This window comes from Mytilus edulis, chromosome 3 (genome assembly GCF_963676685.1).
Source record: "Mytilus edulis chromosome 3, xbMytEdul2.2, whole genome shotgun sequence".
NCBI classification, from domain to species: Eukaryota; Metazoa; Mollusca; class Bivalvia; order Mytilida; family Mytilidae; genus Mytilus; species Mytilus edulis.
Genome location: NC_092346.1, coordinates 15,325,178 through 15,397,266, shown reverse-complemented (window position 1 = coordinate 15,397,266; position 72,089 = coordinate 15,325,178). Strand labels below are relative to the sequence as shown.

At 32.3% G+C, this 72,089-nt stretch overlaps 1 protein-coding gene and 1 long non-coding RNA gene across 2 annotated transcripts; both read left to right on the top strand.

Annotated features, from left to right (window-relative positions):
• Positions 1-33,851: 33,851 nt before the first annotated feature.
• LOC139514792 (uncharacterized) lies at positions 33,852-36,766 on the top strand. Its single transcript, XR_011662704.1, has 2 exons — positions 33,852-34,166; positions 36,495-36,766. It is a non-coding gene; the product is annotated as an uncharacterized lncRNA (long non-coding RNA).
• Positions 36,767-45,648: 8,882 nt separating this feature from the next.
• LOC139515889 (proprotein convertase subtilisin/kexin type 4-like) lies at positions 45,649-64,955 on the top strand. Its single transcript, XM_071305641.1, has 15 exons — positions 45,649-45,912; positions 47,478-47,588; positions 49,085-49,165; positions 49,298-49,426; positions 49,715-49,779; positions 50,914-51,002; positions 51,715-51,887; positions 53,190-53,393; positions 54,035-54,138; positions 56,734-56,843; positions 58,302-58,419; positions 62,623-62,933; positions 63,179-63,235; positions 63,558-63,812; positions 64,347-64,955. The coding sequence occupies exons 1-15, from the start codon at positions 45,673-45,675 to the stop codon at positions 64,502-64,504; spliced, it is 2,205 nt and encodes a 734-aa protein (XP_071161742.1). The 5' UTR covers positions 45,649-45,672; the 3' UTR covers positions 64,505-64,955.
• Positions 64,956-72,089: the final 7,134 nt, after the last annotated feature.

Here is a 72,089-nt window from a genome sequence, read left to right as displayed (position 1 = left end):
GGTCCCAAAAAATGAAAATTAGGTCAAGGTCAAAGGTCAAGGTCATATTCTAATATTTGAATTTGGCTTATTTTCACTTATATCCAAAGACTGTATAAGATATCAACAAATTATTTTTACTAAATTGTTAGTTGCGACATGTCGTAAGATGTAAATTTTGATTGCAAGCGTACGTTGAATGTAAAAGGGAGTTTTCTCCCCTCTTGTATTTAAAAATACGCATTTGGTGATATAACTCATTAACTAAATATAATAAAGACCTATGGTCTTTTGATTTGAGGTCCTTGGTTTATGACCTTGAAACTGATCTCAAGGTCATAGCTTAATTTGACGTTCTAGATTTTGACCTTTGCTTTTATTCTATATGTATACATGATAAAGATATACAACTTTTAGAAAAAGATATCAAACCATTTTACCTTGTAAAAAACAACCGGAAGTGACCTTTTGTAAACCGGAAATAGCTATTTTTTTGTACTTTTTAATATAAAAGTATATAGAACCAGATATTTTTGGAATCAGTGTCAAGTAAATATTCAAATATAATCGGAAGTAACATTTTTCAAACCGGAAGTAACAAATTATCTCCCTTATTTAAAAAAAATGTATGGAAACAATATATTTTTGGAATCAGCTTACTAGGAGCTATCATTTGACGATTGAAATGACATTTTAAACTTAGTTTCACAACTTTTCATATCAAAATACATTGTTTTGATGGAAAGACCTTCAATTGTTCTCTGAACAATTGGTTTTTAATTTTTTTTTTTTTTCTTCCGCCTAATTTTGTTCTTGCGATAAACATTTGTTTCGCAATATGTCGCTTAGATATTTTGTATATGAGATCGAACAGTTTATGCGCTTTTGAAATTTACCCTGCGTAAACGAATACTTTTCTTTGTAGGAGTTATCTCCCCAAACACTGTTTTCCTTGTTATGGCATCTCCTTCGCAACCGTTAAAGATTATGACAAATTTATTTTACAAAATTGTTCGTTACATCCTCAGTTATTTTTGGCGTATTGGATCGAAGCGATTCGAATAAATTTTATAGGAGTTATCTATCTTTTCGGAATAAATTTGTCGGTATGTTTTTTAACTCATAAACCGTTAACCGTATAACCCTGGAATGTTTTTATTTGAGTCCCCTGATTCCTAACTTAGAAAATTAGGTCAAGGTCAAATGTCAAGGTCATATTTTAGATTTTCATATGTCTTTGATTTCCCTATAACTCTTGAACGGTTATAGATACAAAAAAATTAAGCAGTGAAAAATGCTTGGTACTTCAAGGGGCAACTTTTTTTACATTATGACTATATTGATTTTACCATCATGTAAGGGACATAACTCCCATCGATGGTTTTTAAAAGGCCATTTTTAGGCAAAACTCTTAAACAAAAGGTCCTTGACCCATAGGGTCTTTTGCAATGACCTTGTGGAGTAATGACCTTGACGAAGGTTACAAGGTCAAAGGTCAAGGTCATCAAATTATGTGGTTTTGGCACTATTTAAACAGTTTTATGTGTGTTTGAATTTCAACCAACCAACCAACCAACCAACCAATCAATCAATCAATCAATCAATCAATCAATCAATCAATCATGATCATGATCAATCAACCAATAATGATCATGATCAATCAATCAATCATGTTTCCGTCTCATATGTTTCTTATAGGGTTCAACCAACCAACCAACCAACCAACCAATCAACCAATCAATCAATCAATCAATCATGATCATGATCAACCAATCATGTTTCCGTCTCATGTGTTTAATATAGGGTCCAAGATCTTCTTTGTGTCTTTTTCCGTGTTTCAATTGACCCTATCCAATGTGTTTAACCAACCAACCAACCAACCAACCAACCAACTAATCAATCAATCAATCAATCAATCAATCAATCATGATCATGATCAATCAATCATGTTTCCGTCTCATGTGTTTAATATAGGGTCCAAGATCTTCTTTGTTTCTTTTTCCGTGTTTCAATTGACCCTATCCAACGTGTTTAACCAACCAACCAACCAACCAACCAACTAATCAATTAATCAATCAATCAATCAACCAATCAATCAATCATGATCATGATCAATCAATCATGTTTCCGTCTCATGTGTTTAATATAGGGTCCAAGATCTTCTTTGTTTCTTTTTCCGTGTTTCAATTGACCCTATCCAACGTGTTTAACCAACCAACCAACCAACTAATCAATTAATCAATCAATCAACTAATCAATCAATCATGATCATGATCAATCAATCATGTTTCCGTCTCATGTGTTTAATATAGGGTCCAAGATCTTCTTTGTTTCTTTTTCCGTGTTTCAATTGACCCTATCTAACGTGTTTAACCAACCAACCAATCAACCAACCAACCAACCAACTAACCAACTTATCAATCAATCAATCAATCAATCAATCAATCAATCAATCTGTATGACTGTTTAATCATGACAGTTTATTGAAGGAACAAACTCTCAATTATTCAAGAAAAATTGAAATTTAATATTGTTCTTACGTCACTTCTGAAAAAAAAATCCACATGTTCTCTGAAACTACAAGTACAATCGACCTCAAAATTTGCAGTCAGCAGGGCATACATGTACTAAACGTTTATAAAAAAACTTGGTGCAGATATCTCTCAAAGCTTTTCCTAGAGAAAAGAAATGGCAATGCCGTAAAAATAGCTTGCTAGGTCCGTAAATCTCAGTAAAAACCTACAATAAAATGTCCGCTCCGAGTTTGAAATACTAATCTGTGTTACAAACAGGTGCTGAAAAATGTACATTATCAGAAAATAATCAATAAATGTGTTTTAAAGTTACACCGGATCAATTAAATCCAAAACATGCACTACTTGTGAACTGTCATCAAAATGTCAATTTCCTACAATGACAAAAGAAATTACATTGTGTACATTCCATCTCTATAGATGTTGTCTGTTTAACGTCCCCACCTAAAAAGAAATAAAAAGACTATCTTTTCGTTATTATAAACCCGTGTCACGTGATGTGGCGCGCGCGCTGTACCTAAAATAAAAGAAAAACTTTCCAAACTAAACATGAAACTTCTCCGGTAACAATAATATAGACCCCATACAGAAACAAACAAACAAACAAACAAACAAACAAACACCCCCCAATTCAATTAATTTTACAGGGGGAAAGACCCCCTACAATTGCTTTTTTAAAGCAATTGATTTATATTTATGTATATTGTTTGTGTTTAGAAAGACACAAAACTCACATTTTTCCCTTTTTTTCGATTTGTATTATCCGCGTAGTAATATACAAATCACCCACTCAGCTGAAGACAGGTTCGCAAAAAAGAATCTCGAATGGTCAACAATTATATATTGCTCAAGGTGAATAATTATCTATTTCAAAATATCAACTTATTTCAACAGTAAAATTAACTAACAAACCATTGTCCAATTTGAAACAGAAGTGTACGAATTGTCCTACGCTTCAGACTTTACATTCACTAAACATGAATGCTGAAATTGACATGATTGATTTTGATACATTCAAGTTTTGAAATCGACAATTGTCATCGTAGAATACTGCTGTTCATGTTTGTATGTTATCAGAAAATTGGTGTAATTCTTATTGCTCTAAAGAAATGTTTGAAAACAAACAGAACGTATAAAAGTAATCATTAATTCGCGTAAGGTCAAACAATACGTCATTGGAATGCGACTGCAATACACATTCTGAGGTAACGCAGGTTCATACAACACTCAGTCCGGCAGTGGGCGGAGCTTAAAAGCGATATCTGCATAGTATACAGATACAGCATAGCGATATCTGTAGGGCTGTATCTGTATAGTAGGACACCCAATTGCAGGATAAAAACTGAGACTACTATAACACAGAGATTGGTCACTACCGATTTATCGGATAATGTGAGTCTCCTTATAGTCAGCTACGTTATTTTAACGTTGTTTCGTATTTAACCGTAGCAGACGACATATATCACCACCTTATCACTCAGACAACTGTTACACTCTGTGTCATAGTAGTCTCATATATGATTAAAAAAGCTAATATCTGAAAGCGTTTAGAAAAAAAAAGTCTGTGTAACTGTGATTTTCAACAATTTATCAACGTCCAAAGCCCGTAATTTCGGCAAAAATTAGCGAAACGGAACGAAACTTAAACTTGATCTGTAACTCATCATGGTTAACTCACATACAAAAAATCAATATCTGAAGGCGTTTAGAAAAACAAACTCCGTATAATGGTTTGTTGCGGAATGACGGAATGAAGGAATTATGGAATTTCAAAATGGCGGAATGACGGAATGACGGACAAGGGTAAAACTATATGGTACCGACAACTTCTTTGAGTGGCCATAATAATATTTAGATGTTTTGTTATATGTATTTACATATGCACATGCATGCGGAAGAATATCTCAAGAACGTTTGCAATCTCAAGGAACGATAACTTTGCATGGAAGATTAAAGGGAAATTCCGCGATTTTTTACTTATCATCTAATTATGTTCATCTTAACATAAAAAATACATTTGCAAAGTTTAAAATTTATATTCCTTGTAATAACGGAGAAAATCAAGTATTTGTAACTTTTTTGGTTGAATTCTCGAGTGGGTCGTGACGTTTTAGCCCGATTTGTTGAATTCTGGGAAAAAATAAAATCTGTTTAACTCTTATAGCTTATCGACAATATACGTAATTAAAAGCGCACAGCTGACGAATGGTCGTAGTTATTAACCACAATATAAGAATGAACGAAAATGAATATGCATATACCGTTTTGTATTGATTGAATTAAACTCCTATAAAATTATCTCTAGTAAATGTTTTCGAATAAATTTCATTAATTAGGTCTTTCCACTTTTCCGTGGAAAGACCTATTGGATTTCTTCTGATTATTTTTTTTTTCTTCCGCCTAATTTTTTTCCTTCGCTGTTTTTTTGTTTCACAAGATGTCGCATAGATTTTTGGAATATGTTATCGAACAGTTTATACGCTTTTGAAACCAACTCTGCTTAACCGAATACTTTCCCAAATAAGAGTTATCTCCCCGAACACTGTTTTCCTTGTTATCTCTAAGGCTTTGCAACCGTATAAGAAACCGAAGAATTTATTTTTCCAAATTGCTCGTTATATCCTCAGGATGTTCTGTTTTATTTTGACCGAATCCGTATATAGATTCCATATGAGAGTTATCCCCCCTTTTATGTTTGATATAAGAATATGCATTTCTAACTGGTAAACCATAAGTGATAGAGACCTAGGGTCTTTTGATTTGAGATCCTTGGTTCAAAAAAAAGAAAATAAGGTCAAGGTCAAAGGTCAAGGTCATATTATAAATTTTGATTTTGGCTTAATTTCACCTATTTTCAAAAGCCGTATAACTTATCGACAAATTATTTTTACGAAATTGTTAGTTGCGACATGTCGTAACACGTAAATTTTAGTTGAAAGAGTACGTAGACATTTGATGCCAGTTTTGACCTCTTTTATATCTAATATTTGTTGTAAGGTAATACAACTCATTAACAATATATTGTAGAGGCCTAGAGTTTTTTGATTTGAGGTCCTTGGTTGATGACCTCGAAATTGAGCTCAAGGTCATAGGTAAATGTAACGTTCTAGATTTTGACCTTTGCTTTTACCTCATATGTATACATGATCAAGACATGGGACTTTTTAAATTAGGTTGCAAGCAATGTGATCTAGAAAAAGACAACCGGAAGTGACCTTTTGTAAACCGGAAGTAGGTATATTTATACTTAATTAATGAAAAAGTATATAGAACCATATATTTTTGGAGTCAGTGATAAGTAAACAATAAAAAATTACCGGAAGTAACATATTTTAAACCGGAAGTAAAAAATGGTCTCCCTAATTTATATCTTTTTGTATAGAAACCATATATTTTTGGAATAAGCGTTCAATAAGCTGTCATTTGACGCTAGAATTGACATTTAAAATCAAATTTTAATATTTTCATATAAAAAAAGGTCTTAACTGGTGGAAAGACCATCAATGGTTCTCTGAACAATTGGTTTTTAATTAGGTCTTTCCACTTTTCCGTGGAAAGACCTATTGGTTTTCTTCTGATTATTATTAGGTCTTTCCACTTTTCCGTGGAAAGACCTATTGGATTTCTTCTGATTATTATTATTTTTTTTTTTTTTTTCTTCCGCCTAATTTTTTTCCTTCGCTGTTTTTTTGTTTCGCAAGATGTCGCTTAGATTTTTGGAATATGATATCGAACAGTTTATACGCTTTTGAAACCAACTCTGCTTAACCGAATACTTTCCCAAATAAGAGTTATCTCCCCAAACACTGTTTTCCTTGTTATCTCTAAGGCTTCACAACCGTATAAGAAACCGACAAATTTATTTTTCCAAATTGCTCATTATATCCTCAGGATGTTCTGTTTTATTTTGACCGAAGCCGTATATAGATTCCATATGAGAGTTATCCCCCCTTTTATGTTTGATATAAGAATATGCATTTCTAACTGGTAAACCATAAGTGATAGAGACCTAGGGTCTTTTGATTTGAGATCCTTGGTCCAAAAAAATGAAAATAAGGTCAAGGTCAAAGGTCAAGGTCATATTATAAATTTTGATTTTGGCTTATTTTCACTTATTTTCAAAAGCCGTATAACTTATCGACAAATTATTTTTACTAAATTGTTAGTTGCGACATGTCGTAACTTATAAATTTTGGTTGAAAGGGTGCATAGACAATAAATGGGAGTTTTCGCCCCTCTTATGTTTAGAATTATGCGTAAAGTGATATTACTCATGAACCATACATATTAAGGAACTAGTGTCTTTAGGTTTGAGATCCTTAGTCTATGACCTTGAAATTGAGGTCAAGGTCATAGGTTAATTGGACGTTCTAGATTTTGACCTTTGCTCCAATTTCATATTTAGACATCATAAAGTCATAGGAACTGACATATCAACTGAATTTTTAATATTTTCACATCAAAATATGTTGTTAGTGGTGGAAAGACCATCAATGGTTCTCTGAACAATTGGTTTTTAATTTTTTTTTTTTTTTTTCTTCCGCCTAATTTTTTTCCTTCGCTGTTTTTTTGTTTCGCAAGATGTCGATTTGATATTTGGAATATGATATCGAACAGTTTATACGCTTTTGAAACCAACTCTGCTTAACCGAATACTTTCCCATATAAGAGTTATCTCCCTGAACATTGTTTTTTTTGTTATCGCTAAGGCTTCGCAACCGTATAAGAAACCGACAAATTTATTTTTCCAAATTGCTCGTTATATCCTAAGGATGTTCTGTTTTATTTTGACCGAAGCCGTATCGAGATTCCATATGAGAGTTATTTCCCCTTTTGTATTTGAAATTTTGAAATGTATTTTAAACTGCAAAACCATAAGTGATAGAGACCTAGGGTCTTTTGATTTGAGATCCTTGGTCCAAAAAAATGAAAATTAGGTCAAGGTCAAAGGTCAAGGTCATATTCTAAATTTTGATTTTGGCTTATTTTCACTCATTTTCATTAACCTTATAAGATATCGACAAATTATTTTTACTAAATTGTTAGTTGCGACATGTCATAACTTAATAATTTTAGTTGAAAGGGTGCGTAGTCAATAAATGGGAGTTTTAGCCCCTATCATATCTAGAATTATGCATAAAGTGATATAACTTATTAATCATACATATTAGAGACCTAGGGTCTTTTGATTTGAGATCCTTGGTCCAAAAAAATGAAAATTAGGTCAAGGTCAAAGGTCAAGGTCATATTCTAAATTTTGATTTTGGCTTATTTTCACTCATTTTCATTAACCTTATAAGATATCGACAAATTATTTTTACTAAATTGTTAGTTGCGACATGTCGTAACTTAATAATTTTGGTTGAAAGGGTGCGTAGACTATGACTGGGAGTTTTAGCCCTGATCATATCTAGAATTATGCGTAAAGTGATATAACTTATTAACCATACATATTAGAGACCTAGGGTCTTTTGATTTGAGTTCCTCAGTTTGTGACCTTGAAAATGAGGTCAAGGTCATAGGTAAATTTGACGTTCTAGATTATGACCTTTGCTTAAAATTCATATCTTTACATCATAAAGCCATAGGAACTGACATTTTAGACTGATTTTTAATATTCTAATATCAAAATAGATATGTACTGGTGGAAAGACCTTCAATTGTTCTCTGAACAATTGGTTTTTTAATTATTCTTGAAATTTTTTTCATAAAATATTTATTGAACATTTTTACTGATATTGAAATGAAAATATTTCAGTTCTATTTACCGTTATTGTTTTGATATAGTCCGACCGATCGGTGAAAAAATTGCTCAAAGAATGAGGAAAGCACCAATTTTTGCATGATGGTACATTTTTATGTACTGAACAATTTTAGCTATGGACCCACCCTCAAAATTCAAAATGGCGGCTTATTTCAAGATGGCTGCCGTACGTTCTAAAATGTTTTCCAATATTGCACAAACCACAGTGGATTTGATGCTAGAAACACAAAAATCAACATATTTGAATGACTTGGTGTACTTAGCAAGATTTTGTTTTGATCTATCTTTGAAATTCAAAATGACGGCTATTTTCAAAATGGCCGCCTTGAAAAATAAGCAAATATTCATTATTGAGAATTGACCTGAATATAAGCATTTTATTGGTGTAAAGTGTCATTTATAGTATCTGTCCCAGTTCTGTCCTTTTTGATTTTGCCTTCCTTTTCATTTCATACACAAGTAGTTGCTTTCATAAAAAACTGCATTAGTAGCTTTCATAAAAAGCTGCATTGTTTGTTGTCTTGGGTCACACATAAAAGCTGTGGTTTGGAATTTATCTGTCTTAAGATATTATTCAGTGCCTATCTTATTTCTTGGGTCCCAATATTTTGCTATGTGAGATATTAAACTGTGAACTGAGAATCATTTAAACACATATTAGTGAAATGGCAGGAATTGAGGACAACACAGACAAGAACATTAAAATGGTAGAAACTGAATCATTTGGGGATATTGAGAAACCCACAGCTGAAGACGTTTTGATTCAGTAAAGTGCAGAGGAAACCAAAAGAGTGTGGCAACATCTCTTCTTCAGACTCCTCATTGGAGAGAGAATATACCCGATGGCAAGAAAATCTTGGTGCAAGAGACCGGGACCGAAACCAAACTCCAAAAATACAAAAACTCAATTGAAGAGGATCCATGACTTGGGCGGCGTTCATTTACCAATTTGAACGAACTGTCGGTAGATGACAATGGTAAAACAGGAAAAATGTGTGTAGGCTCCAGATTGCTAGGCTGATGTTGGCTTTGAGTACGCTCGCAAGGTAAACACAGATGATGATTCAAAGGCCTTAAAAAAGCATTCATTTGTAGCAGCGCTAAGAAAGATCAAACCAGATTGGAACTGAAGCAATCCGTCGAGGATGTAAAGACAAAGATTCTATAAGGCATGTTATAGAAAGGAACCCAGAAACATTCAACAAGGCGTTTAATCAATTGAAAACCTTAATAACAAACCAGATGGCGATATATGGATCAAAAAGTGCCAATTATGACCATCGACAAGTCTACTTTGCTGATGGCACAGTATCACCGACCGATAAAAGACATATGAACAGTCCTTTGGATAATGAGGTGCATAACTTCACACAAATTGTCACAAAACTAGCTGATGTTATGCTTTCAACTAATCAGCATAACCGTGGATTGGCCGATCAATTACACCTTGGTTCTTCTGATCAAGTAATCATGGAAGATCACCAGTTACATGGAAGATCACCTGATCAATATACACGTGGAAGATCTCCTGAGCAAAACAATCGCGGTATTTCGCAAGATAGAAATACACCCAACCTTAACGCCTATCGATCAGCAACACCCCCCACTAAGCTAGAGATCATATGGTCCCTATAGACAACGGTTAGCATCTCCACGGACAAACTCTAGAAATCCCGGTTATTTCAGACAACGGTCGCCTTCACCAGGATACGGAGCAAATCAAAGTGCAACCCCAGCAATAGAGATTTTAAACAGCAAAGTGTCGGGCCAGTAGGCAAACGCACGATTCCAAAGTCTATTGGCCATAAAACATGACCTCATCACAAAATCGATCAGATGTCCACGTCCCCGTCAGATATTGTCATCAGACGAACCATGTGAAAGAGCTTAGCTTAGGTAACTCACACCACGTACTATACATGACCAGAATGTGAGCATGATTGTGGACGCTGCTGCAATGATAACATTAGTAAATGACATATTAATTCCAGCAAAAAACTTGAGATTTGGAGAACGCAACGCTACGTGGTGTGTGTTAACAGCTTGTTATTGGGAAAATTATAAAGAACGACTCTCAACATTAATAGACTAAACATACAATGGGATGTGTGCAAAGAGCCATTAACAGACGATGTTATACTATGGGTAGATATTTTGGACACACTGAGCGCAGTGATAAACCTGAGTACTCCTACAATTACCATCAACAAAATAAAGTGATAAATGCGACATTTGTTAACTATGAAAACGAGATTTCAACTCAGCAAGTTTGCATAAAACGAACCATCACAGTTCCGACAAACTCAAAAATTACTGTTACTATTAAAACTTATAAAAGTGATGACCAGGAGTGCATTCTAGGACCATGCTTGCTGAAGAGTTGCGAATTTGTTTCGCACGTAGTTGGAAAAGGAAATAGTAGCTCCTCAACCGTTTTAAGTGAAGGTAATCGTCTAACCTTCCTGAAGAAGGTACACCTATTGATTACATAGAATAATTTGACGATGCAGTGGGTACGACAGATGAAAACTCGATTAATGACGTAAGACGTGGCATTGAAGAGACACGAGAAAAGGTGCCATCGGCACTGCCTCGAAGTTCAGATGAGTTACCTACTATGTCACCACAATTAACCGACATATATTAAAGTTCAATTGACTCGTTTCAACCTATTTCATTCCAACCATTTAAACTGAAAGCGTTTAACGAACAATTACAATAACATGTAATATATTGATTAACATTTTGAATTTCTCTTTTTGTTTTTGTATATGCAGCCATATTTGCAAATGTATGTGTTATAGAGATAACCAAATATTTTTTTTATATTTTAAAATTAAATCAAGAACATGAAGTTCATTTTTAAAGAACCATTACTTTAATTTCCGAAATTATATAGAATACCTATAGGACAATCTTGATACTTATACCACTTTTCCGCCATCTTGAGCATGGCAGCCATATTGGATTTTTCAGAGTGGGTTCATAGCTGAAATAAAAGGGTATATAATCAAGAACTACTATGCAAAATGTCATGCTTTCCTCATCAAGTGAGCAATTCTGCTTTATATCTGCACCAATCGGCCGGACTAGTTGTTTTATTGCCATTCTGATACAATGTAAACAAACCCACCAGCACAGAATCAGGACCCATCAGCACCCGTCAGGACGGAATCACCAGCACAGAACGTTCTCTCGCAGGACAACCTTACCCACTGTGAGTTGGGTCTTTGAATACTGATTTTTTTTGTACTTTGGTCCTTTAATTGCTTCTGTATATATTTATTCTAAAGTGTCATACATAACCATAATCATACATTGCTATCCAAGAAAAAGAGCAAACCAAGCACATTCTGTACCTCCGAAAAGTAGGTGAAGTAGACGTCCCTTCAACATCAAAAAAGCATATTAATCAAAAGTCGAATTTCGACGAAAAAAACAAAAAGTTGATTGCTTAACGTCCAGTGGCAAATATTTCATGCATGTTCAGGACAAGAAAAAAATAACAATAATACAATAGGTAGGTCCTGTAATAGGGGTCGATAGCGGTAAAGGGTGGGAAATGTGGACTTACACTGAAAAAAAGGGTAAATTGGACAAGGATAGAAATTCAGCTTAGCAACAGGTAACCTACATACCCCTCAAAGAGTTGTTGTCAAAGAGTTGTTAACGTGCGGTAATCATGGCACACTCTTTCAAGAGGTATCGAGGTTTTCGTCTTCATTCTGATCGGATGTGGCCGCGTACTTGTACATTACGCACAACAAAATGTTTATTTCCCAGTCACCTTTGGATAGAATAAAAGAAATACAAAATGAATCACTCAAAAAAGTCTCCAGCAGAATGTTTTATTTTTGGAACTCAAATTATAGGAATATTATTTGAATACTAATATGTATTCTTCAATTTTGCAGTGACATTAGATTCATGGTCTTTGACTTTATATGGAACCACTACGCAACCTGTAAATGGTAGGCAATGCGGTTTTACTGATTTTTCTTCTTTTGCTCTTACAAACGATTTGTAACTGGTATTATCGAATGTACTAAATATGGCACGGATGTTTTGCGTAAGAACATCATGATGTCTTTTTGAAACACATTAATAGTGTCTGAGAAAAGGAGAAACTATTTTCAATTGAAATTGACAATACAAGTATACAAGGACAATAGAGAAATTGATCGACACATGTATCACAAATATATAAATATTTGTTTGAATGCGATGTTGCGATGAAATAAAGCAAAATATGTTGTTAAAAAATGTACATCTTAAATTTTTATTGAATTTAAATACTAGTATGTAACCTGTTTGAAACGAAATTATTTGTTATATTACACGGCTTTAAAGGGGCATTAGCTACGAGATAATAACATGATTTTTCTTTTTGTTCAATCATTAATGAAAGTGAAATTGTGAAATAATTATTCGCTTTTAGCAGCCAGTTTGGTTAAATTTTGCCAAAATAAGATAAGAAACATCGCTGATGAATTATGCACTTGCAAGTGAATTATTCGACCTCATTGCTTTGAATCTGTATTCATTTGACCTTAGATTAACCCTTTAACTAGAAATGGGTTATGCAAGAATTAGGCGTGTTCAGCTATTAAAAGAATAAGAATGCCAACATTGGAAGTTTAACAAGTCAGTAAATTTACTAATTCGATCCCCAAAAACTCATTCTTATACTGGGAAAAAAGATGATAAACAAATTATTAACCTATTATATGAAAACAAACAGACCTACAACAAATCCAATGCCACGTGTTCACTATCTATTTATATCTATATTTATGTTTACATCGGGTTATATGACCGTCGGCAGTCTTTGGAGGTCATCTCGATCGTTTATTTGATGGCGTCTAGACTAAAATACAAATAAATGCTGATACATATTTTCGTGAATATGCACCGTAAACTGTTTATTTTAGACTTTTTATAATTTTGATATACATTTTAGTACGTTATAAGTCGAATATGAGAATTTGAGTCAAATCGGTGGACATGAATTTGACAGCTAAGACCCCCTTTAACGCAGAAAATATACAATATATGTAGCTCACGGTATCGTTAAGGAAATCATATTTGATAATATAATAATGTGATATATTACAGTTACACTGTCCGATACCCTAAATACTGATAAACCAACTTCGGAATCAGATTCGACGGCCAGACAGTCTAGTACAAGTATGTATCTTATGTTTGTGAATTAAAACATTTAATATACTTGTATTGTGTTCTTATAACACTGTTGCAATGCGCTCATGTGCCTGTCCAAAGCAGGAAAATAAAATTATTTGGTCCAAGCCGTTGGAACATGTCTGTTATATTTGTTGGTTTTCCGGTTAGAATTGTTTTAGATTTTGTCATGTCGGTTCCGTTCATAGCTAACTATGCGGTATATGTTATGGTCATTGATAAAGACCATTAGGTGACTTACAGTTGCTTATATCCACATTATTTGCGCTATATTGGATAGTTGTGTTTTGGCAATTACACTACAATTTCTAATTTTGTAGCAAATGGTAAGGTGAAAATGGGTTATAAAAAAAAACATATCGAAGAGACACAGATATAACTAGGGAAAACAGAAAAAATCCCTCTTCACAAAACGTGCTATTATTAGCATAAAAATGTAATTATAAGAAATGAATGCTTCTTTTTGTAATTTTATTGGGGTGTAAAAGTGTTGATCGTGCACACTTTTTTTTAGAATGAAACGTTTTCGCGCTTCATATAAAATTTGCTTCGATAATAAAAAACGAGAATATAAAAATATAACTATTGATATTATTTGCCATTTGTAGTTGCACACAATACGCAGTTACGGATGTCTTTTGGTTTCACAGTTTTGCATGCATGTGTACATTTTTGATTATCTCAAGTAGTTGCACTGAGTATGCCGGTGCTTCAAGTGAGAATTGATTATATTTCTAACCCATATCAATAACCTTTATTTCTTATTATCAACTGTGTCCATGTCCTCGAATGTGTTATGCCGAATTAGACTTGTGACCGAGATTGTACTAAAATGAGCAACACAACTGGTTCCACTAGTGGAGCAGGATCTTCTTACCATTCCGGAGCACATCCAGTTTTTGATGGGGTTCGTGTTGCCCAGTTTTTAGTGTTTTGTGTTGTGTTTTGTATACTGTTATGTGTCTGTTGGTATTTTTTCGTCTTTTGTCATGGCGTTGTCAGTTTATTTTTGACTTGTTAGTTCGAATGTGCCTTATAATTATCTTTCGTCTCGATTTTATACCAATGTGTTCTTTGTTTTGATAAATTCATTGATTCTCTTAAAACGATTCCGTCCACTGATAATGCATCTAAAACGATATTTCTTTTTAAATATTTCGGGACACTTAGGCATAGATTACCATAGCTGTATTTGGCAACACTTTTAGGAATTTTGGATCTCAATGCTCTTCAACTTTTCGTACTTTATTTGGCTTTTTTTAAAACTCTTTTGGATTCGAGCGTCACTGATGAGTCTTTTGTAGACGAAACGCGCGTCTAGCGTATATATAAATTTAGTCCTGGTATCTATGATGAGTTTATTTAATGGTGTATTTTCAACAGTCACCACAATACAAGACAGCACTTATCATAAAACAAGTGGAACAAAAACTGCAACTTTAAAAGATAACACAGAAAGCTGTAAGTGCTACAATATAAAAGAATTATAGAAATCAGGATTTGACTATATCTATGTGGTAACGTAGCAGAATTTGACTATATTTAAATGGTAACGTAGCAGAATTTGACATAATTATTAGGTGACTCCCCTTTTTTAATTAAAAAGGAATCAAAAAGTTTTTTTATGGGCGAAACGCGCGCCTAGGGTACCAAATCATAAGTCTGGTGTTTTTTGTGAGTTGTTACAACTGCTGCGTTGATGCCACTGACGTTCCCACCGAGTTTTCAGCACTATCGACATGTTCATTTAACTAATTATACAATATTGACTTATTCGAAATACTAATGTTTTTACACCAAAAAATATATTGCCTAAGCCGTTTTGGAGCCATTTTATACGACCGCAATTTTTTTTTTGTTGTCGTCGTCGTCGTCGTCGTCGTCAGCGTCGTCGTCGTCGTCGTCAGCGTCGGCGTCCGCGTCGCCGGAAGACATTTGGTTTCCGGACAATAACTTTAGTAAATATAAATCTATGAAATTTAAACACAAGGTTTTAAACCACAAAAGGAAGGTTGGGATTGATTTTTGGGGTTATGGTCCCAACAGTTTAGGAATTAGGGGCCAAATAAGTATTTTTGTAGTTTCCAGACAATAACTTGTGTGTAAGTGTATGGATCTTTCTGAAATTGTACCACACGGTTTCATATCACAAAGGAAAGGCTGGGATTGAGTTTGGGGATAATTGTCTTAAACGTTCAGGAATTAGAGACCAAAAAGGGGCAAAAAACAAGCAATTTTCTAGTTTCCAGACAATAACTTGTGTGTTAGTGTATGGATATCTCTGAAATTGTACTGCAATGTACCATACCGCAAAGGGAAAGCTGGGATTGAGTTTGGGGGTAATTACGAAGAGGGGGAAACAAAATTTTGGGGATTTTTTTTCTCTCATAATTTTGGGGGTTTTTATTTTTAAAATTTTCCATTTTTACATTGATTATTTCTGATTATATATAAAAGCAAAAAATACTGATATGGCAGGAGATACACACCAAACATGATGTGTAAATTATTATATGAAGTATTGTGAAGTAGCAGGAAATCTTCAATTACATAGTATTGCGCTATAGCACAGTATTGCGCAATAGCAAGAAATCTTCAATTACACAGTATTGCGCAATAGCAAGAAATCTGCAATTGCACAGTATTGCGCAATAGAAAGAAATCTTCAATTACACAGTATTGTGCAACAGCACAATATTTCACAATAGCAAGAAATATTCAATTGCACAGTATTGCGCAATAGCAAGAAATCTTCAATTACACAGTATCGGCAATAGCAAGAAATATACAATTGCACAGTATTGCGCAATAGCCCAATAGTGCCTAATATCCAGAAATCTTCAATTGCAAAGTATTGCGCAATAGAGGAAATATCCAATTGCACAGTATTGCGCAATAGAAAGAAATCTTCAATTGCACAGTATTGCGCAATAGCACTGTATTGAGCAGTAGCACAATATTGCACAATATCACAGTATTGCGCAATAGCAAGAAATCTTCAATTAAAAATTATAATACAAATATTTCAACCCATTTCAAATTTTTAAGATCTTTCACCACATTTATTTTGTGTCAGAAACCTGTATTATATCAAAAAGTTGATCACAATCCAAATTCAGACAGTATCAAGCTTGAATATTGTGTCCAAAATTGCACCAACTGTTCATGGTTCGACCTCTGCGGTCGTATCAGACTGCGCTCGGCGAAGCATTTTATTTTATTTTAATGCCCTTCAACTTCGTAATAGATTTGGCCTTTTAGTTGATGCAAGTGTCACTTGTGAGTCTCTTGTACACGGAACACGCGTCTAGAGTACCAAATTATAAGCCTGGTATATTTTATGAGTTTTCTCTAAATAAAGGTATGTATATCACTAATGCATAGCTCTGATTCTGTTTCGGAATTGACTACTAGTATAATATGTTTGGTCTATTTTGGTTCTTTCAGCTCTTAAACATTTTTTTTTCTTTTTTTTTTATGTCAAATTGGAATAGATTGGCCTAACATACACTACAAACCATTAAAGTCTGAAATGGCCTATATCTGTACTCGACTGTACTGATTTTTACTCGACCAGTCTGAATTGGTCTGACTTTTACTTGACATTACTCGACCCCAGTCTGAACCATACCTGACTGTACTGAATCGTACTTGACCCTTATCTTTGCTGTTGAAAAAAGTCTGAACTATTACTCGACCAGTCTAAAACAGTCTTAACCCATTCTCGACATGTTCTTGACCTATTTTTCCAGTCTAAACCATACTTAACCAAAGGTCTGAACAATACTCGACCAGTCTGAACCATACTAGACCAAAAAACGGTTAAAATAAATTTCTTTTTATATATATATAACAACAGCCAACAAAATTTATAAAAAAAATAACCTTATAAAAGAAATATATCTCTGATTATATTTAGGATAAAAAAAATATTATATATAGCTTATATAAAAAAGGAATAAAATTAAATAATAAATAAATAAAAGTGTTTTTCTGATAAGTGGTGAAATATAAAGTATAACCTCAGCTTGGGGGCAAACTCATAAATAAGATCACACCTGGCCAGAGGTATTAAATTCTAAATAACATTGATTCAAAATTGCAACATCCTGTTTAAATTAAATAACAAGGCCTTTCGAATATGCATATATGTACTAGATAAGTAATACACGAATTTAAGAAAATAGAGTTTTCTTTTTACCTGTAAAACACACATGTACTGAGGTAATAAGAACATATTAAAGTGCTTTATGTATGCCATGTTAATTTGAAAAAAAAAAATATACTTAAATTAATTGAAATATTTGTGTACTGTTACTTTGGAATACATTTCCTTTTTCAAAAAGGTTAACAAGGATTGCTATGGAAATTCTTTTATCATGATTATATTAAATTCTTGGTTTAATAAAAGTTAAACAAAACAAATAAGCTCTCATTTTTTTTAAATTTATTAAGTTGTTTTATATACTATTTTATATATATCTTAATCAAAACATTCACTGCATTATTACCTGAACTTAACTGACACCATCTATCTATACTAGGCTTAAGTTAATGGTGAAAATAGTCCAGTTACCATAAAATACTTCCGAGATATTTATAAAATTTTGAATAATATTGAAAATATACATATACATATACATCATTATGTAAGTGTTGATTAATATTGAGTTGAAGTTATATTATGATTGATTATTTTGAAATTTTAATTTCAATACTGTATTAAATACATTTTTAATTTCTAGTTGCTGTTCAAATTTCATTTTTATTAAAAGAAATCCTAAATTGATAAAATTCAGTTGATAGATACAAAAAATAGCATGAATAGGTCTAGGTTGGTTAAGACTTGGTCGAGTATGGTTCAGACTAGGTCGAGTATGGTTCAGACTAGGTCGAGTACGGTTCAGACTAGGTCGAGTACGGTTCAGACTCGTATAAAATGGTTAAGTACACATTCAGACTGTTAAGTATGGTTCAGACTACAGTCGAGTACTATCAAGTAAATCTCAGACGAATTCAGACTGGTCGAGTAAAAATCAGTACAGTTGAGTACAGATATAGGCCATTTCAGACTTTTAATGGTTTGTAGTGATATCTGAAGCGATTTTTAAAACTATTGTAAATTGTGAGATAACGATCAAATGATACATTTACAGAATCAACTCATCTAAATTTTATTTTTAATATCAAATTTTTGTTATTTTAATTTTTATCTAAAGGTATAGTTTATGTTTTATAGATGATGCAAGTTTCGTTTGGATCATAATTGGTGTTGTTTGCCTAATTGTTGTAGGCGCAATAATTCCTGTTGTTTTGATATGCATAAAGAAATGTTCTCCGCCGAAAAAAGTAGGTCAGACACCACAATCAGAGTCATCAAAAAAGCAGAGAAAATCAAACAATATCACACCAATCAGGGCCGGTAACAAGAAATTTTTTTAAGAGATGTCGTAAGTATTGTATTAAGGGGAAGATAAGATAATTCTAAGATCATTCAAAAAGTGTAAATCAAAGCTCTCTCAGATTGTTCGCAGATCGGTCTTATTTCCCCCTTAAGTTGCATCGTAATAGTTTTCAAGTTACGAGTTCTTAATAGTTTTCTGGCGTCTCCGTTTTTGGTTCCTCTCAAATAAATTAGAATCACCTTAAATGAATCATAAAAACGTTTTAATGAACGATAAAATGCGCATAACAATCAACTATCCATTTAACCTAAGGAAAACAATACTGGCCTCAGACCACCATAATTCTTCTCCTTTTTTGATAAAAGTAAAATTGAATTAAAACAAATTGCACCGCTTCAAACATGAAATTAATTTAACTGCTTATGGACCATTATTATTTTAATAAAAATATGGTTGTCTCAGGACAATCCATCAGTGCTTCTTCTTTTGAGTGCCCTATTATTCACCAGGCAATGGTAGGATTTGAATCTTGTATAAATGACGTAGGCTTATTTTTCTATCCTACTTTCATTTCGGTCAAATCACTACTACATTGTATAATGGTTTACTTTTATAAATTGATATTTGGATGGACAGTTGTCTCATTGGCACTCATACCACATCTTCCTATATTTTTTCACTTTAAACAAATTTTTTTTCACATTTTGAAAGCCTTCTTACAAAAAATGAAATAAAAAAAATACTGAACTCCGAAGAAAATTCAAAACGGAAAGTCCCTAACCAAATGGCAAAATCAAATGATAAAACACATCAAACGAATGGACGACACTTGTCATATTCCTGACTTGTTACAGGCATTTTCAAAGTGTAAAAAAAGATGGATTGTATGAACCTGGCTTAAAGAGATGAACCTGGCTTAAAGAGCTGAACCTCTCACTTGTATGACAGTCTTATCAAATTACATTATATTGATAACGATGCGTGAACAAAACAGACACAATAGGCAAAAATGTCAAAAATAGATGTATAACAGCAACATGAAACCCACTAAAAACTGGGGAGTATTTCAGATGATCCGGAGGGGTAAGCAGATCCTGCTCAACATGTGGCGCCCATCGTGTTGCTCATTATATTACGAAGCCGGTAAATAGTCTACTTCGTTAGGTCACATTCATGGAAAAGGAATGGGACTGTAGTTACGACATAAGGAACATATCCGATATCATCTGTATAAGGACGACTATTTGATATTCTGGGGGGGGGGGGGGGGGCAGGAGGACTTGTTTTTGATCGGTTATTTAAGTGACTGATTATTCATTTTTACAAATATATTTATGATATTGGAAAACATACAATCTGTAAATGATTTGTTTATTATAAATAATACATGTATAGTCAAGTCATTATGTACCATTTAATCAGAATTAATCATCATCCTCTGCAGAAATGAATCTTTTACATTCCCAACTGCATATACATGTATTGCATACATGTATAGTATTAAAGTTTTGTTGTAACTAGCTTGTTTTAAAAGTATTGGCCCACATACTTCGCCGAGCGGAGCGAGTCACGTCTTTTTTGAAGGATTTTGGAGCCCCTTAAGGCCCAAGAAGCTATAGAACAAATCATGCTTTCTTGGTGTCCCGAAGACCCTTTCATAATCTGAAAATGCAAGTTTTGTTTAAATAATTGTTTGACAATATTTTGGTCTCAAAGCAAAATGTATAAATTCAGTGTAAGACATAAGTTTCTATGGACAACATCAAAAGACCAATGTGCATTTTTAAACTTATGATCAAGTTCATACCAAAATTACTAGATTACAAACGGAATGCACTACAGAAGGGCAATCAATTAACAAAAGACTAATAAATAAGAAACATTGATCCCAAAAAATAAATCAGGGCTACGTCTGAGGGAAAACAGAACTTACTTCTTGCAAGGCACTCGCCGTGAAGACAATTTGTTATGGAGACAAGCGTTTGGTTTTGAAATTTCCTACATGAGACATTTGCCTCAGTGTAGTTACGGCCCTGTTAAAATAAGAGTAGGTAAGGTTTCTAGTTAAATGAAACCAATTTTCAGACATTTCAAGTATATTTAAATAATATTTATACTTTTGTTATTAAAATAAATTGGAAGTGTTTCCCGATTTTTTTTGGGAAAAAATGAATTAATGAAGAATCTGTCGATTAGACCTGCTGAGTTATTTATTTTCAATACATTGCAAGTCAGGTCATTTATTTTCAAACTACCACAGAACAAACCATTTATTTTTGTGATTATCAAGGCTGAGTTATTTATTTTTAAAATCCTCCTGGTCCCACCAGAATATCAAATGGTCGTCACCTAATGGATATTCCATAACGGTCAACCAACTCATGATGGTTTCCGTAAATTTTAAGAAGTGATTATTTAAACTTCACCATTTGGAACTCTTGGTTTAAAATTGAAAAAGGTCACAAATTTATCCTTGCTTTATATTTAACACTTCTCTCAACAAGCCAAAATTGTAACGATTTACAATAAAGAGAAACTACAATCCTCCACACACATGGCCAAGAACAAACTGATATATAATTTCCTATTCAGATGAATTAATAATTAGAATAAAAAAGTTCTAAGCTTCACGTATTAACTTTTTTTAAACAACTTGTTCTATTATTAACATGTGAATGTACAGCTAAGAGTAGTCGGGACCACTCTTACAAAAAAATATCAAGTGAAGCTATTGCGAATTGTTCTTGGTACACCCCTAAGTTGCTAAGTTTGTTTTATGAACACTTAATAACTGACTAAAATTTAAGAATGATTTTATGTTACCGGAATTAGTAAGATCGCTTTAAGGTAGACGTAAGAATCGTTCTTAAATGATGCAATTTTTCAAAACATTAAGGGCTGTCAATCATTCTAAGATAGGTCTGAGGATGGGTCTTGTTACATTCGTAAATCCTAAGACGCCCTTTAGACGTTCGTAAGACATAAGAATGCTTCTTGTTACCGGCCCCAGAACTACTATAGAAAATTAATCGAACACTATTCCACCGGTCGGTTATAGTGCGGAGATAAATTTCAACAAGCATCAACCAAATAGTAATATAAAAGAAGGACATTCATATAATTTACCATCAAGCAGCAGTAAGAAGGAGAGAAATTCAGAACATTTTCCACCGAATGGCAATAAAAATGAGTGAACTTCAAACCATTTTCCACCAATTAGCAATGAGAAGCAGAAAGTTTCAAAAAATGTTTAACCAATCAACGATTTAGGACAGCCAACTACTTCAACGTCATTGCCTCTAACAAAGAATCAATACAAGCTTCCAATTAGAAAATTCGCTCTAACTGGTTCTCTTTACGCTAAAATAAAGGCGGAGTACTCGCCGAAATACAAATGATTTTTTTTCTTTATTCATTTATATTATATAAATATCTTACAGTCTTGTTTTGTAAAATTACGAAATAAGTCCTCCAGACGCTACTTTCTCACTATATTTAAATCCACAGCGACCGAAAAACACAATCCAAAAAGTTGGTTAGACCTTAACTGTAGTACGTATTAGTTTTTTAAGTGTTTTCTATTCGTTCAATCTTGCTTTATTATGACAATAAATGGTAGATAATTAGCTCGATGGAATATTCAAACACATCTTCAGCAATAACATGACCTATACGTTTTGTTGATTTAGTTAGGCAACACATATTGATGAATATTGAAACCTTTTAAAAATGAAACAAAAGGACAAAATGGACTATTTCGTTGCATGCCGATTTGAGTGTCGTGTAATCGAAATGTATACATTTAGCGTGAATAATAATTGACTATTGTACATATAATTGAAGAAATTATTATATAAGGAAAATTTAAGAGAGAGCGAAAAATAACATTTCGCATCTTCAACAATATGAACTGTTGACAGCGGATATTTAACTGCTGTAAAATCATTACATCCTCTTTCCTCGAATGTGACATTACCGAAATAGACCTTTTTACCGTGTTTTTATATGACAGGTGTCACTTGTTAAACAGGATCTTCTGACCCTTCATGATCAGAAGCAACTGACATTAGCCGGTAGATTTTTGCGAAGTTTGTGTTGCTCTGTCTTAAGGTTTCTATGTTGTATTTTGTATTCTGTATTTTATTGTTTGTATTTTGGTCGTTTTCGGGTTGTTTATCTTTGCTAAGGCGTTGTCCATTCATTATCGACTTGAATATTCCTTTGGCATAGTCCGCCTCTCTGTAACAGTTTAATTATTCTATACTATATATCAAGGCGTTCAAACATTTTCAAAATTATTCAACCTATCTTTAAATGATTTGAAGTTGACATATAATGTTTGTTTTTCTGTATCTATATATCTTTTACAGCTTTGAAAAATCGTTAAAACTAACATATATAAAATGAAATTTTGCTATATTACATGAATGAGATTGGCGCATCAACGTCATGGTAAAAAAATACTTCATATGAATGACAACTCTCCAGCTGAAAGTTTTTCCGTTAATTCGGACTTTTTTGTTCATAAAAATGGCGTTTATGAAGTAGAAGATGTTCACCTTTGATTCTAGTGTGTAATCGAACATTTATAGATTTCAAGAAATCAGCATGGTGGCAAACTCAATAATATGACATCTCAACTCTGGACTGTGTGGTAATATGTAATAATATGTCGTTGCTAGTTCACCAAAGTGGACCTGCACGTTACGTATTTCGAGAAAAAAACAACCCATCAGGGCATTAAGGTGGTACATGTTACTGATAGTGTTCTTAATAACCTGCTTCCCATATACATCATATCATAATAAAGATTAATTGCACTAACTCATATAGGTTATTTATTCATGTTATTATTATCTAAAAGTATTTACCTACAATTGTCTTTGCTATTTTAATATAAACTGTTCCCAATCATACAGTTGAACTTGAATGACAACATCCAAATGAATGTTCCGACAAAAAAAGAAGTATCAGTTATATGACAGAGTAGCTACACTAACAATAATTTATTTCATGAGATAATATGTTATTATCATTAAATTCACCTATGCCGTCATGAAACACATTATTAGTTACATAGTGTGCTAGTGACCTAATACGGTATATATGGGGTCAGTAAATTCCATATGGGGTGAGAGCGAAGCTCGAATATTTGGGTCAGTAAATTCCATATGGGGTGAGAGCGAAGCTCGAATCCCCATATGGAATTTACTGACCCCATATATACCGTATTACGTCACTAGCACACTATGTAACGAATTTATCTTACCGACTATCTTAACGTGTGAAATTAAGACTAGTGATTCTCAAAATGAGCAAGTCTTCAATACTGTTAGCGCTAAGAAAATACTTCCATTTATCCTACAAAAACAGATGCCAACAATAACGACTTGTAAGGTTTAATGTGTTTTATGAATTTGTTTTAATCTTAATCATCAATTTCTTCGTCTGTTGGAACTTTTAAGAATTTTTCTCAGTACCATTTTGTTTTTACAAAGGGACATAACACCATTACTAACCGTGTATGAAATAAGCCCCGCCCCCTTCTTACCTAATAAGGAATATAAAGGGACGTAACTCCACTACTAACCGTGTATGAGATAAGCCCCGCCTCCCTACTAACCTAATATCAAATATACACGGTTTGCACGCCACGCGGACGCTTTTAACCAATCATATTCCTGGAAATGTATAAGAGGTAAGATAATGCTATTTCCATTATTTGTTTTGCTATCTTACTATATATAGTTAGTGTTTATGATTGATATACCACAGGAAGTTAAAACGACATTACAACGCTTTTCAAAGAAATATAAAAAAAAAAATATAAAAACACACGGACAATAATTATAAATATTAATCAAAATCTAAATGAACGAAAGGAAATTATATTGATAAACAAAACTAGAAAAATAAAATAGAAGAAAAATGCATAGAATTATGACAGTAATCACTTACCACAAAAAAAACAGCATAAATATAATCTAATTTTATGCTTTTGTTATCTGCTAATGTTTTTTTATAAATCAGATTTATAAGTCCTGCGTTTGCATCTATAAATCCTTCCTGAAACTATACTTATACCAACGAACCAGAAGAAAGTTAACAAATCAACACAGCTTTTGACATACATTAAACATTTCAACGTACATATACAATAAATTTAGTTACATTCTTTTGTATATATTAAAACAAATATCATCCTGACCATGTAAAAAACATTTGTAAGTAAAAATCAATCTAACTAAACAAAATGATATACACATGTAGGTTTTAGACAATAATAGTACAAAGAAAAGCAAAGTAACTTTCCCCGTTCTTGGTATTTGGTATTCCGTCACTGAAACTAAATACATAATAAATTTGATGAATCCGAGGAGCTTTTCTAGATTAAACGTCATCAGGAACGCTCAAATTTTATTTTATTGTCACATTAACCCAATATGTCTGTTTGGCTTGCGCTGACCCAATTTTGTCAATATAACGGAACTTTGATTATAATATATGATTGTAATCTATGTATTCCTAGTAAACTATTAAGTCAGGGATTTTGTTTCCATAAATTACTTAAATCCTTTACTAAATCTTCTAATAGATACAAAGATGTGGTTTGCAGGTTTTGCTGAAACTTATTTCAAACGGATAGCACATCCTAAATTTTGCTGTGATGTTGTTAATTGAGCCCATAAATTTAGATAAGATCCGGGTAAAGTTATGAATCATTCAAATAAACTTATTCTAAAAGGTTACCAATTCAACACTGTATCTAAATCTTAGAATATTGTTTTTATTGGTATAAATGTAGATTTTTTTATCAGTAATACTAAATATTATTGTTATACACAAATGTATTTTCACAGTACTACTATCTGTCGATACCTATATTTTGGCATTACACAATGTCGTGTTTTTCTCTGACTGTTAATGACGTCTTTACGCTAAATCCATTGGATGTTGGATATGTACTGATTGATATTTGAGTCTTAGATACATGATTTTTTTTAATAATTGTTATTGACTTTGAACTAGCTATCAACAACTTCGTTTACTTTAGAGTACCTTCAGATCTGTACTTAGTGTATGTTTTGTTGTTAAGGATGAGGGATGGATAAATACCGTGCCACGTCCGGTCTGTTTTTTGTTTGATGTTTTTCTGTTTTGTATCGATCTGACGAGTTAAACCTTTTTTAACTGCTTTGTTATGATGTGTTCTTATGTTGTGCTGTTACACCACTGTCCAAGGTTAGTTGGAGGGTTGAGCGCTCACTAACATGTTTATACCCGTCACATGCTTTATGTGCCTATTCCAAGTCAGGAGCCTGTAGTTCAGTGGTTGTCGTAAGGTTCATGTCTGTCATATTTGTTTTTCGGAAATTGTTTTGTTATAAATTAGGCTGTTAGTTTTTTCATTTTAATTATTTCATATTTTTCATGTCGGGACCGTTTATAGCCGACTATATGGTATAGGTTTTACTCATTGTTGAAGAAGGTACGGTTGTCTATAACTGCTTACATCCACTTCATTTGAACTTTGGTGGATAGTTTCATTGGTAATCATATCACATCTCCTTATTTTTATATAAACAACTGTCATACAAATGGGCGGTTTAACTAGCTATAAATCCAAGTACAACCAACTATTTTGTTCGGAAATGCCTGTACCAAGGCAGGAATATGGCAGTTGTTCTGCTGACTGAAAGCGTTTGATTTTGTCAGTTTTTATCTTCTCTCTTTTTTGAATTTGCCGTTCAGTTCGCTATTTTTGTAATACTTTTTTATATAAAAGCGAGAGATTTGTGAATATGGAAGGAATAAGAAATGCATATGGAAAAGGGACGTATAGTTTCAACCACACACATTCTAAGTTAACGTTTTCCAAACGTTTTTATGCTTTCATATAGAGTTTAAATATTTTGACAAACCGTCATGTATGGTAAATAGTTTTGAGTCTTACTTACATACGTGACCAATTTAACCAAGGGAGATTTGAAGTTGTTAACCATGAAATTAAACAAGAGGTCCTCAGTAGATTTCTATATGTGATTTCTTGTAATTTTTAGAGATATATGATTAATTTTGATTTTCTTAAACCATTTAAAAACTTTATTCAACACTATTCTTTATCGAAGCGTGCTTGCAAATGATAATATGCTTGCATCACAGAACAATTTCATAGTAGAACTCCCCAAACACAACATCACCTCATTATTAATATATGTTATCATTTTTTTAATTTGACATTACATTTCCATTTTTATTTACATATTAATCAACACAACGATTCTTTAAACAATTTATTACCCGAAAAAGGTAACACAATAAAAACATACAAAGTCAAATTACCGCTGAGATATGGAAGATATTAAATAACAATAAGGTACTACTGGATAAAGTTCGGTATGTTATGTCTAAGTGCTGCATTGATTCACCTATAGTTCGTTACGCCCATAACGGCTCTTATGATTGCTGCCACCACTATGTACATCTGTGGCCATGTGTGGCTTCACGGAAAGGGCAATGTATCATTGCACAAAAATAGTTTTATGTTAGTGAAAATAACTAAACATACCGCAATGTATTTAATGTATTTGTTACAAAATGTTAGAAATTATTTTAAATTAAGGAATATATCTTCCTCATGCAAACCCTGATTCCTTGCCCGTCTTCGGCTATAATGTACCCCTTGGATAATAGCTCTTCATCTTTTCAACAAGCTTTGGATTTTCAAGTTTTTGGCCTCGAGCATCACTGAAAAGACATTTATTGTCGAATGTGCAGAAAAATTAGTACCGTTAATGTTATTACTTCCAGCATCAAGACAGCCGATGGAGATCAACCTTTTAAATGACAGTACTATGAGCGCAGCTCCGGAAACAAAAAAACCTCATGCTCTGGCAGCAAATCAGCACTACAATTTTCTTTTTGTACCAGCGAAAAAGAGTTGCCAATTAAGAATGCAAAAAATTAATGCATGAAAAAAAAACATATCTCCCTTTAAGGCGTCATTTGCATGTGCATGCTTTAAAAAAGAAGGGAGTTTATGACAATTATTTCCTACAGACAAAATAATAACGCTACTTAATACAAAACAACTAACTACGAAATGTATTTGAAAAGATCACAAAAACAAATAGTGCTCTCTTATTTGAAAGTGAACGGAATCGGATGACCTACCAAGATGAAAACAAACTTGTGTAAACAATAACTGTAGAAAATAGCGCGAACTATAATTAATTAACCTAGATTTAGTATCACATACATGTATTAGGACTGATTCATTTCAAAACTTGAGTAAATTTTGCATCACATGCAAAAATATGTTGAATTGATCGACATATATCCTGCAGTTTTATAAATTATTTATTTTTTCAAGTTTCTATATTAATACTATGAACATTACAAACTTATCAGATAATTATTATTAGAAAAATTACAATTGTTCGCAGTTTCCATGATAAACCGCCCTCTTCCAACAAAAAGATCGTAATATTCTCCCTGTTGTCTGTGTGCTAATATTTTTGCCATGATGTGGAGAATCCCAAACTATTAGCTAGGCTTCCTTATAAACATGATTTGATCGCCACTGTATAATACTGTATCAAGTTGAAAGGTTTGACTACACATATAGTTAGCTTTTTTGTTTTATTTCAGGTATATTTCCGTGTCGCTAATTAAGAAATAATTCCTTCGTATCATGTTCTATGCTCATTTTAACATTGGTAGGCTTTATATTTGTCGATATTTTACAATGAGCGTTCACATATAATGCCTACCCATGTTTAAATGAGCATAGAGCATGACATGAAGGAATTATTTAGATTCTTATAGGACAAATACAGTATTTGTATAGGCAACAGCGTACGAAAATACCTTAGAAATGTTTGGCTGTTCCCGTTTCCTACACGTGGAGTATGTACATCATATTTAATAAGTTTATAAACTAATAGAAGTGTAAATGTATATTGTTTAATAAACAGTTTATGTAAACAGCTAAAATGTATACATTGTATTAGAATAAAAATGAAAATAACGAGAATGCAAACATTAAATATTTTGTTCTTATCAGAACACGGCTTTGTTAACAAAGCGTAATAAGGACGTCATATTAAAATTAATAATACTCTTTAGGCGTAGAGTAACTAGACAGCAATATGTTACCACCATGTATTTGTAATCAGTACATATATAAACAAACAGATTTTTTTAAAAAGAAATATTTTTAATACGAAACAGAAGAATGGTGCTGTATATTACATTGATATTAATCGCAATAATTGACAATGGTATGTTTTATTTTATTGATGAAGATAATATGATATGTTTTGGTATTCAAAATTACAATTGGTCTTTCTTCATTTGTTATTTGATAGACTTAGATAAACACTTTGTTTTTCATGAAGAAGATATTTTTGGAAACCAAATTAATACCAAGAAAACTACGAGATATTCATATATTTTAAAGGTTTATTCATTTAGCTAAGGCAAGGTTTATAAAACATCCAGGTACTGTCATTGCTCTTCAACTTCGTACTTTATTTGGCCTTTTGATATTTGTTTTATTCGAGCGGCACTGATGAGTCTTTTGTGGACGAAACGCGCGTCTCGCGCAAGTATAAAATTTCAATCCTGGTATTTATGATGAGTTTATTTATATAGCACAGGAAACATTTTTCTTCTTTTCTTTTTTTTCTTACTTTTTTCGGGGTATATAACTGTTGACGTGATAATAAACATTCAATGTCCAATGGTTTAAAATTTGTTGATAGTGCAATCGTAATAAGGGAATTTTGTAACATAAACAAAACAAGATTATAGGCTATTCTGCAAAATAAAATCGAACAAGCTTAAAACGCAAACTTTGTCATTTAGCGAGAAACAATGAAAACATTTTCTTTTTTTTTTCGTTTTTCTTGTTCTTACTTCATTCAACTTTTAAAAAACATAGGGCCACAATTTTGAAGAAAAGATGTGCCGTATAGGCGGTATTTGGCTCTACCATTGATAATTTAAAGATTATATGATTATTCAGCATAGATTATTGCAAGTTTCGTGCAGACTTTAAATTGCAACAAATTTCAAATATTCATGTTTTTGCATGTACTGATAAAATTAAATTTGAAATGAGTCAGTACTACTAATAATAGTACTTATTTGTCCCTTCTTAGAGGTTATAACTAAAAGCGGTTTGGCTATTTTTGAGCCTTGATATGAACAAAACAAGCATAATAATCTATTCATTTTTTTTTTAATTTATTCCTTTTACCATGACCTTGTATAGATCAGCTAGCATTATCTCGCAAAATCATTAGAATGACTATATGATGGGAAGCTGAATTTACTCGGTTTAATTTGATTATTAGACTTATATTAGGAATATATTAAGGTAAAGGATAGGTGCATATGGTAGTAGTTTTTAGGATGAGTGGGTAAATATCTTTAACTTCTGTAACTGGATGAATTGAAACAGAAAATGTTTACCTTTAACCAACCATTTTCTTCGGACAATGCTTGTACCAAGTTTAGGGATATGGCAGTTGTTTTTAACCTGTTCCGTTGATTGATTTAGTTTAATTGTGTCAGTTTTAATTAACCTCACCTTTTTGAATTTGCCTTGGAGTTCGGTATTTTTGTTATACTTTTTATATACATAACATCAGTTTATGACGTGTCAAACCTTTCGCAATAGACATATAGTAGAAAACAGATTTACAAATGTCTGGAAATAACAGATAAATGCGATGATATTGTGTCGGACTGCTTAATTATAGTGTCTCGGTATCGAATCTAGTCCTCGGATATCATTATATGCATACTTGAAGATCTGGGATACACGTCAATAAGACAACAAACAAACAACAGAAAACGTTCGATATCTATGTTTAAGGTGGTATGGGAGTCTAAAATAAAAAATGATAGAATTTGTTCATACTTTGCCAAAACGTTGTATCTATTGATACATGTTGAAAAAAATAATAAAAATGATAGGTCACCGCGCATTTTCTCAAGCTACAGGACGGGACAAAATGACACATTTTGTATGGATTATACAGGAAAAAACACCATTTTGTGATTAGAAACTAAACAAAATGATAGAATTGTTAAATACTTCAGGAAAAGATAGCTTTCAGACACTGCTTTGAGAATTTTAAAAGAAAAGATATGTTTTTTCCAGCTAAAATACAAAATAGGAAAATTCCATACAGAATCCTTCAGAAAATGCACTTTTTTAGAGTTACCTCCCCTTAAAATGCCAATTTTAAAATAAAATTAAAAACAACCAAAAATAATTAATATTTGCAAAAATATCAATATTTAGAAGTTATATTCTTCTAAATTGGTACTTTTAAATGAAAATGTACATTAAACATCTGCATTCCTGCATCAAATTTTGCTAACTTGATTGAAAATCTGGACCCTTGATTCTCTGTTTTTTACAATCCAAAATGGAGGAAGACACCCATACCACCTTAAGCTTTAATAGCAATCGAGTCTACACAAAGTTTTTTCTGGAAAAAACTTTGTAGTGTCCAGTGTTAATTTCATAATCTTAAAAATATTTGTTTTCTAGAGAAATTCAACTGAAAAACTTGTAAAACAAAAGACAATACAGAAATCGAATTACAGTACAAAATAGGAACTAGGATTAACAAACATTAGTTTGCCCTCAATTTGAAAACAAATCAAATTATATAATATTCTTAAATTTGTATTTATATATTACAATTAAGCTATTAAACCGGGAGTTCCAAGTGGTGAAGTTGAAATCATCCATTCGTAAATTTTACGGACGCAATAATGAGTTGGTTGACCGTTAGGGAATATCTATTTCATAGATGACAGCGGATATGTTCCAATAGTCGTAACTACAATCCCGTCCCCATTTCACCGAATGTGACCTACCGAATTAGACTTATCATCGGGTATGAACTTGCATGAGCAACAAGATGAGTGCCACACATGGAGCAGGATCTGCTTACCCTCCCGGGGCACCTAAGATCATCCCCGATTTTGGTGGGTTTCGTGTTGCTCAGTCTTAAGTTTTCTTTGTTGTGTTTTGTGTACTGTCGTTTGTTTGTCTTTTGTTAGAAATGGCGTTGTAAGTTTATTTTCGACTTATGAGTTTGAATGTCCCGTCCCGTTGATATCTTTCGTCTCTCTTTTACCAGGATAGAACTAGAATTTGGTTATTTCTTGGTAAAATAAAAACCTATGTTCAAATATAAAATGAGTCTCCTTCCAACCAAAATGAAAACACGCGGAAAAGGATATAGTTTGTTGTATTTAAATGAAAATTTGATGTAATAAATGAAATACTTCAACAACGAAATCCAATATCAAATATAATTCAACGCATGACCGAACAACACCAGCAATGTGCGCCATGCGCTATAGTCGAATTCTTATTCCATACTATTGATATATTAATAAGATGATCTATATACTAAATTGTGCAATATTATAAGTAAAAAATATACCAACTGGAAAACAACTGTCATAATTCTGACTTCGTACATGCATTTTCTGAAACCTTGTTTTCCAGCTATCTAAGCTAACTTGAATAACAGTTGACTATATTTCCTTTATACAGACAGACATTATGTGAGTCACAAAAACGAAAATAATTGGTTAACATGACAATAATTGGGATCCAGCAGCCAAACATTGTGTATTTATGCATATATGTGTATATGATTTAGTTAAAACATTCTGGGTGTGTTTAATTTTTGCTTTGTTTTCGGAAGCTAAAAACCCGCGAAAAATTGACCCCGCAAAAATTTCCGTGCTCATTCCAAGATTTGCCGTCGTTAGAAAATTTCAAAATATCGAGTTGTTTGGGCTGTTTAACAGATCAAAAGAATGTGCATACCTTATCAAGATCTCTTATACCATAATAATCAAATAAGCTAATTAACATATCACACCTTCTCACAACGCAGCAATCAGTGACTATTTAAAACATGTTAACATGTTAATTAGCACCGAGGTATTGATTAGTGTCATAGCACGAACATTTTGCATATAATTTTAAATTAAATTAAAAAACATCACATTTTCATGGATATTTACAAATCGATTATGATCAAAACCTTAATTTTTAGCATACCCCAATAATATGATATTAACATACAATAAGTTCCTTGAATTATGCTTATTTTCGTTTGTAGAACTTATATTTATTTGTAATCGATTACCTGTGACAGTCAGTCAATTAAGTTTATTTTGTTTACATCTTTACCAATACGATTCATTTCTTTTCGCGTGTATTTTCCAATTCAGCCAAAATTAAACAGGTTAAAAATTTAACCTGCCCATTGTTTAATTAATTCGCAACAACAAAAAAATATTCGGTATGTGGAATGGGTATACATGTGTCCAATCCGAAATGAATAGTTAAGTTTTGAAGATATTTTAGCTTGTTTTCATTGTCTTGATAATTATGGAATGCAATGAAGAAAACAATCTACATTTGACCATTTATTATACACAGACAGCTGCATTATAAGCGTCATTTAACTGCACATTAATTTTGTTGACGATTTCGTTATATATATAAAAAATAAGATGTGGTATGATTGCCAATGAAACAACTCTCCACAAGTGACCAAAATGAAATAACAACTATAGGTCACCGTACGGCCTTCAACAATGAGCAAAACCCATACCTCATAGTCAGCTATAAAAGGACCCGAAATGACAAATGTAAAACAAGAAAACTAACGGCATAATTTATGTACAAAATAATGAACGAAAAACAGATATGTTACCCAACAACAAAGGACAACCACTGAATTATAGGGTCCTGACATCGGACAGGCACATACAGACTGTGGCGGGTTTACACTCGTTTGAAGGTGCCAACCCTCCCTTAACCTGTGACAGTAGTGTAACAGTAAAACAAACTATAAAAATTGGTTGAAAAAGTCTTAGATCATCATATATGGTTACAAATGTTTCTTTTAGGAAATACAAAATGTGCTACTCTTGAATGTAAAAGTACAGGGTCATTAAAGGAGTGTGTTCATGGTAGTATAACATCAAATCAACAAATATTAAGCATGGTACCAGCAGGCGCTAAGATTCCTGGATACATCAAGAAAACAGACAAATGGTGTAATGATAATGAACCTGGATTACCTTTTGTCAAACCACGTAAATGTGGTTTCATCACAGAACATATACCAGCGCAGGATTGCCAAGAAGGACATTCATTTGGGTTTAAGAAAAGTACAATTTGGGTACACCTTAAGTGTGCAGGAAAATTTAAAGTCTGCTTTGATTCAGGTAAGTACAAAACTTTTAAAACCAGGTTTGATTGGATACTGATTTTAGAAATGTACTTCTGTATTAAGTTGTAAATGGTTTGAAAAGTTTTCTTTTCGATCCTTTCATTTCCTTTTTTTCCGGCTTTCGCTCCTTTTAAAGTTCATCCTATTTCTTTTATTGTCTTCACTTGGTGTACGTAGTCTAAATGTATTTACGATATTTTAACACCTGTAAGTACTGTTGTCGTTTATGAATTATCATTGGTATGATCATGATTATTAATCAACTGTTTTGGAAACTTGTTTTCGAAATACTAAGAATTTTCTACCCTAGGAATAGATTACATTAGCTGTATTTGGCAAAACCTTTCGGTATTTTGGATCCTCAATGCTCTTGAACTTCGTACTATATTTTGACCTTCTACACGTTTCTGCTTCGAGCGTCACTAATGCGTCTTTTGTAGATGCTTGCAAAATGTTAAGCCTGGTGTACATAATAATCAAAAACGTTCATAGTAAACCAAACACGAGCGTTGGTGTTAACAACAGTTATATGAACAAATCCCTAATATGTTGATTTCTATACATACATGGTTTACCTTCACAACTTCCGTATCTTTTCTTTTCTTTTCCTTCATTTTGTTTTGAATTTCAGTTACGTGGTTAAAATTTTCAATTGATTTTATTGTTGAGTTTGGTAGGCGTGCTTTTTAATCGACTTTCGGCATTCGTATTTGAATAAACGTCAACCTTTTATCGGCAATTTGATCTACGTCCGTATGATAAGACCTCAGGTATGATTGACGAATGAAAAGTAATTAGCATTATTTTTTAATTTCCTGGTATACATGGTACAGATGATATGCTTTTAAAGATATTTTAAAGTTTAGTGACTAGCTTGATCGAATATGTTCCATTGTAATTGAAATACTACAGATAATGTTATGTCTGCTACATATCTGAAATTACATATAGAAACTGAAGGTGGTTGTCGGATGAAAACTAAACTTTATGGAAAAAAGAGATGATATATGTTTCAAAATGTGAAATTTCAATTTCGTTGTTGCAACATTCCTGCTTCAATTGCACATGAACTATGTATATCTCCCAAGACATATAGTAATTCTAGGCTTGTGGCTGTATCGTCATATCATGAAAAAGGTGGCTGATTTGACTATCCATCAGCAACCTGTGTGACAAAGGAGCAGGAATTACTAACCCATCCCGAAACCTTGAATTCATTCTGCTATTTTGTGAGGTTCGTGTTGCTCAATTTGTTTGGTGCAGTGTTGTACAGACTGGTGTTGGTCCATTCGTTTTTATGAGCTATGATGGAATACATTTTTCTTCGAAATGGTGTTTTTGTTTCCCACTTCCTCGGTTGATACATTCTCTTTCTATCATCTAATATATGAATTCCAAAGTTAAAGAACATTTCCCATTCATTGTGCAATCACTGTTTTAGTTCAAATTTTATAAACGCATACCAACCTATAAAATTTATCAGTTTTGTTTATACAATTAATGTTCATGACATTTAATTGAAAATATGAAGTTACATCAGTACATGTGTTATTGAGGTCACTAAATTAATTAATCTCATTAAGTGAACATTTACATCAAATTTAATAATTGGCTATATAATAATATCAAATGATATAAGGACGGACGTTCTGAGGAAAATCCTGAAATTGCAAAAAGTTAGTCATTTCGTACATTTCTTAATGTATAGTGATGAACTCTATTGCATTATCATGTAAAGATATGTATAAAATTATAATGATATATTTAAAAATGAATATTTAGTAAAAAAAAAAAACCAATGAAAACAACACTTTATCATATTTATGAATAGCATGCGTCTGGCGTGCTTTTTCTGGATTTATCTACAAAACGCCAAAAGTCGAAAATACAATATGAGAACTATTATTATAAACAAAGATGACCTACTAGTCTCAATAAGGAATCACCCAAATGTAAACGAAAAAACAATAACAAAGACAATCCAGATCAACAAACCAGCTTTGTCAACAGACACATAAACAATATGTCAGTGTTTTAATTGTTTGGAATTTCAAACGCAAAAGTCGTGAATAATTAAGTTAAACAGAAACTGTTAAAGATCTGTCATCAACCCCAATTTCTACATATAACACAAACGTAAAGATAAAACATTAACTGACGAGGTTTTCAGGACTAAGGCAAACACAATGACATTTATTATTCAAAAAATTTTTTTTTAATATATTCATGTTTTATTTGTCAAACTTAAGGTTCTACTGCCTGAAGTTTTGGTCAGAGTCAAATTTCCAATTAAGTTTCTAAAAGTTATACATTGATTTTACAGCATCTCGATTTAGTTGCTGACAACCAGAGACTAAAAAGCATACAGAACAAGAAGTGGGAGAAAATAGACTTAAACAATGATCTGGTAGTAATGACTGTTTGGAAAAAGCGTTCACCTACTAAGCCATGTATAGCACATAGGACATACGACAAGTCTGGAAAGAGAGCTTGGGTGGACAGAGGTTGTAAAGCTCTGTTTCGATTTTGTGTGAGATCTTTTACAAACAAAGTAAAAATAAGATAAATATATTAATAAAATGTTATCATATCAAATAGTGTGTAAAATAGCCGTGCTATTTAGCAAACTATACAAATTTCTCAAAATGATGCATACTTTTTTTTCATATGTGTTTTTTTTTCATATCGTCAGAATACTATTTTGATATCCGATGTTTTTTGTTCTTTGTGTCGTTAGAAGGTCGTCTGGTTGGCATATGGAATTTTGATCGGTTCTCATCTCAATTAAAAACTGGTCTTTAGCAGTCTTTATAATACTACTCCTAACACCGTATATCGATTTTTGTTTTCGCGATCTTAGATCTTTGGATACCAGTAAAGTCATCTCATCTAGTTGATTCTGTATTTGCATTGCGGGTGATGCATACATAGCAGGAGTCGCTCACATTGTCATGGCACCTGGTTTTGCTCCTTTTGTTGTCCGTTCGATGTTTTATTAATCATATTCATCTTATTCATTTATAGTTGTATTTTATTTATCTATATTATTTCTTTTTTTAATTATTGGTTTTTATTTTCATTCTGTCTTTTGATTATCTATACTTGTTTTATTATAATAATACAATAATATAATTTCCCCACAAAATGATAAGGGATACCGTTATAACTTTCATGATTTGATTTTTTTTTTTGTTTTAACGCCACTTTTAAGCATAGCTTTTGGGCTATTTCGTAGCGGCCAGTTTTTATTGGTGGAGGAAGCCGGAGTGCCCGAAGAAAACCACCGACCGTCGATAGGAAAACTGACAATCCTAGTCAATTAAGATTGGAGTCGAGTGCGGCCGCATGAGATGGGTTCGAATTCACAACCCAAGTGGTGACTGACTAGTTATTACAGTAGTAACTACTTAGACCACTCAGACACCGATGCCCCCAATTTCATGATTAATAAGGTCTTTCCACATTTCCTTTTGATTTTGTTCTGATTATGTATTTTTACTTTTTTCGCCTCGTTTGTTTCCGAAATGTCGATTTCATATTTGGTCTATAATGTTGAACAGTTATTGAGCTTTTGTAAATCTTAAACCATAAGTAATAGAGACCCAAAGACCTTAAGACATCTTATATAAGGTCACTGGTACATATAGTAAATAAGCAATAATTGAGGTCAATAGCATAGGTTAAGGTCGTGATCTAAGTTTCGACCTTTAAATACTATCATTACGCCTTAGAAACCGTAAAAGACATCGACATAAGGCTTTGGCGAACGGTAAGTTGCGACATGACGCTACGCCAATATATATATTTGGGTCAAGTTGCTCGAAAAACTTTTTTAACTGTTTTCTCCTCTTGAATATTCAAAATATCAAATAAGGAGATATGATATGATTGCCAATGAGACAACTATCCACCAATGTTCAAAAGAAAAAAGTAAAATAACAATAATACCGAACTCCAGGGAAAATTCAAAACGGAAAGTCCCTTAACGAATGACAAAATCAAAAGCTAAAACACATCAAAAGAATGGAAAACAATTGTCATATTCCTGACTTAGAACAGGCATTTCCTTATGTAGATAATGGTGGATTAAACCTGGTTTTATAGCTAGCTAAATCTTTCACTGGTATGACAGTCGCATATAATTTCATTATATTGACAACAATGTGCAGGCAAACAAACAGACATATCTTCTTATTTATATAATAATAGGTAAAAATGTAAAACATTAAGGTACAGCAGTCAACCTTGTGTTATAATTCGAAGTCGCGCCAACGTGGATGTCGAAAATTATAGGTAACCATACAGCCTTCAACATTAAGAATACAAACCATACCATATATTTGGCTTTGAAAGGCCCGACATGAAAAATGTGAAAAAAATCAATTGAGAAAACTAACGGTCTTATTTATAACAAAACAATTTACGAAAAACAAAATATGACAGATATGAACCAACGACACCAACTGAAATACAGGCAAATAAAGTATGTTGTGGGGTTCACGTTGGACAGTGGTATAACAGTTCAACATATGAACAAACTATAAAAATCGGTTGAAGAGGGCTTTACTCATCAGATCGATACAAAGCAGAAAAACCTCCTTCACAACAAAAGTACATATCAGAGAGTACTCACAGTTACTTACAACTATTTAAAAAAAACATGTATCTAAGACTAAAATACCAGCAAGTTTGCAACTTACATGCAATGGAGTTACTGTATAGAAGTCATTAACAGTCAGAAAAAAACATGACCTTGTGCAATGCCAAAATATAGATATTGAAAGATTGTAGTACCGTGAATGTGCATATGTGTATTGCAATAATATTTCGCATGGTTTCAATTTACCATGTTAACAGATAACAAAATCAATATTTATTCCAATAAGCACAATATTCAAAGATCTAATCGCAATGTTGAATTGGTAATAAAAGTATTGATAAGTGTACCCGGGTGGTATCTTAATTTCTGGACTTACAAATTATGATATGCTTTTCTGTTTGAAATGAGTTCTCTACAGTCACAGCCAAACATTCAAAACCAAATATGTGTATCTATAGAAGAATTCAGTAAAGGTGTTAAGTAATTTGTGGTAACGAGATCCCTGACCTAATCATTTACCAGTAACACACAGATTACGATTGCATTTAAACATGTTAAATTTATGTTAGCTTTTAAGCACTAGTCTAAAAGTAAAAAGGTATAGTTTTGTTATGAAATGATTCCTCTTAATTTGAACTTTAGATAAAATAGCTATAAATGTTTGATATTGCATTATTTAACATGGAAAGCAACGGAGCTATGAATAAGTTGTTTTATTTCTGTTACTGAAATGCATGTGAGGTATTTTTTTCAAAATTATACCAATATCAATCAAAACCGGACATATTTGTTGCTAGTTATCATGATTAATTCACGTGTTTATGAAAAATTATGTTGGTCTCAAATTACAACCCTCAAATAGTGCAATAGGGTATTTCAGCCTTTTCAATTATTGAGCAAGCATACATTCAAGACTTAACCTGAATTTTCAATGTTTGCATTATTTTTAAGTGAAATCAATTCAGCATGTTTATTTTGATTGGTTTATAGTAAAAGAATGGCGTTTGGTTAAATAATCTTGTGCATTTTCATGTTTTATTGTGCCTCTTTTTACTTAATTGTATGACCTTATATAAGAATTCCAAAATGTCACTTGGCAAAACTGCTCGGAATTTTGGGTCCTCAATGTTCTTGAAGTTCGTACTTTATATGGCCTTTTTTTTCTTTTTTGATTCGATCTACACTGATGATCGAGTCTTTGGTAGACGAAACGCGTGTCTGGCGTACGAAATTTCAATCCTTTTATTAATGAAGATTGTATTGAAATGCCATTTTCTTTTATTTGATCAAGTTGTCTGACTGCGAGATACATGTTCTATTGTATCAATAATTATATAGAAGTATGGCTTTTTCCAAGAAAATCCCCCTCTTCCTTCTTGCAGAAAAAAGGTTGGACAAAATTGTCAATTCCTTTCACGGATTTGGCTATACTTTTTGGACCTTTTGGATTATAGCTCTTCATCTTTTATATAAGCTTTGGATTTCAAATATTTTGGCCACGAGCATCACTGAAGAGACATGTATTGTCGAAATGCGCATCTGGTGCAAGAAAATTAGTACAGTCAATTTTATTACTACCACTGGGTCGATGCCTCTGCTGGTGGACTATTACTCCCCGAGGGTATCACCCGCCCAGTAGCCAGGACTTCGGTACTGGCATGACAATACGAATTTTTTTGTGTTATTACTGTCTAATGTAGCTGTCAGTAACTGCAAGGAGTCTCAGATCTGTTCTTAGTGTCTTTTTGTTGTGGGATGAATAAGTACCCTGCCACGTCCACTCTGTGTTTTTGTTAGATATATTTCTGCTTATGATCGATCTGATGAGTTACGCCTTTTTCATCTTATTTTTATAGTTTGTTCTTATGTTGTACCGTTACACCACTGTCCTAGGTTAGCGGAGGGTTGACGCACCTGGTGTAACCCCGCCATATTCTGTATGCGCCTGTTCCAAATCAGGAGCCTGTAATTCACTGGTTGTCGTTCGTCAATGTATATCATATTTGTTTTTCGTTCATTATTTTGTACATAAACCAGTCTGTTAGTTTTCTCGTTTGATTTGTTTTACATTTGTTATTTCGGGGCCTTTTATAGTTGACTATGCGGTGTGGGTTTTCTCATTGTTGAAGGCTGTACGGTGACCTATAGTTGTTATTTTCTGTGTCATTTGGTCTCTTGTGGAGGGTTATCTCATTGACAATCATACCACATCTTCTTATTTTTATAGGTAACCGGATGGCCTTCAACAATGAGCAAAAATCATACCGCATAGTCCGCTTTTTAAAAAGCCACGAAATGACAAATGTAAAACAATTCAAACAAAAAAACTAACGGCCTAATTTATGAATTAAAGAACGAATGAAAAACAAATATTATACACAGCAACAAACGACAACCACTGAATAACAGGCTCCTGACTTGGCACAGTCACAAACGGAATGTGATGTGGTTAAACTGGTTTGTTGGCGTCAAACCCTCCCCCTTATCTTGGATAGTAATATAACAGTACAACATAAGAACAGACTATAAAAATCAGATGAAAAGGGTTTAACTCATCATATCGATTCAATGTAGAAAAACATTTATAAAAAAAAAGCACAGACCGGACATGGCAGGGTATTTATACATCCCCACAAAAAAAAAGACACAAGTAAAGATCTGAGAGTACTCGCTAGTTCAAAGCCACTGACAGGTAATAAAAAAAATCATGCATCTAAGACTAAAATAGAAACAGTACACATCCACCAACCTATGGGTTTGGTGTAAAGACGTCATTAACAGTCAGAAAAAAACATGACGTTGTGCAATGCCAAAATGCAGGTATCGACAGATTGTACAGCCAACAATGTACATATGTATATAAAAATTTTATTAAGTCAAAATGAAAATCAATATTTAGCAGTATTCAAAGATCTAATTGCAGTATTGAATTGTAATCTTTTGAAATAAGTTTATTTAAAGGATCGATAAGTTCACCTCGATCGTATATGAATTTCCGGGCTCGGTGAACAACATCGACGTAAAAACTAGGATGTACTATCCCGTTTAATAAAGTTTTCTACAGGTAGAGCCGGACTTCCAAATGCCATTTTTTTCAATGAAATTAACGTAGTTTTTAAACTACTTTTATATATATACATAATTACTCTAAATACTCTATATATATATACATATCAATGTGATTTGAGTACGTTTACTTAATTAAGAACCAAGTGTGTAGAAAAATAAACTCATCATAGATACCAGGACTAAATTTTGAATAAACGCCAGACGCGCGTTTCTTCTACAAAAAACTCATCACTGACGCTCGAAATCCAAAAAAGTTAAAAAAAATAAAAGACAAATAAAGTACAAAATTGAAGAGCATTGAGATCCAAAATTCCTAAAAGTGTTGCCAAATACAGCTACGGTAATATATGCCTGAGGTAGAAAAGCCTTATTATTTCAAAAAACCCATTTTGAAAATTGAAAACAAAAGTAATAACAAATGAACGTGTCTTCATTAATTAAATAAAAAAGCTCGTTTAGAAATGTTGGTGTCATTTATTTGGGGAAATTACGGTAATAGTTATAAGAATGTTTGGACCACATTCTCAATTCCAATGTAAAACATGTGTTTTATAATAGTTATCAAAAGTACCAGGATTATAATTTTATACGCCAGACGCGCGTTTCGTCTACATAAGACTCATCAGTGACGCTCAGATCAAAATAGTTTAAAAGCCAAATAAATACAAAGTTGAAGAGCATTGAGGGAAAAAAAATTCCGAAAAGTTGTGCCAAAAATGGCTAAGGTAATCTACTCCTGGGATAAAAAAATCCTTAGTTTTTCGAAAAAATTCAAAGTTTTGTTAACAGAAAATTTATAAATTATAAACAAGTTTTAATGTTTACAACCTAACCTGTAATAAAATTAACGGTACCAATTGTCTTGCACCAGATTCGCATTTCGACAATACATGTCTCTTCAGTGATGCTCGTGGCCAAAATATTTGAAATCCAAAGCTTATATAAAAGATGAAGAGCTATAATCCAAAAGGTAACAGTTGTTTGACATGCATTTAATTATACTTTCTAACTTTCCTAAAGTGTTTTCAATTATTGATCAGTTTGGATTTAAATAAACATACATACATGTATCATGTACAACCTGTCGATACATGTATTTTGTCATTGCACAAGGTCATGGCTTTCTCTGACTATTAATGACGTCTTTACTTAATCCGTCGGAAATTGGATGTGTACTGATTGATATTTTAGTCTTAGATGCATGATTTTTTGTATTAGTTGTTATTGGCTTTGAACTAACTGTCAGTAACTGCGAGTACTCTCAGATCTATACTTAGTGTATTTTTGTTGTGGGGATGTATAGTAAATTATAGCGTTGGGTGAAGCCACTCACCTGTACTTTCGATTTTAAGTTGTTAAGACATATAATTAAAAATTAAAATTAAAGTAATGTGCACCATGTTATAGAATAATAGTATTAAAAGAATAAAAACTGCAAAAGCACAAAGAGAATGAAGAGGTTGTAATTGCAATTCTTTGGTAAATATTGTAGAGGAAATTATAAAAAAAAACAAGAATGTGTACTCAGTACACGAATGCCCCACTCGCACTATCATTTTCTATGTTCAGTGGACCGTGAAATTGGGGTAAAATCTCTAATTTGGCATTAAAATTAGAAAGATCATATCATAGGTAACATGTGTACCAAGTTTGAAGTCGATTGGACTTCAACTTCATCAAAAACTACCTCCACCAAAAACTTTAACCTGAAGCGGGACAGACGGACGAACGGACGAACGAACGAACGGACGGACGGACGGACGCACAGACCAGAAAACATAATGCCCCTCTACTATCGTAGGTGGGGCATAAAAACGAAATGAACACTCTATAATTAGCATGCGTCCGAAGTGCGTTTCTTGATTTTTTTTCACCAGGAACGCTCAAAGCGAAATATTTAAAAGTTAAGGATGTAATAGAACTGAAACAGCTAGGTAGGATGGAAAGCTGAGGTTATTTAACATATTTACGTATAAATGGATGTATAATGTCTTCACTTTCAAAATGTATGACGCATACTGAATTGTGCAAATTATTCAAATATAAAAAAGAAGATGTGGTATGATTGCCAATGAGACAACTATCCATAAACGACCAAAATGACACAGACATAAAAAGTATTGTGAAACTCTTACACGGAAGTAGTTTTCCAAAGTTGATTTAGTACTCATAAGATAAACCCCCTTTAAATCTGTGTTTGATTAACCAGATAAAAGGTAGGGCGAACTGTTTACTAACTTAAAGGTATTTGTGTATAGGCTACTAATCAACATCACTGCACACTTAAAGGTATCCGGGTGCATTGACCTTGATTCGAAACGGTTATAACACTGATGTCAACTTCTAAATAAGTCCTTTAATTTACACGTATAGTTTATGCATTAATATCTCAATTAAACATTTGCAATAACATATAAATCTATCATGATCATAATATATATATATATTTATCCTGCAATTATACAGATAAATCCCTACAGATATCGATATGCTGCAAGATATCGCTTTAACGCTCCGCCTAATATAAAAATAAGAAGATGTGGTATGATTGTCAATGAGATAACCCTCCACAAGAGACAAAATGACAACTATATGTCACCGTACAGCCTTCAACAATGAGAAAACCCATACCGCATAGTCCGCTATAAAAGGCCCCGAAATAACAAATGTAAAACAATTCAAACGAGAAAACTAACAGACTGGTTTATGTACAAAATAATGAACGAAAACCAAATATGATATACAGTAACTAACGACAACCAGTGAATTACAGGCTCCTGATTTGGAACAGGCGCATACAGAATATGGCGGGGTTACACCAGCTTTTAGGTGCGTCAACCCTCCGCTAACCTAGGACAGTGGTGTAACGGTACAACATAAGAACAAACTATAAAAATAAGTTGAAAAGGGTGTAACTCATCAGATCGATCATAAGCAGAAATACATCTAACAAAAACACAGAGTGGACGTGGCAGGGTACTTATTCATCCCACAACAAAAAGACACTAAGAACAGATCTGAGACTCCTCGCAGTTACTGACAGCTACATTAGATCAAGCCAATAACAACTAATAAAAAAATTATGCATCTAAGACTAAAATATCAATCAGTACACATCCAACATCCATTGGATTTACTGTATCTATGATGCAAATTCTTGAATGGTTCAGCTTTTGCTATACAGGGGCCATAACAGCTTACCATACGATTTGCTCGTCATGTCATGCTGAACGTCGACCTTAATTGATACCAATCTTGTTGGGGTTTTATTTCAAATTGTGCATAGTCGTCTCAATGGTAATCATGGCAATCATACCACATCTACTCAATAGCATTGCTGCTAATTTAATTTAGATTTTTGTTTTGGTTAATATTTCTCCTCTTTCATTTTTGTTTATAAATTTTTGTTTTACCCGCCCAAAGTTTTAGTCATTTTTTAAATAATAAAAAACAACTTTTTGTCTACTAATTTCCATGGCAAAATCTCATCACACTTCGCTTAAACTACAGTTTATGACAGGTAGCTTTGGCTATTCGGTAAAGATCTTTTTTAGATTTATGCTCTAAAATGTTTAACATTTTTCACTTTCAAGACTTCAAGTCTCGAACGTATCGTGTGATTAAAATCGTTTTTGAAAGTTTTCCATTACTATTTTATTGCTATACGATTCTGTTGCGCGGTTACAAAATATCGGTAAAGAATTTCGAAACACATTAAAACACTACTCCTCTTGGTGATATTTCAAAATTACACAAAATAGAAAGGATAGGTTTATTTATTATTTAAATCGACGGCATAAAAAATTAATCAATAGCACATAAAGGACGTGAAATGAAATCATATGTATTGATAATATGTTTAGGGCTTTACGAAATAATTGTATGCTCATTGCTACACGAAGAATACACTAAACGAATAACCACTTCCAGGTTTAGTACAGAACATGCCGATCAGTTAAGTTTTATTCGTGACATAGAGTATACAGGGCGTATTATTGTGAACACCACAAGAAGAGAGGGTTTTGTTGAACGGTTCTGTTTGAATCATACAGGATATATTTTTCGTCGACGGGTACGTTTAAATGATTGAAATGAGAGCATTATTTAAGTTTTATTATCCGTTTAATTTTTTCCCCATTTTTTTCATTTTTTTTTCTTTTCTCTTTAACTTGTCAACTTATGTTCCCTTATTTAATGGACCTTGATATTATCCCTAAATCTTAAAATTAACGGTTGCTGATACGGGACACTCTTTAAAATAAAAACAATAATTACACTATTGTATGATAAGAACAGCAAATAAACTAAGTTAAAATAGTAAGATAAAAAAAATAATAATAAACACCCAAAACATGCCACAGGGTTCATGCCTCACACACACTTTGCTTTTATTGTAGTTCAGTGTTTCTTATCCGTTGTTTTCCTCTTAAAGTTGATGTGGTTCCCTCGGACTTAGTTTGTTACACGGTTTTGTTTTTGCTGTATTGAATTATGACCAGCGGTATACTATTGTTGCTTGTATTCATGTGGTTCAATTCAAAAGTTTAACACTTTTCGAGTATTTGAATATTATGTATTCCATGTGTAAACTATAAGCAATAGGTCCACTATATTTGTTGTATGGAAGGATTGTAAGCTGTACATGTCTGTCTGGCATGGTTCATCTGACCTTGACCTCATTTTCATGGTTCCTCGGTTAAGTCTGTTTCTTAGAACCTATAAGCAATATGTCAACTATATTTAGTGTATTGAATGATTGTAAGGTGTACATGTATTTGTTTTTTGGTTTATATGACATTGACCTCATTTTTCTTGGATCATGTTAAGTTGATGTGAGGGTTGTAGTAAAGCTTTATATTTAAGACTATCAACATAATGTCAATGATTAGTAAAGAAGTTGAGACATTTCAGCGTGTGCACTCCTGTTGGTTATACATCTCATTTTAACATATTTGTTTTTGGATAAATCCTCAGCATTTTGTGGATTGTGGAATCTGTCAGATGTTTGTACTTGTTCAATCACTAGACATAACATTGGTAAATAATAGCATACATACTATGGGCAGTGAACTGTGAGTGTATATAAAATTCTAAAACAAAGAGACCCTGTACTAGATTAAATTTATGGAAATGTTTACTTCCTCATTCAACTTTAATGGTGTGGTTTGTCCATTTACTGACGGAGGAGATACTAAGGAGTGTAGAATTTACACAAAACTATTAGTTTATTCTTTTTAAAAGATATTATTTACGTCTTAAATCAAGAACGGCATGAGGCTAGTCGTGTTTCTTCATGCTTTTTTCATATTAGTATTAGATGTTGATGTCAAATAATGTAATACAAATAAATCCTAAAGTCTAAGCTTAGAGATAGTAAGAGACGTTGTTCTTATTCTAAAGTTAAAGACCGTCTACCTTTTATACATATTGTTTCATTGCCATTTGCTGCTGAGTTGCTTCTAACGCGTTTATGCTGTAACTCCTATTGATCATTTTCGTATTGTTCACAAAATTAGTATAATTCAGTTTCCCATTGACTTAATTTCAATTGAAGAGCAGTTTCAACATTTTTTTTTCTAAATCTGCTTGAAACGATAGATTTCAAGCAATGAGCTGTATTGTTGTATCTCTCTATAGTTTCAGATTGGTGACCTCTTTTACTATATATTTGATATTGATAAATTATCTAGAAAAGCAAACAAGCAAATAAAAGACACAGATATACGAAATATACGACTTGATACCGAGGTGAGATGTATATTCATTTATTTCTTAATGTATTAATTAATTAATTATATTTCTATCGAATAATACAAAATTAAAAGTACTCCCAAAAGTTATTATTTTTAGTCGTTTGTTATTGTTTTCGTCATATTTTAGATACCTCGCTAGTAGTTGTATTTGTGCCGTGAACTGTTTTTTCAACCTAATTTGACATGCAGTTCTTTGATAATCTTTGTTCCATTGATGCACAACCGGTAAATATAACGTAGAGTGATCGTTTGCTTAATATCCAGTTGCAAATATTTCATTCATATTCATGACGATAAAAAAACTAATAATAAATTGAAAGGAGTGTTCTGAGACGTGGATCGACCTGAGTTCAGAACAGGAATATTGACTACCACTACCAACCAAATGGGGTTATTTTGTATAGTGACATATATTTTGTCTTCAGTGCAACAGGCCATACATGAACCTCTCCAAATGGTGTTACAATGTTTCATTGATGTGCTGAGGAAACTTTGCCTACAAGAAGCATTGGAATTATCACATTCTGACCGGATGTGGCTGTATATTCATGCATCCCTCACAGCTATATGGACGCTTTAGGATAACCTGGGATGACCACATTTCTATACCCCTGTCAACCCTTCGTGATTAATGTAATTAAAAGCTTTATATACAAAACTATCATCAACATTGTTGTTGTAAAAATGCTTGTTTCAAAAGAACTTGGTGTATGGTGTGTTGTTCCCTTTTTTATACGCTTAAGATAATTTCAAAAGTTCAAACCCGTAATGTGTTATAGCACGTTACCTCAACTCGTATTCAAAAACAATAAGCCAAGTACGTATATCAAAGTCAAAGTCAACGAATGAAAGACTTTCAACAATTTTGTTATACAAATGTAACACATGACGGGTGCCACATGACTTTGTGTAGCAGATTTTATTTACCCTTCTGGTTCCGGTTTTTGGTTGGGTAAGTGTTGCCCATTCGTTAGTTTTCTATACGCTTTGTATATTGTATACTTGTCTATTGATCGTTTGTCGTTTTTTGCCAAGTCATTGTCAGTTTGTTTTGGACTTATGAGTTATCCCTTTTATATCTTTCGCCTTACTTTAACATTAATTTTCCTGCGAAATGTCAACTGCTATAAGCGTACAACAAAGTAGACAAGAGCTTGGGAAACGTTGTGATAAGTTTTTTTGTAAGTATCAAAGGAGTTGTGGTATGATTGCCAATGAGAAAATTATCCAACAAATATCATTTAAAGTTGATGTAAGCAACAATAGCTTTCATTGTGCTTGTTTTTAAGAACCCGCAGTTAACACCTGAGCTATGTTTTTGCGGCATACCCCGAAAAATTTATTAACAAGTGATATCGAATGCTTCATGTTATTTCTGAGGAAGAAAACGAATCAACGATACTCCTAGCTGCATTGATACAACATACATGTATATAGTATATGTGAATGTTTAAGTTGTTTGTGTTTCATTTTGATTGTACCCCATTGTAGGTAGAGTTTATTCAGCAGGAAGTTCGTCAACCGAGAGTGCTGAAGACTGCCGATCCAGAATGGTATAAGCTATGGCACTTGGTAAGTCATATAACTATCTTTACTCAAGACAAGCTAAACAATAAGAACATTTTGTATCCTGTTGACGTACATGTTACTGCAACTAAGCCAGCAGTAAGGGGAATTAAATATAAAGCACTTGATATTTTACAGAATAACGACATCTCACCTTCCATGCAGATCAATGAAGCTTGGAATATTGGGTATACCGGACGTGGTATTAAGATTGCTATCCTTGACGATGGTTTACAGACTGATCATGCAGATCTTGTTTCAAATGTGGTATGTTAATTATTTGTATTCTATATGTACTCTTCTGTTATACCGATTGATTATTGTTGTTAATAAGCACATTCACTGCAATGCTTTATATGATATCGTGTCAGTCAACAAATTTGGTGATCGATTCATTTACACGAATTTAGCAAGGAACAAAATGACGGGAATATCAATTGGCTCGAATATCCATAAACTTATATAAATATATAAAAAAAAAAATAACAAAAGTTTAACTGACATCTAATATTGATAAAAACGACCTTTATACATCTTACTATTGTTATATTTCAGGATCTAGTGAACGATTATGATTACGTAGATGACGATAACAATCCTATGCCTCCCTATGGAAGCAGGTGAATATCAATGATTATGAAATTGAGATTGGGAATGGGAAATGTGTCAAAGAGACAACAACCCGACCATAGTGCAGAAAATAGCCGAAGTCCACTAATGGGTCTTCAACACATACAAGATCAACAAAGGCCAGAGGCTCCTGACTTGGGACAGGCGCAAACATACGGCGGGTTAAACATATTTTGTGAGATCTCAACCCTCCCCCTATTCCTTTAGCCAATGTAGAATAAACAAACACACAGCAATACGCACAGTAAAAATCAGTTTAAAAGAAGTCCGAGTACGATGTCAGATTTAGTAACAAAACTAGATGAGTCAAAGCGACACAAATGGCTCCGTCCCAAAAAGTTGAAAAATCTGCAATTTCAATAACACATGTGGACACAAACATGATGGTAGTCTCACATTGATATGTTCATAATTATAAATTAACAAAGAGAAACAAAACTTAAACTTGATCTGTAACTCATCATGAGTAACTCACATACCAAAAATCAGCCCAATATATCTGAAAATGTTTAGAAAAAAAGTCTGTATAACTGTTATTTTCATCAACTTATCAAAGTCTAAAGCCCGTAATTTCAGCAAAAATTAGCGGAGCGGGACAAAACTTAAAATTGACCTGTATCTCATCATGGTTACCTCTCATACCAAAAATCAGCCCAATATCTGAAAGCGTTTAGAAAAAAAGTCCGTATAACTGTGATTTTCAACAATTTTCAAAGTTGTAAATCCTTAATTTTGGCAAAAATTAATGGAGAGGAACAAAACTTAAACTTGATTTGTAACTCATCATGGTTAACTCACAAACCAAAAATCAGCCCAATATCTGAAGGCGTTTAGAAAAGAACTCCGTATAATGGTTTGTTGCGGAATGACGGAAGGGTAAAACTATATGGCACCGACAACTTCGTTGCGGGGCCATAAAAAACTATATGCATAGTTTTGCTTGTTCACACCAGACTGATGGCGAATATCTTTTCAAATACCACAACAAGAAATTATTTGTTTTCTAGTAATAGTTGAAACATAAATGTTGCAATTATTGTTTTTTTTTTTACTAGTTAATCTTTACATCTTTTATGAACTTTTTGGATATAACATGTATTAATGATTTATTGATATATTTTCAGTCATGGAACAGAAGTTGCAGGACTCATAGCAGCAGAAAAAGATAATAACGAGTGTATTGTTGGTGTTGCACATCAGTCAACTATAGTTGGTAAGTTTGGTATCCCCTCATACATGTCTCTTATTTCAAATAATACATTGCACGGAGTTCCAGTATTTCTGAACTGCTTAACATGCAAAACAAAGTTTCCGGTGATAGCTTCCTGATAAGAGATTCAATATATTGATTTTGTTTATTTTGTTTAAACGTAGTGACATTTGAACATTTTAAGTTAACAAACGTTCATCGTTTTCATAGGTAGAATTCGTGATGTGAAAGTTCTACAATGAAAACGATACAAGCTGTACACATGTAATTTGACAGACCAGATGCGCGTTTCCTGTACAAAAGACTCATCAGTGGATCTAAAATATAAAAAGTTGACAAGACAAACAAAAAAGGAAGTTGAAGGCAAATAAAACTAAAAAGCGGTGCCAAATACAACAAAATTAATTTATACCTTGGGATAAAATTGATTAGTGTTTCGAATAAATCAACATTGTTTTTACAGTAACTGGACAATAATGACCGACTAAGTGGTTACAATACAACTGTCTGTGTTTAACACATTTTGGCAAAATGTCTAAAATTATCATAGGTCAAATTATATACTGTGACATTGGAAAACGTAAATAGTTAGGTTCTGGGTTTGGGATTGGTTGTGCTGAAGAAAGCCATATACTATGAATCATTAATATGTATGACAAGCGTGATGAAAACTTTTCAATACTAAGAGTTAATTGATGTTTACTTGGTATTTCAGGTGTACGTTTACTTGGCAATCGTGGATTAACAGATTCAGAAGAAGCACAAGCTCTCAATCATCATATAAATGAAATAGACATATATTCTAATAGCTGGGGCCCTCCAGATGGGTACGGTTTTTTTGGACCTGGAACTTTAACAAAAGAAGCTCTGAAAGCAGGAGTTGAAAATGTAAGTTTATACTATGACTTCGTTAACACTATTTTGCGTAGCTTTAATTTTGAGTGAATGTATATATACAAATATTATATTTAATCATGCTAGTGTTAAGAATTCATCATGACAAATGGACACATATGGCCGTATTTTCACCTCAAAAACTACTCTGTGTACATACTTACCTGTGCTGTTTGGAAAGTTTTAAGGCCTAGCATCCACTAGATATATAAAAGTTAAATGCATTTTATGTTTAAGAAAGATAACATCTTTCTTGGTTTTTGATAGGCATTTTTTTACCTTTCTGCAGAAGGTGTATGAAGGTTTCTGAAACACAAAATGCATTTAACTTTTATATATCTAGTGGATGCTAGGCATTAAAACTTTTCCAACTTCACAGGTAAGTCTGTACTCCGAGTAGTTTTTGGCATGTAAATACAGCCATATTTGTCCGTTTGTTATGATGAACCTTAAATGTTTTACAACGGCTCGTTTGTAAAGTTAGCAAACCTTACATAATATATATTACCAATAATATTTGACAGTGCGACACACCACATCAAATACTACAAAATAAAAATTAGGAATACAAAATATTAATTAAAATGTATTAAAGCATTGATTTTAACTAACATACATTGATTTCCAAGTGAAATGAAGATATGTTCAACTGTTGCAATTTCACGTACGTATTTGCTACGTGCGATCATTAATTAATGTGTTGTTTTGTCAATCGTATGATATTCTGTTTTTGAATGAAATTAAAAGTTTGTTTTTAGTTATATTGCAGTCTTAAATTTTTTTACAAAACATGTCAATCTCAAAAAGTACTGTAAACCAACTAATTTTCGCGAATGATTTTTTTCGCGACTTTCACATTAAAAAAAAAATGCAAATATTAATTGTCGCGAAAAGGTAACACTTGGATCTTTCCCCATTTAACTGCATCAAGTTCATTTGAAAATCGCGAAATGATATATATCCGCGAAAAGAGCTAAATTAACGCGAAATTAAAGTATCCACGAAAATAAGTTTTTTTACAGTATTATATCTCTTTCGGTAAATATTTGTCATATTTCGTTTGAAAAAATTGTTTGAAATGTTTATGAAAATATCAACTCAAATGTCAATGACCTAACATACTCTAAAAAGGGACATCTTGCACGAACGATATCGCGGTAGAAATGAATAACAATATTTTCATTAGAACTGTACTTACCCATATTTTACGATGGTCATATATAATTATTCACAAATGTATTAACTCAAACTCTAATTCAAATATGATTCATGTAATTCAATTAATTTCTTGAGCAGGGTAGGAATGGTAATGGCGTCATATTCATATTTGCATCAGGAAATGGTATGACACGGGACAATTGTAATGGTGATGGATACGTCAACAGTATTTATACTGTGGCTATAACTAGCGTACAACAAGGACAAAATGCGTGGTACTCTGAAGTATGTGCTCCAGCTTTGGCTGCAACATATGGTGGAAGCGAGGAAGATAGATATTTAGTAAGTATCAATGAATTACGCCTTCCGACCACACATCAGAACATAAAAATATGTATTATAGTTTAATAAACATGTCCAGTACATTTTTTTCGGTCATAGTTAAGAAATCAGATTTTTTGTGAACTACTCTTTATATTCCAATAGAGTGACACAATTTAAATACTATATACATAAAACATAGTTGAGAGGGTGATAGAGCAGATTGTTACCCCGAGAAAACATTCTCAAACGAGGCGGAGCCAAGGTTGACAATGTCTCTTCGATGGGTAACAATCTGCTCTATCACCCTCTCAGCTATGTGTTATTTGATTTATTATACTGAATGTTCTGTTATTACTGTCTATTACATTTCAAATTCAAAGTAATAAACTATGACGTCTTCTACATAACAACCATTCATATTTAATAAAGCGCACAATTGATCAAGCGTCTCCGTGAAGGGTTATTATAGAGTATTTTCCATTGGCTAGAGTAAATTATCTACCTCGTATTAACCAATCAAAATCTTGCATTTTGACATGAAGTATTATAAAATGCAGTATTACGCATTTCACAGTAAAAACATTGAGCATTTTATAAACAATGATAAATACACTATCTTTGTCTTTTATTTGCATTTTCTTCATATGGTTTTTTTTTAGACTACCACTACAACTACCGATGCATGTAAAACAAATGGTACCCAAGGTACATCGTTTTCAGCACCAATAGCATCTGGAATAATTGCTCTTGCTCTTCAAGCAAAGTAAGTGTACATGATATCTGCATAACAAGGTCAAAGAGAATAGTTAATTATATTTATAAAAATAAGAAGTGGTATAACTGTCAATGAGACAACTCTCAATAAGAGACCAAATGACATAAAAATTAACAACTATATGTTACCGTACGGCCTTCAACAATGCGTAAACCCCATACCACATTGTCAGCTATAAAAGGCCCCGAAATGAAAAATGTAAAACAATTCAAACGAGAAAACTAACTGCCTAATGTATGTACAAAATAATGAACGAAAAACAAATATGATATACAGCAACAAACGATAACCACTGATTTACAGGCTCCTGACTTGGGACAGGCACATACAGAATATGGCGGAATTAAACTTGTCTACTTTTATTCAAAATGCAAATCGAGTGAATATTCGTTGTCTATATTGATGTCACTATAAATAATTTAAACTGATAATTTCCCACGAAAAAAAACGAGTTTAATGTAATAATTGGTAATGTGCAAAGAAAAAATACATATCCAATGTGACAATCAAAAGTGTTCTGTTCAATAAAATTAGCAAACACCTGCCTAAAAATATAAACGACGAAAAAAAAAAAAACATAACATAGAAAACCAGAGATTAAGCAACACAAACCCAACATTTCGGAAAGAACTCTTGTTTATCTGAATGGTGTTACACCCTTTCGGCTGCTTATGCAAGTGGAAATCCAGTAATAAGTCGTTTCAGCGCGTTTACAAATTTGATGCCCTCACCATTCTAAAAGTAACGTTCTGGCATGTCAATTGTACCTAAGCATAGCATTTCTTTCGGAATTTTGAAAACTCATTGCTCTTCAACTACGTACTGTATTTGGCCTTTTTCACCTTTTTGATTCGGGCGTCACTGATGCCTCTTTTGTAGACGAAACGTGTGTCTGGCTTTCAAAATTTTAAAACTGGTAACAATGATGAGTTTATCCTCTTTATGTTATGTGACTGATTCTAATCATAATGAAAATACCATGTTGTTAAATCACGTAAAATTTTCTACTATATGAATGATTCGAGGATAATAATCATAATAAAATCTAGAACTTTTACTGCGAAGGACATAGTGAGATTGGTTGTTATCATGTGAAAATCACATTTCTGGTTTTCCATATTGATTCGACATTTTTTATCGATTGATGGAACCTCGTATCGTTTGATTTCTTTTATCGCATACTATCATCCTAATTGGTAGCTTTTAGGTCCGTTTGGCCGAAAGTTTTCATATTTGAACAAATTATATGTCATTATTTTTAGATGTCCATTTTGTTCCGCTATTCTAATTGGACAATTGTTGCGGCACTTTGACCGTGTATGGCCATTTTAAGGATACTGATACCTTTTGTATACTACTCCGCTAAGGTCATTTCCCAAAAAGTTTTCAAACAATGTTTATTGTTTGTGTTATTCTTCTAATTACTACACTTTACCACAATTAACATTTAAAACATTAGTTATGGACATTGCTTTATTTTCACCCATTTGTAGCAAAACGTCACCTTGTGAACACTACTTATCTTTGTACTGGGTTTTCTTCATGATTTCTCACTGTTATGTAATTTTAGTTACATTTTTGCCGGAATTATAGGACTTTCACATTTATTATTTTTTTGGGTTCACTGTGACACAATCAGTTTTCTGAAACCTTTTGTAGTGAATTATCTCTTAATTGAATATCATTCTGGAATAATGCCAACATTTGCAACAATCGACGAATTCCCAGCCTAATTTGGAGACTTTGACGATGCGTATATATCCTGACGGCACATTGAACTACACAGTAGCATCCTCGTTAAACATGATCATGATAATGAAGCACTATTATTATCATTATAAAGTATCTTTCACAGCGCATCATATAATATGTAAATTACCCAAAGCGCTTTAATTTCCAACATAATATGAATTCACATATACAAGTATTAAAAATAGAATAGGAAAGCCACTGATAAAAAATTAAGCAAATGAGAAATGATCACTCATTACTTTTAAAAAGATTAAAAAAGAGATGTCAAAATTTATAAAAAATCTGATTTTAAATTTCTTGCATATAAATTATAAATCTATAGTATTAAATCAACTAATAAAATAATTTCAAAAAAAGGAGCATGGAAAAAAATAAAAAGCCAATGAAACCGTATAAATTAAATTATATAGGGAAAATTCAAATATTACAATGAGGTAGAAATATTTTAAAGACTATGAAAAAGCATGTCTGAAGAAAAAAAATTCTTGTTTTTCTTAAAAACGTTCACAGAATGTATGTTTTGTAGTTCATTTGGGAAATCCTTCCACAGAATGGCGCCTGCTTTGTCGAATTTTCTTTCCCTTTAGTTTTAGTTCTTACATTTGGCGTTGTTAAAATCATGGCATTTTTAGGGGATTTCAGTGCGCTCATCGGTTTGTAAATAGTAACGAGTTCTTGTGGGTAGACCGGTGTGTCCTCATGCAAAGCCTTGAACACATACACACGAAGTTTATTTTGGTATCAATAAGTTGCATGCAGCCGATGAAGACACTGCGATTGTATGTACAAATGATAGTTACATCATGAAATGATATTGACGTTTTTTTACAGTCCTTATCTAACGTGGAGAGACGTTCAACATTTGATAGTGTTAACATCATCTAGGAAAGGATTTAATGACACATATTCTGACTGGTCAGTAAATGGAGCAAACAAGGAATGTAAGTTGCCGTACATAATTTCCTTTCTATCTTAATAATTTGTTTTATATTATTAAGTATATTTATCGTTAATATAATCCTTTCCTTCTCGGTAAAAGCTCTACTCTATTTATATGAACCAAACACTGAGTGGACGGGCATATATTATGACATGTTCGTGAATCCTTCATTTTATCTGTCCTTCTGAAATTAGTTGTATAAAGCCTGTCAATTTTATCTAATTGTTTTAAAATGTTTCCTTACAAGGAAGGGATAAATTGGACTTAAAAAAACATCTCAGATTCAAACAGAAATATCTATGAAACTAGCATTATCAAGATGCTTAATTTCTTGATTGACAACATATTAGTTACGTTTGTGCTCTTCTTTTTGCCTACTTGTTTCTTATTCATATTAGGCAGACCTCATTACAAAAGCTTTTTTCGGATGAGTGAAAAGAAGCAAGCATTATCATTTAACTTCAAGTTTCGGTAGAAACATGGTATAAATAATTCAAATTTGGTGAATGTGTTGAACGCCCTTGACTAAACGATACAACAGGACAATTTCACCACAGACGCAATCACGATAGCGCAAGTTGGTGGACCGTTAGGGAATATCTGTTTTACAAATGGCGACGGATATTTTTCCATTGTCGTTACCAAAATCCTCCTGTCCACGAATGTGAGGTATTAAATTAGATTTATCACAGGATTAGTACTAACGTGAGCTACACGATGGTGCTATATGTGTAACCGAACATAGCACAACATGGAAAACTAAAGACTAAGCAACACGAACCCCACAAAAAATCGATGTGATCCCAGATACACTGGAAGAGAAGCAGATCCTACTCTACTAGTGGCACCCATCATGTTGGTCATGTAATGACTATACTGGTAATAAGTCGTATTCGGTAGGTCACATTCGAATACAAGAGGACCTGGTTGTGGCTACAACAATTGAAACAAATCTGTCGTCATCTGTGAAACAGATATTCTATGACCATACAGTGCTGAGTGTGATGTTTAAAAATGGTGCTGGGTAGAATCACACATCCATAATAAGTTTCAATTTTCTTATTTCTATTTCTAAACCACAAGAGAGGGTTATGTAAATATCTAAAGATAGAACTAATCAACAAACAAAAATAAAGGCATTTAATGTTATCCATAAAAATAAGAAGATGTGGTATGATTGCCAATGAGACAACTCTCCATAAGAGCCAAATTAACACAGAAATTAACAACTATATAGGTCACCGAACGGCCCTCTGCAATGAAAAAATCCCATACCGCACAGTCAGCTATAAAAGGCCCTTATATTAATCTCTAGACAACTACTATTTTTTTTTTAATTTGTTCATTTATGCCCTCTTTCAGTTAAGTCTCAGGTTTTTTCGTTTTAAACAATCCAATTATTGTAAACATGAATACGCTTGAAATTTATTATTACCAACATCTTTCATATATTTTGCAGTTAGCCAAGTCCTTGGGTATGGTCTAATGGATGCCGACGCCATGGTCAGTAAAGCTAAAACATGGGCCACTGTTCCAGTACAACACACCTATACAACTCGAACTAGGTTTCCTTTTATGTATGTATTTCCTTGCAATATGATATTCACAACTAAACAGATTCAAGATATTGCTTTTTTATACTCAATCTTTTTTGCCTTAATTGTGACACCATACACCCATCTCCTATGTTTATTTCTTAGCAGTTACGTCTAATATTGTCCGCACTTGTTTTTTTTTTTAATAGCTTCAAAGTGTTCCGTTTCTTCTGCTGTTGGAATCCATTATCAGCTATAATTATAAAACTAGAACACACCCGCGAAATCGCGGGCATTTAGCGTGGTTGAAAGTATTTAAACTGTTGTTGGATGAATTTTTGTAAAGATTTTATGACTGGAGGATTTCAGGAAAGGAATCAAAAGTCATAGGTACTTGGGAACAGGACAGTTTTTTTTTAGCCCTCCACCTTTTTTTTTAAATCCGTTATTTTTTTTGTTTTCTATTAATTTCGATAATTTTCGCGTTTTTCTGTATACTATGAACAGACATGTACTATAATCTCTATATAATTTATATATGACCGCCGTTCATTAGTATATTTGGAATTGATAGTAAATAGCAAATACAATGTACACTTTATGTATAGTATATGTATGTTCATAGTATACAGAAAAAGTGAAAAGAACCTATGAAAATTATGTGTAATTTTAAACAATCCTAAACGGAAGACGGAAACAATATCCGGACGCCTTTATTTTCGTTTTCCTCCCAAAATAACCAAAACGGAATAATTGTAAGCGAGGATGACAAATGCGACTATGCATGGTATCTTTGTTGACTTTACCTTTAGGGCACAAAGGCATGATGATTCATTTATTGTGGAGGGAAGAGAAGCGACACACAAAATGAGGTCTTCTCATTTAATAGTATAGATATCTGTGTAATATCTAAGATTTGTTCATACAATGTGTACATGTACTCAACACTTAACATGTACAAATACTAGATAGTTCAACCTCTCTTGCTTTTGTAAAATAAGCAATTACTGATAATCTGTAAAAACTAAATACAATTAGTTTTGTATATGATATCAAAACCATTCCTGTGGCAATTTTAGCTATTTTAGCAGTTTGACCTAATACATCAATATTTACTCATCCACAATAGTGGAAAATAAGACAATTTACATTGTACGTCATTTGTCTGCTTCAAACAATATAACTAGATGATCAAGGCGTGAAAGTTTATAAACGTATCTGTGTAGTACAAAGGTGCATGCCAGGAAGCTATAATAGGTATATCTATGGCAACTGGATCGATGCCACTGCTGGTGGAGTTTCCTCCCCGAGAGTATCACCAGCCCAGTAGTCGTTTCTTTTGTGTTGACATGAATTTTCATTGATATGGTCATAATTTTAACTGTAATTAAAACTTAAAATGTTTGAAATACTAAGGATGTTCAACACCAGAAATAGAATACCTTAACAGAATTTGGCAAAACGCTTCAGAATTTTGGTCCTGAACGCTCTTCGACTTGGTACTTTCTTTGGTCTTTTTATTTTTTTTATTTGAGCGTCACTGATGAGTCTTTTATAGACGAAACGCGCAATCGTAAAACATTTTAATATAAAAACAAATGATGTGGTATGATTGCAAATGAGACCAAATGACAAAGAAATTAACAACTGTAGGTTACCGGAGGGTCTTCAACATTTAGAAAAAAACACATACCGAAAGCTATAAATGGCCCCGAAATGACAAATGTAAAACAATTTAAACGAGAAAACTAACGGCCTGATTTATGAACAAAATAATGGACGAAAGACAAATATAATATATAGCAACAAACGACAATTACTGAATTACAGGCTCCTGACTTGGGACAGGCACATACAGAATGTGGCGGGTTAAACTAGCTTGAAGGCGCCAACTTCCCCCTAACCTGGGACAGTGGTGTAACAGTACAACATAAGAACAAACTCCCTTTCTCGCTACATTGAAGACCTGTTGATGACCTTCTGCTGCTGTCTTTTCTATGGTCGGGATGTTGTCCCCTTGACACATTCCCCTTTTCCATTCCCAATTTTATTATAAATCAGTTGAAAAGGGCTCAGCTCATCAGATCGATACAAAACAGAAATACATCTAACAAAAACACAGACCGGACGTGGCAGGATGCTCATACATCCCAACAACAACAGCACAGATCTGAGAGTACTCGCAGTTACTGACAGCTAGTTCAAAGCCAATAACAACCAATACAAAAATCATACATCTAAGACTAAAATATCAATCAGTACACATCCAACATCCATTGGATTAAGTGTAAAGACTTTATCAACAGTCAGAGAAAAACATGAGCATGTACAATGCCAGATACAGTTATCGACAGATTGTAGAGCCATGAATGTGCATATGTATGTAAAATAATAGTTTGATTTTGATCTACTGATAATAAATTCAACATTAATACCAATAAACACTATATTTAAAGACCTACATTAATTACAGTATTGAATTGGTAACCTTTTAGAATAAGTTTATTTAAAGGATCGATATCACTACAAACCATTAAAAGTCTGAAATGGCCTATATCTGTACTCGACTGTACTGATTTTTACTCGACCAGTCTGAATTAGTCTGAGATTTACTTGATAATACTCGACTGTAGTCTGAACTATACTTAACAGTCTGAATGTGTACTTGACCAGTACTTAACCGTTTTATACGAGTCTGAACTGTACTCGACCTAGTCTGAACCGTACTCGACCTAGTCTGAACCGTACTCGACCTAGTCTGAACCATACTCGACCTAGTCTGAACCATACTCGACCAAGTCTTAACCAAACTAGTCCTATTCTTTGTATCTATTAACTGAATTTTACCAATTAAGGAATTTGTTTAATAAAAATAAAATTTAAACAACAACTTGAAATTAAAAATGTATTCAATACAGTATTGAAATTAAAATTTGACAATAATCAATCATAATATAACTTCAACTCAATATTAATCAACACTTACATAATAATATATATCAACTTTTAAAATATAAATAAAACAAGCTGATAAATAATCTAAAAAAAAAAAATTGTGACTAATATTTTCAATATTATTCAAATTTTATGAATATTTCGGAAGTATTTTATGGTAATTGGACTATTTTCACCATAAACATAAGTCAAGGATTTGTATTTACTATACAAATCCTTGATAACCTTTTAAAAAAAGGAAATGTATTCCAAAGTAACAGTAAAAAAAAATTAAATTAAGTATTTTTTTGTCAAATTAACATGGCATACATAAAGCACTTTAATATGTTCTAATTAACTCAGTACATGTGTGTTTTACAGGTAAAAAGAAAGCCCTATTTTCTTAAATTCGTGTATTACTTATCTAGAACATGCTTGTATATTCGAAAGGCCTTGTTATTTAATTTAAACAGGATGTTGCAATTTTGAATCAATGTTATTCAGAATTTAATACCTCTGACCAGGTGTGATCTTATTTATGAGTTTGCCCCAAGCAGAGGTTATACTTTATATTTCACCACTAATCAGAAAAATAATTGTTTTCTCCCTTTTTGATATAAGTTATATATTATATATATTTTTTTTTATCCTAAATATAATCAGAGATATATTTCTTTTATAAGGTTAAAATCTTTTATAAATTTTGTTGGCTGTTATATATATGTCAGTTAAAAAGAAATTTATTTAAACAGTTAAAAAAGTAGAGGGTTTTTGGTCTAGTATGGTTCAGACTGGTCGAGTATTGTTCAGACCTTTGGTTAAGTATTGTTTAGACTGGGAAAATAGGTCGAGTACATGTCAAGAATGGGTTAAGACTGTTTCAGATTGGTCGAGTAATAGTTCAGACTATTTTTAACGGCAAAGATAAGGGTCAAGTACGATTCAGTACAGTCAAGTATGGTTCAGACTGGGGTCGAGTTATGTCAAGTAAAAAACAGACCAATTCAGACTGGTCGAGTAAAAATCAGTACAGTCGAGTACAGATATAGGCCATTTCAGACTTTAATGGTTTGTAGTGTATGTTTACCCGGATCGTATCTAAATTTCTGGGCTTGATAAACAACATCTCCGTAAACATTAGGATGTGCTATCCCGTTTGAAATAATTTTTAAACAGGTACAACCAAACTTCCAAGCCTGATAGCTATGATGCGTTAATTGTCAATTGGCTCCAGATTCAATCATTGAAGTAACGTAATTATTGTCGGAATTTTGTAAATAAATTAATTATGAAGTTCTTCTTTTATTTTAGTTCTACCAGAAGTGATATGTTGTCGTCCAACACCATATTCGTTTCCAGGAGTGATAGTTTAATTCGTTGCTTAGAACAAGTAACAGTTCGTATTAAATTCTCCTACAGTAAATTTCGTGGTGTTACAGAACTATATCTTGTTTCCCCTAGCGGAACTGAAAGTAATTTACTTCATTTCCGGTATGAAGATGCCATAAAATACGAAAGAAGAGGATCGTTGACATGGACGTTTATGTCTGTTCATTTTTGGTGGGAAAATCCTGTTGGTATATGGCGACTAAAATTTGGTTCATATAAAGGATATTCTGTTGGTTAGTTTAACAAATCGTTATTCGATTTATCCTACTGAGAATCAATCTGCCTTTTTTCTATAAAGATCTTTATATATTGGTAATGATTATTTAACTATTGTTTTTCTTTCCTTTAAAACTAAGTTTGAAGTATTGTATGTCCATGTTGCATAATTTTGAAATACACATTTCAACAATCATTTTGTATATTAGATGAGCACTACATTAATTTCCATTTTGTGATGATTCTGCATCATATTTTTCAGTAACACTGATTTCCTGGTCCCTAACATTTTATGGTACTTCAATCAATCCTTTAACACGTGAGTTTTTGAGTTTTGCAAAAGTCATATATAAAAACAACATACATATTTTGCTTTCTATTTTTCATATTCAGCTGCTATGTTTATCCGTTTATACATTAAAAAAAAATTATTGTTATTCAAATATTTTGCGAACATTTTTGTCTTTGTTCATTTCATTACATTTGACCTTTTACAGACATGCGCATATCAAGGATTAATATTTTTCTGAAGTAAGCAAAATAAAGATTATTTTTTGTTTAAATTTCTTTTGAATGATTTCTTTACGTATATACATTTGTTTTTAAATAACTAATATTGAAAATGTATCTTTAATCAACAGGAGAGCGTGCAACAGCTCCAACAACACTGTCGATAAATACAAGCGATCTAAAGTCTGTTTCAACAACAACCAAATCAACATTATTACCCACAACAGTCACAGAACCGATTTCAACTAGCAAAACAACATATAGTTTGAGAACCACCACGTCCGATATACTTTCAACAGAAACAGCAACAATCGCTGATTGGGTGACAACAGATTATTTTTCATTATCTACAACTTCAACAACTGGAAGTGACTCATCTTATTTTAGTAAGTAATAAATGTTTGTTTGATTATATCCACAAATTCTAATAAAACAAAACGTTGTCTCTAATGTTTGAGCATCGTGAGTATAAAATGCATTGTAAAAATCAATAGTATGAATTTAATTAAATAATATAAATCGGAATTAATGTATTTTGATAAGTAATTAAACTTAGTCGGTATATATTCCTGGTGCAGAAAACCCTTGACATTTCGAACAATTCGAAGTTCTGTATGTTAACTGTTTAATCAGAAGAATAATCAAATGAAAAATACAAAACAACTTGTAAGGGAGCTTTCCAGATGTAATATTGTAAATACTTCTGTATGTTTTCCAAGTATTCCTCCTAATGAACAGCAAGGGAGAACACTAAATTTGTGCTTTGTTGAACACTTAATTGTATGTGGGTTCACCTTCAACCAATAATTCAATAAAATGAGCATCCCACGAATAACAATTAATCATCCAGATATATATTATGACAATTTGGGGACCCTTTAACATAATTTTACAAATTTTCACTGAAAGCTTTTTTTCAGATAGCAACAATAAGCCAGTTATTATAGGAGGAGTTGTGGCAGGTGTCATACTCATAGGTACTATTATTGTGTTCATCAGTTGGAAGATTATTGCTGGACGTGTAAAAGATGTTGATTCAACAACCACATCCACAGCACCTGCAGTGTTCTCTGCTTGAATGGAACTGTCATAGAAAGAAAAATATAAAACTGACTATAAATTTAGGATATCTCAGTTAAACAACTGAATCTGCGTTGGCATTGTTCGATGTATGCAAAACTTGTTATATATTTGTTCCGAAATGAGTATTTAGACCTTACGCATATGGTCATGACGATATGTGTATACTTATATGGTCAAAGCATACGCTCGTGGTCGGACCATATGAGTATATGAGTATTTATATTATAAAGGTATTTGTGAAATATGCATGAAAAACATTTATAACATGAACAATGATCAATGCTCATGTATCCTACGTGTGTGTATTTTCGTCAGCAAGTTAAACAAGTAGCAAGAAACGTAACAATAGACGACAAATAAAAAAAAACACGTTTCGGGCACAAGAGATTTCTCAGAATGTTTCATTGCAATTGTTTATTTATTTTAAGAATAAATAACGAAACTTGTGTAATAATTAGAACTCTTTCGATGAAACGCGGAACTCGTTTTCCAAATCAAAACGACACACGTTACGGACATGTTTGATCTTTGACCTTTTGTCTTAACGTAGTGTACTTGTTGTCTTGCCTTCCCTTTTTATCTTGTTGACTTTACCATACGTTATTCAAACAGTTGACCTCGTTTTTGAAAGTTAATGTATGTTTTTGAAGTTATCTTCCCATGTCAACAAATTGTCATTCTTCGGGACCATGTAAAAATGTGTTTTCTTTAACTCTAACGTGTGAGTTCACTAAATAAATCATCGTTACTTTTTTTCTTATTAATTATGTAACCCTGGTTACATTATGATTAGATTACCCAAAATTAAATTGTGATATACTCTTTTTGTATGACAATTCAAAGGGTTCTCTTTATAAATTTAATAGCGCTACCCCGCGGGGATCCCCAAAACAATCTCAATCGTGTATGTCGACATAATAAGTATCTCTTATTTTGTATGCATCATCCATCATATAATCCTTACTCAGAGAAATTTCACAATCAGGAATACGATTCAATCAGTAAAATCTCAGATCAGACGCTTATTCTTATATCCAAAGAGCTAAGGCTTCAAATTCAACCTTAACTATTGTATAATTTAAGGTGGTAGACCTTTGTTTAGGAAGATAAATCAGTTATGTGTTTGTAAAAGTCAAGTTTCATCATTGTATTTTAAGCATTTACCTGAAACAGATTGAAAATAATCTATCTAACCTAGAAGCTTAGAATATATTTATGAAAATGGTTGACACAAACATACTGATGATTTTAAGTTATTTCCCTTGACCTAGGTCTACCTCCTTAATGCATGCTGTGAAGGAAATTGGGTATCCAGTAAAAAGATGTGAGAAATTCATCGTCATTTGTTATGTTAATACCAAACGAGAGAAGGACAGATTGTGATTTTAAATTTTTATATCCATTTTGAATGATGCAGGAATATATTTGGGATGACTAGTTTTCATGTGAATTCCATGTTCCTCCGTAAGTTGTTCCAAAAAACAATTTTTGCAAATAAAACAATATTGTATTAAGGTTTTTTGCTGGAAAAACAACACATTTGTCGTATACAACTTTGAGCTTCTTGAATGTGCCCAATGTTCATCGTCTCTTTTAAATGCGATTTTGATTGAATGACCGAAGATCTTTGTTAATTTAAATAATAATGAGTTCAATTTTGATTCTTCTGTCTCAGTTTTCGTCAATTTTGGGCATATCTTATTGTGCTATGTTAAGTGCCTGTATCCTTGTCTTTCATTTTTGCTTATGTGCTTCGTCTATAGATTGTCTATATGCCATTTGCTTTTCTTTGTTGACATAGTTGTTCGTTTTTGGAGTGATTAAAAATATAACACAATGTTAACTGATCTTAACTGCTGTACCCCAATTCTTGACATTTTTACCTGATATATCTGTTTGCTTTGTTCACACATTGTTGTCAATATAATGGAATTTAATGATACTGTCAACCAAGTGAAAGGTTAAGCTACCTATAACACCAGGTTTAATCCACCATTTTCTAAATAAGGAAATGTCTGTACCAAGTCAGGAATATGACAGTTGTTTTCCACTCGTTTGGTGTGTTTGATTTTTTGATTTTGCCATTTGATAATGTTTTTCTTCCAGTGGATGCGATGGGTAATTAGGTATTTGCTATTCAAATTTGTATAGCGAATTGTACTTGAAATAAAAAATCGACGTACGTATTTTGGATCTCTTGATTAAGTGAATTTAGTTGCGGTTAAGGTATGAAAACAGTCAAGTCCACAAGTCAGGAATAAAGCAACCATTATCAAACAGTCCATTTATATGTATGTTACAGGGATATGGTAATCGTAATCTGTAATCGTAATGAATTGTAATTGATTACATTTTTCAAGTAATCGAGAGTAATTTTTAATCGACGACATGCTCGATTACATGTTCTCATAATTTAATCGATTACAGCAAAAATTGTGATGTAATCATCGATTACTTTTCGATTACATTTCGATTACTTTAGTAAAATAGTTTTTCTGTTGTCAAGTCATTAAGGATTGCATATTTTCGTATTAATATTGATTCACTCATAGGGTCTTTGCATCGGAAATAAAACCAGTTATTGACCTGATACGGGTTATGTTCTTCTCAAATATGTTATGATAGTATGATACTAAACCCCATACGGTAGGGATTGTACTTTATTTTCATATGATGAAGACATTATCTTTCAATCAGTTTAATTGAGGTCTGGAGCTGGCATGTCAGTAACTGCTAGTAGTCCTTTGTTCGTTTATGTATCATTATGGGCCGGGCCAGATTTCTTTCTCTCTAAAACATATACAGCTAGGCAAAAGAGTGAAATCTCTGTACACACATATCATACATAGATAGCTGTTTTTTAATATAATTAAAGAAATTGTTTTTCTTCACTATCTCTAACTTTTTGAACAGACCTTACTACAATGTATTTGGATATATATTTGGATGAATTAAAATAGGAAAATATATATTTTTAAGTGACACATTTTAAGTACACAGCTGTATGGTTGTTGTTGTTTTAAATTATGCATTTAACAAAACACATATTTTTGTTTTTTTAAAATAGAAATATCACTTGAAAATGAGTAATAATGGTATAAAATTCCTCTCACATAACTGTCAAGGTCTTCTTTCAATAGAGAAGCGAAGAGATGTGTTTGATTGTCTTAAATAAAAAAAACTGTAATATATATTGCTTACACGATACACATTTTTCAGAAAATGAAGAAAATTCAATAAAGTGCATTTTTAATTCATTTGCTACAAATCAAAGAGGGGTAGCAATTTTATTGACAACAAACTTTGATTATATAATACATAAAGTAAAAAAAGACGATCAAGGAAATTTGTTCGGAATTGATATGGAAATCGAAGGAAAGAGAATGACCCTAATAACCTTATATGGTCCAAACAAAGATACACAAGATTTTTATATAAAACTTAGTGAAATGATAGAAACTTAAAACACTCCATCAGTTGTTATAACTGGAGACTATAATGTAGTACAAAACCAAAGTCTTGATACATATAACTGTCATAATATTAATATCCAAAAGCTAAGGAGAAAGTTCTAGACTTACAAGATCTTTATAATCTATCAGACCCCTTCAGAGAAATTAATCCAGATTTAAAACAGTTCACATGGGGAAAAGCTAATCCCATAAAACAAGCAAGATTAAACTTGTTTTTAATATCCCAAGACCTGAATCAAAATGTAGTTGATGTACAAAACCACAACAGCTATAGATCAGATCACTCTCCAATAATATTAAATCTGAAGATGAATGATTTCATACTTGGAAAAGGATTATGGAAATTTAACAACTCACTTATACATGATATTGAATACTCCAAAACTATAAAAGACACTATACTTAAAGTAAAAGACCAATATGCATCATTATATTTTAGTATATAATAGAGAAACGTTAGAACAAATTAATGATTTAGACATCCACTTGAAAATAAATGAACAACTTCTTTTTAGAAATATTACTTACAGAAATCAGAGGAAAAACTATTTCCTATGCATCTTATAAAAAGAAGGAAAGAGATAAAGAGGAAAAAATATTATCAGAAAAAATTCAGAAGTTACAGGAAAGCATCTTAACAGAGGAAACATTAAATAAAATTGAACACTATAAATCTGATCTAAGAAACATAAGGAAAGAAAAAATGAGGGGATACTATATCAGGTCAAAAATACAATGGATTGAAGAAGGGGAAAAGCCATCTAGTTTTTTTTTAATATATAAACTAAATATTTTATCAATAAAACCATCCCCAAACTAGTTAACGAAAAAGGGGTGACAATTTTTAAACAAGATAAAATATTAGAAGAGGCCAAAAATTACTATAAAAAAAATGTATACTAAAACAGAAAGCTTGAGTAAAGTAAATCTTAATAGTAAAATACCTGATTCTGATATTAAAAAATTAAATGAAACTTTAAAAGAATCTTTAGAGGGGAAGATAACTTATAATGAAATGACAACAGCTATGCGTAGAATGAAAAATGAGAAAAGTCCAGGGTCAGATGGCTTTACAAATGAATTCTTTAAATTCTTTTGGACAGATGTAGGAAAATTTGTTTTCAGATGTATAATTTATGGTTACAAAAGGGGGGAATTATCAATAACTCAAAAACAGGATATGATTACTTGTTTACCAAAAGGTGATAAACCTAGAGAGTTTATGAAAAATTGGCGACCAATAAGTCTTTTAAATACAACATATAAACTAGCATCAAGTTGTATAGCAGAGCGTATCAAATCTGTTTTACCCATTATTATTAGCAATGATCAGACCACAGTCGTTTGAATTTTAGTGATAAATAAACAAAAAAATAGAAAAAAGACGCTGTTTGAATTTTAGTGATAAATAAACCAAATAAAATAGAAAAAAGTCGCTAGATATATATATAACCCATATATCTAGCGACTTTTTTCTATTTTTTTGGTTTATTTATCACTAAAATTCAAACGATTGTGATCAGACAGGTTTTATTCCTGGAAGATATATTGGAGAAAACACTCGTCTCATATATGATATTTTATTCCATACAGAGGTAAATGATTTGCCAGGTCTCCTCCTTCTCATAGATTTTGAAAAAGCTTTTCATTCGGTATCATGGAAATTCATAAATGAAGTATTAGATTTTTTCAATTTGGACCCTCTATAAAACTTTGGATAAAAACCTTTATAAAAATATAAGCTCATCAGTATCTCAAACCTGTTTTTTATCAGATTTCTTTCAGATTCAAAGAGGCTGTAGACAAGGGGATCCTTTATCACCTTATATTTTTCTGTTATGTGCTGAAATTTTAGGAATTTTAATCAGAAAGAACAAAGAAATTAAAGGAATTAAAATTGATGACACAGAATATCTTATCTCCCAATACGCAGATGACACATCAATAATACTTGACGGTACACCTAAATCTATAGATGCATCTCTTCGCTTACTTCAAAAATATGCTGAAATGTCTGGTCTCCATATGAACGTGGACAAAACAAAGGTGGTGTGGATAGGCCAAAAAAATTAAAGTCAAGACACAATGTGTGTAAAGTGGGGGTTGGAATGGGGTTCCAGTAGGTTTACATTACTAGGAATAAACTTTTCTGTTAATTTGCATGAAATGGAATTGTTGAATTATGGTCCAGGAATTAAAGAAATTGAAAATGTAATAAAATCATGGTCTAAACAAACATTAACACCAGTTGGAAAAATAACTATCATTAAGACACTAATTATTTCAAAATTGAACCATCTGTTTTTAACATTACAAGCACCATGCAAGAATACTTTAAAACAACTAATTGACAAAATTTATTCATTTATTTGGGAAAACAAACCTGACAAGATAAAAAGATAAATATTATGCTCTGAACACAAATTAGGAGGGCTGAAAATGATAGATATTGACAAATACATAAAAGGATTGAAACTAACTTGGATTAGACGGTTGTTGAAAAACAAACCAAAACTAAATAGCTATTAGAAAGTACTGAAAAAATTAATATTGAAAACCTAGTTTATTTAGGCCCAACAAAAAGATGTAAAAACCCTTTTTGGGAAGAAGTTTTTAAAGCTTGGACAGATTTACAAAATAAATTCATACCAAAAAATGAAGAGGAGTTTTTATCAGCTTCGCTTTGGAATAATGAAAACATAAAAATAGGAACAACATCTATTTTCTATAAAGACTGGATAGATAAAGGGATCTTTTTGATAAATGATTTATTAAATGAGGAGGGAAAATTAATGACTTTTCAACAATTCCAAAACATTTATAAAATTAAGTCAAACTTTCTTACTTATAATGGGGTCATTTCATCAATAAAGTCATATAAAAAGGCTTTAAGGAACTATATATCCATAAAAAATTGTTATAAAACACTAGGACCAATTATACCGAATAATATAGAAATATTTTTTTATCAAGATAAGGCTCAAAAGATATGTATAATGTTTTATTTGAAAAAAGCAGTACTAAACTTAGATGTGAAGAAAAATGGTCCTTAACACCCAACAACAATTTTGATTGGAAAACTGTGCATTATATGTCTTTTTACTCCACAAAAAGCTCAAAACTCCACTGGTTCCAATAAAGAATAATACACAGAATATTGGTCACAAATAAATTTTTGTTTAAGATCAAAATAAAACAAAGCGATAAATTTACTTTCTGCAATGAAGTTACTGAAAATATTGAACGCATATTTTGGACATGCCATAAAATAGCAGATCTGTGGATAAGACTCATGGACTGGATTTATAACCAAACACAAATAGTTATTCCATTTAACATGGATATAATTGTATTCGGAAATTTAGGAAAATAATTAAATAATAAAATAAAAAACTTAATAATACTTTTATCAAAATTCTTTATCTATAGAACAAAACTGTGTGAAAATCAAGTAAACTTTGCAGGGCTTAAAAACTATCTAAAAGAAAATCTAATACTAGATAAGAATATATTTTTTTAAAACAAAGCCTCTTCACATAGTCAACCTCTACTGGGACCCCTGGCTTCCATTATTAGAATAATTTACACTTAAGCAACTTAGCATTACCCTATGTAATGTTATTGTGTATTTTGTTTTTTTGGCCTCCTCCACACCATCATATATGTTTTTATATAATATACTGTTATATGTTGTTTATTGTTTATTGTCTTTTGTTCTTGTTCTTGTGCCTGAAATGCATATACATTCTTTAATATCTGTTTTGTGTTTGTATGTATTTTATTTACAATGGCAAACCAACTTTGCCAAATTTATTGAATGTTGTATCTTAAGAAAAAAAAATCTGCTGCATAATTCCAAATTTTAAGGATTTTTTATTTTTATTTTATTTTTTCTCTAATTTTTTTTTTATTTATTTTTTTTTTATTTTTTATTTTTTCTGCTTTTATGTTTTATTTATTTATTATTTTCTCTTCTCTTCTCTTCTCACTTTCTCTCTTAAATAAAATTCTCTCTTTATTGATCAATATTGAAATAATTGATACACAATAATATATTGTATATATTTATATAAATTTTGAATACTAACAATTACTAACAAATTTTGA

Coding starts and splice junctions, on each gene's coding strand:
- LOC139515889 (XM_071305641.1), top strand. CDS start 45,673: ATGAAATCATATGTATTGATAATATGTTTAGGGCTTTACGAAATAATT. Junction 51,888..53,189: donor TGAAAGCAGGAGTTGAAAAT/GTAAGTTTATAC, acceptor TTTCTTGAGCAG/GGTAGGAATGGTAATGGCGT. Junction 58,420..62,622: donor CGAACTAGGTTTCCTTTTAT/GTATGTATTTCC, acceptor CTTTTATTTTAG/TTCTACCAGAAGTGATATGT.